The sequence below is a fragment of the Camellia sinensis genome, chromosome 5 (genome assembly GCF_055761805.1).
Source record: "Camellia sinensis isolate YWXY chromosome 5, ASM5576180v1, whole genome shotgun sequence".
In the NCBI taxonomy this organism is placed as follows: Eukaryota; Viridiplantae; Streptophyta; class Magnoliopsida; order Ericales; family Theaceae; genus Camellia; species Camellia sinensis.
The window spans coordinates 216,643,937-216,716,025 of record NC_138965.1 but is presented as its reverse complement, the minus strand read 5'-3'; the positions used below and the strand labels follow the sequence as shown (position 1 = coordinate 216,716,025).

Genomic DNA, 72,089 nt, shown 5'->3' with positions numbered 1-72,089 from the left:
ATGTCAGAAGGCGAGACAGAGAATATGAAGTAGGTAATCACGTGTTTGTAAAAGTGACACCATTGAAAGGCCAGACCCGTTTTGGAGTTAAAGGCAAGTTAACGCCGCGATATGTCGGACCGTATAAGATTATTGAGAAAATTAATCCGGTGGCGTATCAAGTAGTGCTTCCTCCTGAAATGGAGCATATGCATAACGTCTTCCATATTTCTATGTTGAGGGAATACCTTCGGGATCCCTTCCACGTGATTGAGCCTACCCGTGTAGTGCTAAGTGATGACTACACTTATGAAGAACAATCCATTCAAATTGTGAACAGACGGATCAAGAAGTTGAGAAACAAAGAGATTCCGTTAGTGAAAGTTGACTGGCAAAACCATGGTGGCGTTTATGCCACTTGGGAAAGGGAAGATGATATGCTGAAGAGATATCTTGAACTATTTCCATTGAATCCTGTTTTCTTCCAGAATGAAGGTAATTCGAGTTTGGAGGACCAAACTCTTTATAAGGAGGGGAGATAGTGACAACCCTCACCACTGAGTACTGTTAAACTGAGACTGATTATGATAAGTGACTGAATAAACCGAAATCACTAAGCTGATTGATTGATTGTGCTAGTTTGAATGCATATCTATCTGTTGACTGTTAAATTATCTGCTCATGTTTTATGCTTTAAACTGCGAATTGAAGGCCTTATCGGCGGCCGAATCTGAAATTGATTAGTGATATGTATTAATCATAAATTATGTGATTTTATGGTATATCTGATTGAAAATTATTTTGGTATGGTTAAATTAGATTAAATAAGCTAAATTACAAGAGTTGGACCTATTTACTTAAATGCCATGTAGTGGGTCTTTGTTTAATGATATTTTGAGGCTTGTGTTACATTTAGACAAACATTTTCTCAGCCATTTCCTTAGACTCAACTGACCAAGAGAGAGAGAGAGAGAGAGAGAGAGAATTGAGTTCAACTTGTTGATTTGCTTGGAAATTGAAGGAATTGTAGAGTTTATTGCAAAAATTGAGCCTCTAGACTTGTGATTGGAGACCTAAGGTAGTGATTCTATCCCTTGGTTTACGTATTTAAGTTGTATCTTCATGAATCATGGAAATTTAGTGAGTTAAAGTCTAGAATTGATTCTATAAGTTGAATTGAAGCTCATTTCATGCATGCATGCCTATATTGATGAGTTTAAAGTTGTTTTCATGGAAAATTGTCACATGCATGTTCATGTTAATGTTAAGGACCATGAGTTCAACATGTTTTGGAAAGAATTGGCTCATTTGAGCAAGTATTTGAAGCTTTGAATTGGTTTAAATTCATGCATATACATGTTTATCATGTTCTTGAAAGTTTGGTTTGAAATTGAGTTTAATTGAACTACCTTTGGGCTTTGATTTTACAAATTTATCTTTGAAACCTGCTATATTATGAGTTTTGAAGTGTTTTCCAAAAAATTAGCCCAAAAGGATCGAATGTGATGTTTTGAAACTTGTTTTTGAGCTTGAGGTTCGAATCTAGAAATTCCAGAATTTGGACTTCCGCTCAAGCGGGATTTCTGGCGCTCGAGCAGGAAAATCGTGTTTCCAGCACTTTACACTGTTTTACAGTCCGCTCGAGCAGGGTATTGTACGCTCGAGCGGGAGTTGTGTCACACGCTCGAGCGGGTATCGAGCACCCAATCGAGCGTGATTTTCACACATCCAGTACTTTTACTGTAGCTTGCAGTACGCTCGAGCGTATTTATTCACGCTCAAGCAGAGACCTTTGTCTGCATGTCCGCTCGAGCGGATATGTACACGCTCGAGCGGGACCCTTGTTTTCTGAAAATATTTTTAAAGTGCATCTTTGCATCCTCATCCCATCCTAGGCATTCTTAGGCCTAGTCTCAGACATCTTAATGAGGATATTGATGTAGAACCACACCGAGTCAAGATAGGGATTAGGTTATTTTTTTCCCAACTGTGTAGCTTAGTGTGTGTTCACTCTGTAACTGTGTAGGGTTGGCATCCGGAGACGCGTACTAGCTTATCTGTAGCCCAGAACTCTGTGAGTAACAATGTTGTAAAGATATGTTCGAAAATGAATATTTTCTGAATGATCAACTGAACTGTTTTCTGAACTGTTCACTGTTAACTGAATGAATGTTTGTCCTCTATTCTGAACTGTATTGTGGCATCCTTAGCAACTACTATTACTGTTACTGTTATTGCTACTGTTACAGAGATCTCTGTCAGTTCTTATTTTGGAACTTCTGTTTACTGTTATGATGGCCATCATTAACTGTTCGGTCTTTCAAGACCTACTGTTTACTGTACTATTCTGCTAATGGATGTATCACATATGACTGTTATGACTGAATGACTGATACACTGAATCAATTGACTGTTTTCAATACTGAAAGGACATTCATTCTTAACCTCTTTATGCATTATGTCATTCACTGAGCTTTAGCTCACTGCTCATATATATATGTAGGTGTACAGGCATCGGACCGTTGCTAGAAGCGTCAGGGTAAACTCTAATTTTGTCAAGCCAACCTTTGTGCCTCCCTTCGAGGTTCCTAATCTGTTCATGCTGAGGCTTGGGGAGTTTTAGATTTCCCCTTTTTGTTTATAATCTGTATAGACTGAATGTTACTGTACTGTACTGTTCTAATAGGGATTAAGTCCCTGTCCTAAATGATTATATATTTTGTACATACTGTTTGGTACTGATTGTATATATATATATGAAAAGTCTTTTTGCATACAGACTGTCACAGCTCATTGGGCATTGTCTATTTACTGTTTTGGCTTCCGCCATGCCCCTGTACTCTGTAGTATTGTTTGTCTGTTAAGCAGGCCTTCGATAATCACGGATTATTGGCCGGTTACGGTGTTAAACCCATAGGGGCTGGTTTGGGTCGTGACAGGGAACGTGTACCCCGAAAATTATATTGTCACCACAGTCCCTAACCCACTGGAGATCATTAATATTCCAAGTGTTGACTTCGAAAATGATATGTCATATGTTGAGACACCTGTTTGGATTGTCGACCAATCATTTGTGGGTTATATACGGTCTATCTCCATTTTCACGGTCCAAGTAGCATGGGTCTATTTTGGTGTAGTCCAGTTGGGGTGAGAGTTTGAGCTTTTTATGCAGCACTATTTCCCCTGGTTTTTCAGCCCATTTGACCCACCACTCTAGATCTGGGTAGTAGGAAATCTTTTGTATGCTGATCTTGAGGTGTTCTAATCCCTTTTTGTTGACTTTTGTTTTTGTTTACCGCAGGGATGGGACACTAACATATTCTGACTAATGTAATATGAATTGTAAAAATAAATAAATAAATAAATAAAATAATAAAATAAAAATAAATAAATAAATAAGTAAATAAATAAAAATGTGTAATGTTGGCAGTTCATATAAATATAAATTATGCTACATATATATATATATATATATACTGCGTTGAGAATATATTGCCTCGTTTATTACTTGTAGAATGGCTAACGGTAATGGAAGTGAGTCATCAGTTAGTGGCACTGAATTGATGGAAAGAGTAATGGAAAGAGTGATTACTAGCTTTTTGCAAGCCTTGCAAACTAACATCAACAATGGGACGCCAGAACGGCGAGAAGGGCCGGTTACCATAAAACAGTTCCAAGATCTGAAACCCACCACATTTACCGGCGGCCCAGACCCAATGGTAGCAGACGCTTGGGTTAAAGACATGGAAAAGATTTTTCGTGCCTTACCCTGCACCGAGAGACAAAAGGTAACTTTCGCCACTTCCACTTTCACTTTCACTTTCACTTTCAAAGACAATGCGCAGGAATGAGGAATTGGGGTCACTGCTGTGCCTTTGGCACATCAGTGACTGTTGTGCCTCATTTTGTGGTGCATTATGGATTTATGTTTATAATCTGAACTGTTCATGTTGTAAGGTTTGTTGAGTACTTCATCCCTACCAAAAATCATATTAATCGGATACCAATAACTATATGATTGATAACCAAAAAAATAAACAAGAAGTTTTTCTTTTGAAAAATAATATAACAATATGCAATTCGATCATATAGTTATTGATATCCGATTAATATGATTTTTGGTAGGTTTGAAGTACTCAACAAATCCTACAAAATGAACGGTTCAGATCATAAAAATAAGCCCATAATGCATTTCAAAATGAGGCACAACAGTCAAGTCCCAGGAATGGTGGCTTCTCACTCTGGCCAAAGAAGAAATTACGACTTGGGCGAGATTCTTGGAAGTATTCTATGAAAAATACTTTCCAAATTCATTGCGGGAACAGAAGGCATCCGAATTCATACATCTTAAGCAAGGAACCATGACGGTGGCCGAATATGAGAGTAAGTTCACACAACTCACTCGGTTTGCAACATACGTCATCCCCATCGAAACTCGAAAAACAAGAAAATTTGAAGCAGGATTGGATGCTGGAATTAAAGACAGGCTTGAAGTCTTGAAATTGCCAACCTATGCAGAAGTGGTGGACCGGGCGTACATAGCAGAAAAGGGAATTAAAGCCTCACGTTCAGGAGAACCAAGCTACAAGAAGGGATTCTGGGAAAGGGATAACAGAAGGCCTGGTGTTGCACCTCATAAAAAGGTGAGAATGGGCATGACCAACTCAGGCCACCAAGGTCCGACCAACCCCCGAGGTGGCACTATTCCAACTTGCCCCACTTATGGGAGGGCTCATTGGGGACAATGCCATCGGGACACGGGAGCATGTTTTAGATGCGGACAGTTTGGCCACTTGCTAAGGGATTTTCCAAAGATGGTTAACCCTACAGCCAGCCCCTCTAGCCCAGTCAGGAGAACCGCGGGACTGGGAGGAGAAAAGAAGGATCAAAACCGCCAAGGTCGGGCTTTCGCCTTGGTACCTAGAAAATCGGAAGTTACCGAAAATGTTGTGTCAGGTACACTTTCTGTCTGTGGTCTTTTAGCTCATGTCCTTATTGACTCTAGGTCAACTCATTCTTTTGTTGCACCACACTTTGCTGCCAAATTGACATCAACACTCGAACCATTAGGATATACATTGTCTGTGTCTTTTCCTTCTGGTAAGTCTGCCTGTAGTACTGATGTGTACAGATCTTGTGTTGTATTCCTAAAAGGCAAAACCTTATATGTAGACTTGATTCCCCTCCGTATTGGAAACTTTGATGTAATCTTAGGTATGGATTGGCTAGCTGCCAACCACGCCTCTATCGATTGTAAAGCCAAAAAGGTCTCCCTCAAGTTACCAAACCAACCCGAAATTGTCTTTGATGGGGCTGAAGTTTCTAACCCTTCCTGTATCATATCCTCCATGGCGGCCCAACGACTTCTAAGAAAGGGTTGTGGTAGTTATATTTGTTATGTGATTGATACACAAAAAGAGGCCCCTACCGTTGATGCAATTCCTGTAGTTCGAGAATTCCCGGATGTCTTCCTTGAAGATCTACCCGGTATTCCAGTTGATCGGGAGATCGAATTCACTATTGAAACCCAACCTGGCACGCAGCCTATATCAAAAGCTCCTTATCGCATGTCGATGACAGAACTGAAAGAGCTGAAGACTCAACTCCAGGAACTCTTGAACAAAGGTTTCATTCGGCCTAATACCTCACCTTGGGGAGCTCCAGTATTGTTCGTGAAGAAAAAGGATGGCACAATGAGATTATGTATCGATTATCGGGAACTGAATAAGGTTACCATCGAGAATCGATATCCTCTGCCACGAATCAATGACTTGTTCGATCAACTTCAAGGCGCGCAAGTATTTTCCAAAATTGACTTACGTTCTCGCTACCATCAGCTAAAAGTTAAAACGGAAAGCATTGAAAGACTGTCTTCAGAACCCATTATGGGCATTACGAGTTTCTCGTCATGCCTTTTGGCATCACAAATGCCCCAGCAGCCTTCATGGACCTCATGAACAGAGTGTTCAAACCCTATCTTGATGAGTTCGTCATCGTCTTCATTGACGACATCCTCATATACTCCAAGTCACCAGAAGCTCATGAGCGGCACTTGCAAATGGTTCTACAAACACTACGTGATCATAAACTCTACGCCAAGTTGAAGAAATGTAAATTCTAGATCACTAGTGTACACTTTCTCGGTCACGTCATTAACAAAGATGGCATCACGATTGACCCCCAAAAAGTTGCAACAATCGTGGACTGGCCACGACCTACTAATGTGTTGGAAATCTGAAGTTTCTTGGGTCCAGTTGGCTATTATCGATGCTTTGTGCAAGATTTCTCAAAAATAGCATCGCCCTTGACCCAGCTAACTCAGAAGAACACACCCTTTGAATGGACTGATAAACAGGAGCGTTGCTTTCAAGAATTAAAAGGCCGACTTGTCTCAGCCCCTATACTAGCACTCCCTACCGAAGCAGATGGGTTCGTAATCTATAGTGATGCCTCATATAATGGTTTGGGTTGCGTTCTCATGCAAGACGGAGAAGTCATTGCTTATGCGTCACGACAATTGAAGACTCACGAGAAGAACTACCCGACTCACGATTTGGAATTGGCCGCGGTGATCTTTGCTCTCAAAATCTGGCGTCATTATCTCTACGGTACAACCTGCAAGATTTATACTGACCACAAGAGTCTAAAATACCTATTCACACAGAAGGAACTGAATATGAGGCAACGGCGGTGGTTGGAATTTATGAAAGACTATGATATAGAGATCCATCACCATCCGAGCAAAACTAACGTGGTAGCAGACGCACTAAGTCGAAAGACGACGAGAAGTTTGGCGTGTACTCTCATTTCCCGCAAGATCAATGGGTTGCTCACCAATGTAACCATGGAGCCTATATTGATTGAAGAAATTAAAATGCGCCAATAAGAAGATAAACTTTTGAAGAAAAGGTACGAGGAACAAGGAAAACGCCTGATCCTGATTTCATTATAAGCAATTGGATGCTGGAATTTCATAATCGAATTTGCATACCCGACATCCCAGAACTCAAGAAGAAGATACTGGAGAAAGCTCATAACTCAAGATTTGTAGTCCACCCTGGCAACACAAAGATGTATCACGATCTGAAGAAACACTACTGGTGGACCGGAATGAAAAGAGGTTTAGCAAGTCATGTTTCCAAATGTCTGCATTGTCAGGGTGTTAAAGCAGAACATCAGAGACCTGCAGGGCTACTGCAACCACTCCGTATTCCTGAATGGAAATGGGAACACATTACTATGGACTTCGTGGTCGGGCTACCACAGTCTTTTTCAAAGAATGATGCAATATGGGTTATAGTAGACCGATTGACAAAGTCAGCACATTTTCTACCAATCAAAATCATGTATCCTCTGAATAAGTTTGCCACTTTATATATCAAGGAGATTATTCGGTTACATGGTATCCCAGTATCGATCGTGTCTGACCGAGACCCTCGTTTCGTGTCTCACTTCTAGAATAAATTGCAAGAAGCTTTAGGAACTACACTGAAGTTTAGCATGGCCTATCATCCACAAACTGATAGGCAATCTGAAAGAACAATCCAGACTTTGGAAGACATGTTATGTGTATGCGTGTTGGACTTCAAAGGTAACTGGGATGAGCACCTACCTTTGGTGGAATTCGCCTATAACAACAACTATCAGGCAAGCATTGGAATGGCGCCGTACGAAGCACTGTATGGAAGGAGATGTCGATCACCTCTATGCTGGACGAAGGTCGGGGACAGGAAATTGTTAGGCCCCGAAATTGTGCAAGTCACCAGTGAGAAAATCCAACTCATCCAACAGCAGATTTGCACTACTCAGAGCCGCCAGAAAAGTTATGCAGATACTCGGAGACGAGACTTGGAATTTCAAGTAGGGGATCATGTGTTTCTCAAAATCTCCCCAACAAAAGGAGTGATCCGATTCGGAAAACGCGGGAAGCTAAACCCACGTTACATCGGGCCATTCGAGATACTGGAAAGAATTGGTCTTGTAGCCTATCGCCTTGCACTACCTCCTGAGCTATCTAATATCCACAACGTGTTTCACGTTTCAATGCTCCGATGGTATCTCCGAGATCCAGAACATGTCATCAACTATGAGAACTTGGAAGTTCGAGAGGATCTCTCTTACGAAGAACAATCAGTGCAGATTCTCGATCGTCGTGATCAAATTCTCCGAAACAAGACCATACCGCTGGTAAAGGTCTTATGGCGAAATCATCGCATCGAAGAAGCTACGTGGGAAACCGAAGGACAAATGCGAGCTAAATACCTACACCTCTTTGAAAGTTAAGGTACGTCAAGTTTGGGGACAAACTTCTAATTAGAAGGGGAGAAATGTGACACCCCGAACGTTTAATTAGGTACCACATAAATATTTAGAGTTATATATAATTATGGTTGCATGTGATGATAGACTATTAAATAAATAAAAATATAAATCTAATTTGACATTAGATTATCAAATATAGAATTAAGTAAAAAAAATTATTTGGGAATTAGTATTTGGGAGCAATTAACACACTGGCCTTGTTTGGTAGAGCTGTGGGAAAGTACTTATAGCTTATGCCTTAACAGCTTATAGTTTATAACTATGAACATAAGCTGATTTCTGATTTATAAATTAAGCATCTCCTGCCCCACTGAAAATGAAAAAAAAAATGTTATAAACTAGTTGCCCATCAAGGTTGTGAACTTCTGCCCAAAAGAAAAGAAAAACAAAAATAAATAATAAAAGTCTAAGCTAGGGTTGGCCCAGCAAAACCCTTGCAAATATTGGCCCAAGCAAAACAAAGGCCCAAGTATATATAGATATATATTGAGGAGATTTAAACTTATCTAAATCTGTGAATTTGATCTACAATTAAGGCTCAAATCTACTAGCTTAATGATGGCCCCATATAGAGAGGATACGTGGCACTCACATCAAGGCTCGGGTTGCTGTATAAATAGGGGCAAATGTGTTGTAAATAAGAGAAGGAATAAAAAAAAATGACAGAAAATAAAGGAAAGGAAGAGTGAAAAACCGAGAGGAAGAAACTTATAGTAGGGAGGTTCTGATAGTAAAGTAAGGCTAAGGGTTATAATTAAGGTGAGCTATATTATGTCTTGATTTACCATTATATGCTTTATGAATGTTTTGAGTTACCACAACTTAGTTTATACAAGTTATATTTTATTAAGTTATATTAAGTTATATAAATAAAAGTTATGTTTTATAATTATTTCAGTTGCGTGGGTTACTTTCTAAACTCTATTTACTAAAAAGGAAACCCATGGATATGTTTGTTTAAATTTTAGTATACATTTGACTATAACCTTATACACAATTATGTTTTGTAAATACCACCACGGGAGTCCCATGCCTTGGGAGACTTAAATAACCACTGGCCTCTGTTTGACCACTTTGTGGTCCTCTGTTTGTCATGGATCCATTGACCTCTGTTCTGACTGTCACTTCTGCGACCTCTGTTCTATTCTGTTTTATACCGTGGTTATGATTATTTATTTACATGATTTCTATATTCTGCCACTTTAAATAAATTGTCATTTTCAATTAAATTATGCAAATATTTATCCATGGTTATTTTGTATTCCCTACACTCTTGGCATAATATTTCTCACTCTGCTGTGTGCTTATAGCTGTTATCCTTTCAGGTGACGAGATGTAAGGGAAACCCATAACCCCACAAAATGGAACCTGCACATGGACTGATGTTGAATCACTATTTTATCTTTCTTTTTTTTATATTTTTGCTCCCTTTTGTTTCTATTCGGGGCTGGTCACTGAATAATAAAATAATGAAAGCCCTAGAAATGTATTTCCTCTTTCTTAAATAGTAACATGACGTAAAATTCCTGTTTACTTATTTTTATTTCCGCTTGCGCAGTTTAATTTGCTACGAATAAGAATAAGTTAGTAAGTTGCGATTCCAACCCTAAGCCTATGGGGTTGGGTCGTGACGGGTTGAGTTCCCCTTTAAAGCAGATTTTTGCATTGCATTTTTGCCAGACTACACGTGCAGGCTAACCACATTGTATTCTGAAAAAATTGCCCGGAAGTCCGCACGTGCGGCCAATGCCCCTGCACATGCGGTTTTCAGGACAGGCTCGAAATTGTTTTCTTTTCGTTTTTCAAACTTGTAGGCCTTTATTTGCATGGTTTTCACATGTTTTTCACATGCATTTGCATATCATAAGCATGAAATAAATGAGAAAACGAATTGAACTAAACGAATGAACAAGTAATGTTGAACCGAACCGAATAGGTGTAAAAACTGATGGAATGAATTGAATATGTGTTGAATTGATGTGCTATGAATGTTTGTGTTTGTAGGTCAAGGTTTGTAGACCGAGCAGACGGTTCTGGAAGCCCACTGTGAGTAACATTACTGTAAAGATATGTTTATATAAAATATCTTTGAAATGCTATTTGATAAGTTATGTTTTTCTAAAATGGTATTTTGTGAATGTGAACGAATATCTGGTTTTGAATCTACTATGGCATCCAAGGAATGGTTCCAAGTCATGGGGGACAGCATGTTAATGTGAGTCCATGACAAATAAGTGATTACGAGATCTCGTTAGCCACGTGATAACGTGGTGATGTGTTTAATCGGTATCCGAAACCGATTACTCTAGTCAGAAGACAATATGATATGTTCTGTTGGATGTACCGCTATTATATTTCGATATGAGAATAATTGTGATATGAATCGTTTTACGAATATGATATGTTTGGAATTCGTTCACTAACTTTTTTACTTTAATGCTATTCACTCGGTTATAACTCACTATTTGTATACATATGTATAGGTAAGTGTCCTGGAGATCAAACCTAGAAGGATTTCTTTAGCTGAGCCACTCGTTGAAGCCCTACTGAGTTTTTGGAACCTCTAAGTTGGGGGCTAGGTCGAGAAGACCGTTGTATAATTTATGATCATATTGTTGAACTTTTGTTATGTGTATATATGTACATGAATGATTTTTTTGTTTATGATATTATGTATGTATTGTTCAGTGGGTAATTTAATGTTTATATAGATCTGAATTTGTACATATAGATACACAGCTCAACGGACTATTTTTGTTGTCTTTATGTTATAAGCTTTCGTTAGCCCCAATTATTTGATTTGTACAGGAAGGTCTTGGGTAATCTCGAATTGCTGGCTGATTACGATGCTAAATCTATAGGGGCGGGTTTGGGTCGTGACATTTTTTTGAATTATGAGTGAGTTTTGAGTGGTGTTTTGAAAGATAAGTTTTTGAAATGAGTTTTAAAAGAAAAAATTTGTTTTATTATGAGTTTTAAAAAAAAAATTTACTTGAAAAGAGAAAACTTGTTTGGTTATGAATTTTTTTTAAAAATTTGGGTTATATTTTGAAATTGTTTTGGATTTATTTTTTTTTTAATATTAAAAAAATTTCTTATTTTAATTTTTTTTAGGGTAAATATTTTTTATTGTAATTATTTTGTTAATTATATTGTTTGACTTTAATAATGTCTAAAATACATTAAGGGATTCTTTGGAATGATTTAAATAAGTATATTTTTTAATTTTTTAAGAAATAATACCCGGGCAATGCATGGCATAAATAAAAATTAATTTAAAATTTTGTTTTAAAAAATGATAATGAATCTGTTTAAAATATCTTAGAATATACTATTAATAATATTAAAAAAAAAAAAAACTCAAGTGAATTATTTATTTATTATGTCATTAATGCTGTACTATGGTGAGCTAACTATCAGGGTAGTCAAGTGATTACCCTAACACCGCCCCTGAATAGTATCGGCATCAAACAAAGTCAACAAAGTGATCGCGAAAGTGAGTTCTTACTAAATAAATAAATAAAATAAAAAAAAGCAGAAAAAAGAGCAGCCTTAAGAATCCTATTTTTAAGCCCAGCATTCACCTGTTGGTTTTATTAGGCACTAGTAATTACAGAAACTGCTTCCATTTTTGAAGTTTTGTTTTTGCTAAGAGAGCCGCCTACAGAGGGTGAGGCCATCGGCAATGGAAACGTGAGATAAGTCGACACGAGAATCTGAAGCTAAGAAGCTGTTCAACTTTCTCAGAGCATCCCTTGCAGAGTCCTCTGCTTCTTCTCCATACTTGGAAGGGACAACACTGCCATTCCACAAAGTGTTGTCATATGCTATGATGCCTCCAATCTTAACCAATTTCAAGAGGAGCTCATGGTAATTCATATAGTTTTCCTTATCAGCATCCACAAATGCAAAGTCGAAAGACCCTTCTTGTTTCTCCTGGCATTTGTGCAGAACTTATAAGGTCAGTCTCAGTCATCATCCTATTTGTATCTCTCACCCATGTGCAGTTAGTTGTTTCTCATCAAAAAACAAATCTATGAGGTTTGGCAAACATTTATTTATTTATTTTATTTTAAATTTTAAAAAGTCATGTTTGTTTACTTTTTTAAGTGTTTATAGAATAAAACGTTTTAAAAAAGAAAAAAAAGATCAGATTTGAAAGTTGGAGAGCCATATACTTAATCTCTGTAGTCAGTAAATATATTAAGCTCCACACATTCATGTGGTGGGAACAAAGTTGCAGAGCCATGGACTTACATTTGTGAGGAGGTTGTTTAGAACAGTCATGCCATCGGATTGAATGTAGTTGATCTTATGCTCCACACCAACCTTCTTAATAAATGGTAGCCCTACCTCGTAGGCTTCTCTCCTTGGGTCTATTGCTATTACCTGCAGAAACTAATTCCATTTTTTGTTTCTTGGGGTTCAATATTTGCTATAATAGCGCTACAAAATCAGACAAAATAAACAGAGTACCCAAAATTTTAAATGTGTGGATCAAGTACAAAGAATACATAACATTTCTATTTATTGCTTTACTTAAAATGGAGACTTGTTTCTATGGACACAAGTTCTGACCACTGAATTAACCCTAGTGATTATACTTGCAGATTATTTATGCCTTAACTAACTTGCAACAAGTTAAGAACGAAAAAACTTGCCTTGCCATCATGTGGGAGAGCAAGAACGGTAGTAAGGAGAGAATACCCAGTGAAAACCCCAATCTCCACTGTCTTTTTGGCGTTCATGATCTTTAGAAGCATTGAGATTAGTTGTCCTTCATCAACGGTCACACTCATTAGACTCCTACAAGTCAAATTTCAAAGGGTTAATTACAACTTCCCATTGTGTTTGGATCAAAGAATATTTTTGAATTAGCAGCAGAATTTAAAAATAAAAAATAAAAAAAATAGGAGGGGACAGTTGAAAACATACCTTTCCTTGTACTTATTGACAGTGGCCTCTCTGAGTTCCTTGAGTAGTTGATGCTCTCTGGGATATGCACTAGTTTCCAAAATGTACTGTAATATGCATAAATGGTGTTTTAACAACATGTTAGAACTATGAAATGCCAAAGTCTGGGATAGCCAATTGTTTTCCTATGTTTTTTTTTCACTCGTTAGTCATATATGCTTTTTAGTTAGTTTGGAGAGTGAGCCTTTGAAAAATCAAATCCTAATAGGAGAAAAATAGCTATGGTAAGACACTCTAAAAAGGTCTATACCATATGCTCTCATAAAAATAAAAATAAAAATTTGTATTATGAAGTATCAAATGGTATTCTTGGCTAATGAGAACCTAGCTAATGAGAAACTGACATACACTAAAGCAGGTTATCATTTGTCTCTTAAATACTTAACAAATTTGAGTTTAGTATGTTCTATTCGTAAAAATTTCACTACGTGATTAGTTTGGAGCATCACATAAACAACACTGTATGGTGCTAACCGCAATAGTTTGTAACTGTTAGATTTATTTTTCTAGTGTGGCCTAATAGCCTACATATTTTCTACATGTTTTAATTTATTTGGACTCCACAAATAGATAAAGCCAATATTTGAGATCAAGTTCAGTAAATAGAATTTTAATATAATCACTCTTCTAAGATAAGAAGGAAACCTTGATGGATTAGGAATTCTTCTGATAGAGTTTATCTGGCCCTCTTCTCTCCTCTATATAAGGATGGGTGACTCCCCTTTTATATCATGAGTATTTTTCCATCACTTTAAGTTTTATAGTCATCCTAATTAACAGAGACAGAGAGAAGAAGGTGAGTCAAAATTAAAGGTTCAACTCTAAGGAGTATTTTCTCAACTTCTCTAATTCAATGGCTGACAAAGGTATATTCGTTTTATTCTTGAGTTGTATTGAATTCAAGATCCTATAAAGTTTAATTCCTGTATTATTAAATCTTACAGTAACAATAATCTTCGTAACATAATTACCATGGATATGAATGAACTCTTTTCTCCCCCGGTGTGGATATGAGTGAAAGTAAGTTATCCAAATTTCACAATTTGGACCAATTTGGATTCCATTTTGTTAGGGTGCTGCTTGGAAAGTCCATGAATAGGACCTGAGGGACTAACATTGGGCTCACCAATTGGATCCAATTATGATGGGCTAATGAGTTCAAACAACCCTTCGTGAAAGCAGCCTATTCCAGCCGCAATTGGATCAAACCTTGAAAAAACTACCATCCTTGACAATGGTTCTCCACATAATCTTTTTGAATGGTGACAACATTGAAAATTTTTAAAGCAGTAAGTTTAAAGGTCTGTTTGGTGCAGCTGTATGGGATGAAAGTTGATAATAAAAAGCATAAGCTAAACACACCCTCTTCCAACTTTTCGATAATCGATTTTTTTCAACTTACCTCTTAAGTTTATAAGCAGAAGTAAAAATTTTTGATATAGATTTATAAATAAATAAAACCCTATTAAGCTCCAACAAGCTAAAACTAAAAGATAGAAACAGAATTTGTACATTGAAAGTAATGAACATGTTGGTTAGTTCACTAAACATTAGAAAATACTGAAAAAGCAAAGAAAGAATTAAACCAACCTTTGTGAGGGCTTCACTTCGGAGGATGTTCTTCATCTTCAAGTCTCCCATGGCTGCAAAGCTTCTCAAAACTCACAATTTTATTTATTTATTTCACACTAAAGAACAAATTTAATGAACAAACAAGAAAAGCTAGTTGTCAATAAATTGATCATGACTCAGAAGATGGAGGTTTTAACACTTGGGGCCTCTTTTCATAAATGGTCAGCACGTATGCACATGCATAAAATCAATATCAATGTATATATATATATATATTTAATAATAACTCAAAGATGGAGGTTGTAACACTTGGGGCCTCTTTTCATAAATTGTCAGCATGCATTTGTGCACATGCATAAAATCAATATCAATATATCTATTTTTTTAATAATAACTGTTTGCCCTATATTTTGCATCAGCCTTGCTACTTCTATAATTATGTTTTTAAATTTTATAATTTAATTCAAATTTTATTTTAATTTTTATTATTTTAATTTAAATAATTTTTTCTCTACAATTTAAATTCATTTTTAATTTGGCCTACATTATAAAAATGAGCAAAAATTTATAAGAACGAAATAGAAATACCATGAGAGAAACTCACCTTCTTAATTACCTTCAAGAATGTTCTAGTGTTTTGGACGTGAGGAGTACGGAGAGCGACGAATATTTCCTCCCCATACAAGTATTACTACATAATTCTTGTAATGTGTTTTGTATGCATATCATTCTTGAAATGGATCCTATTTTAGATTCTAAAAATTCATGATTACTTAACACATTAGTAAAATTTTTATATAAAATTAATTAGTTTGTACTATTATATATATATATATATATATAAAAAACACTAGTGGGTGTGTGTCTACCCGATGAGTGTGCTATTAAATTTGTAAAACATAAATTTTAATTTTGATTTAAAAATATATATGTTGTGGGTTATTGAAATGGTAATGATGTTTCTCAAATCCAACATCATAGCTTTAAACCCCATTCACTTCAATATATAAAATTTTGTTTTAAATAATTATTATAGGACTATTTTGGAAAAATTCAAAATATGAGACACATTTGTGTCAATATCATGAGAGGCCTCCACATATTAATAGTATAGATGGAAAGATAATACTATAGATCTCATATATATGCAGGAAATTACACTTTTGTCGATTAAAAATGGCCCACGGTCCGTGAGGGATTCAAAGCCTACCCGCGGTCCAAGGTGGGCCTAGCTCAAGTCCAGCCTGAGACCTTAGGCCATCATTTTGAAGTCCAGCATGCTTGGCCTAATCCATTGGCCCACTTAAGGGCGGGAAATGGGAGCATTGAGATATCAGTAATACATTTTGGCCATAAGATCTTGGGGTGAGAGAGAGAGAGAGAGGAGTATTTGGGTGGGAACTAAATTGTTTGGTATATTTGAGAGAACTGATCTAAACCATTGATATACATTTAGGATTGATTTAGACCATTAAAACCAAATGTATCTTTGATATATTTTGGATATTTTCAAAAATCGTCCTACCATATTACATAAATTTAGATAGTAGTACTTTTCACACGTGTTACCTTATTAGGTCGAGTAAACTACCGCGTCTTGTCTCTAATGGAGCATTCACATCTTCATACTGAGGGCTAGAACCGTATGCTTGATCATTCCCTTCAACATCTTTGTCTACCAAATGAATCCCACATTTTTTACCTCATTTTCCTTGGAAGCCCATTCAGCTTCAAATTGAACTCCATTCTCATTCATCATCCACATTCGTCACTGATAAAACTTGTATTTCTTCTCTTGTAAAGTAACGCACTCCCACATTTTCAGATTTGCTGCCAAGTGTAGGACGACGGTGTTTTCGAATAATAAGTAATGTTTTAGGCCTCTTGTGAATTCTATAATTATAGAATCTAATCGTATTAAAACCATGGAATAAATCATAATCCTTGATTCCAACATTGACAGTAACGATAGAACTTCCTAACAAGCTGCTATTAAACCAATTTGGAGGCAACTGCAAACATATCGAAGACCCATTACTTTGATGCTTGAACCACTTCGGAATTTTGCTTCCTGGAAAATTAATTTCAAAACCATCTGTCTTACGAACATGACTTCCCTGTATAATGAAGATTGGTCACAATTAATGGATGGTGCTTACACCAGAGAGAGAGAACTTGAAACTGAAATGATATTAAAAGGATGACGAAATTATGCAGAATTTTTGTTAAATCTTTTTGGAGTCTTCGTGTTTTTTTATAAGATCTCTTATTATTGTATCGTCCATTAGTACACATTTTATATCACCAAAAAGCCACAACCTACTACGTTGTCTAGGCTCTTTAGGTGATTCCTGATGAACAATATTCCTCTCAAAATCTTGTATCAAATCATGCATGAACAACACACCGTGTGAAATAGTAATGAGAGACTTTTCAACGAGGCGCTGTATTCCAAGAATGGTTTGGAAGCCAAGACTTTCTGAGATTGTCGTTACAGAATTTTTGAATTTCCATTTGAAAAAAAAGAGAGCAATATATAGGAATATTTCCCTATCTTCCTCAACCAAATCATTGTAACTTATTTTGAGCACTTCTTCAACTTTCGAAAAAGGCATTTTTTTCAATCTTTTGGACATTCCCAGTAAATTTTTTTTGATCTTGAAGAGAAGAGAAGAACCCAAAACTTTGAGAGCTAAAGGAAGTCCTCTACAATATTTCACTGCACGAACTATGTTATCTTCATAACCTCCTGTTTGCTTGTCTTTGCTAAACACTTTTGATTTAAAGAGTTTTACAGCTTCATCTTCTTTTAATTCAGGAACCTCATTGAAAGGGAGATTTGTGCCAAACGATGACCGAGTAGTACCAAAATGGCAATTGGGTTGGGCCAGATTGAACCAACACGATGTACAGTACTGGGCTGAGCTAAGGCCTACACGGAGCATGGTGTTGGGCCGAGCTAAACCGAACCCACAAGAAGCGTAGTATTTCTTTTTTTAATCAACAACAAAAAACCCTTTATTGATGATGGAAATCCTTACAGAAAAGAAGAAAACATCAACAAAAAAGAGAGGGATGATGCAAGCCATCACATGGCAGCACCAAACTCAGGGCCAGCCCTGAGTTCGTCGGGGCCTAAGGCGAATTTTGAAAATGGGGGCTTTTTTATATTGAAAAAAAATTCATGAATAAAACGATAAGTTATAATTTTTTTTTTGTTTGTAACCATAAAAAAATTTACTTACACATATAATCATTAAAATTATAAATAAAACAATTTAATAAAACAAAATTAGAACAAAAAAATTAGGAAAAAATTATTCAATTAAAATTGATAAAGACCTAGGTAAAAAAATTTGAGCAAAATTATTTATTCCACTAAAATCTAATGGATAAAAAAGATAAAAATAAAAAATAAAAAAAATAGGGCCCATATATTGTATGTATTATTTTTCTTGAGCCCAAACACTTTTTTTTTAATATATATTTTCATTTTAATAAATATGGACCAAACTACACTTATAAATAAATATGGAGTAAATCATACATTGACCAAAAAAAATATTTTGAGACCCTTTAAATTGATCCTAAAACCAAAAAAAAAAAAAACATTGAGCCTATAATATTTTATCAAATTTAGGGGCCCTATGTTATATATGTTTTACCAAATTTAGGGGCCCTATTGTTTTTTATTTATTTATTTATGTATTTTCATTTTAATAAATATGGGCCAAACACATTTATAAATAAATATGGACTAAATTATACATGGGCCCAATAAAACATTTGGGGCCCTTTAAATTGATCTTAAAACCAAAAAAAAAAAAAGGTTGAATCTATAACAATTTTTTAAATTTGGGGGCCTATTTTTGGGCCAAAATATGGGGCCTAAGGCACAAGCCTTACCTGCCTTAGGGCAGGGCCGGCCCTAACCAAACCAAGACCCTGTTGGTGAGAAACCAACAGAGACAGCAACCTAGTCAATACAGCAACCAACAGAGACAGCAATACAACATATACAAATCAAAATATAGGCATGCAACCTAATCCAAATACAAACAAATCAGAAATAGGCATGCAACCTAATGCTAGTAAAGGCCAAAAACAGCAGCAGATACACAGCTACAGATTAGCATATTATCCTCAAATACAGAGTAGCAGACCAGCCACACAGCAGCAGAAAAATAGATTAGCAGATAAGTAAATTATCACCCAACAGACCCAGCATATTATCACCCATCAGTCCCACAAACAACCGTCAGATTATATCAGACCATACACCCCAAAAACCAGTCCACAATCCAACTCAACAGACTAAAAATTTATCAAAACCATGGCACTCCTCAATTGCATTCCTTAATCTGAGCCAAATTGATGATTATGTCCCAGACAAAGTACATGTTCCTTTTTACAGAAGCTTTAACCCATAAAGCAAATCTAATCTTTATCAGCTCACCTAGCTCCTAAGAAGCACGGGTGCGGGTACGAGTACGGTACGGGTACGCCGATACGGCAAAATTCCAAAAAAGTAGGGTACGGGTACGGCTGCGGCTGCGGTACGCCGATATTTTTTTATTTTTTTTTATTTTTTATAATTATGGTTAAAGATCCAAGCATAAAAATAATATTTTTGATTATTAACTAAACTGTTTTATAAGCATAAACTGTGGTGAAAAGCTTATACATCTAATTTAACTAAACTGCTTATTACATCCTATAAGCATAAACTGTTTTCAGGAATAACTAATTTTTTTGATTATTAGCATTTTCATCTCAAATTTTTTATTATTAATAACTAATAATAATATTTATGATTATTACCATTTATGATTATTAGCTTTTTCATCTCTAATATTTATTATTAATATTTATTAGCATTTTCAGTATTAATAACTAAAGAAGAAACAAGAAAATAAATAAAATAAATAAAGATGAAGTAATTTTTTATTATTAATAACTAATAATAATATTTATGATTACCATTTATGATTATTAGCATTTTCATCTCTAATATTTATGATTAATATTTATTAGCATTTTCAGTATTAATAACTAAAGACGAAACAATAAAAAAAATAAAAATAAATAAATATGAAGAGATATATCTCTGATGCCGTGGGTTGAAGTCGAGTCGAAGAGGAGGGTGATCTGATCTCTACGTCGAAGTCGAAGTCGAAGCCGAGGGTTGAAGTCGATATCTAGGTCGAAGTCGAAGACGAGGGTCGAATCTCTGGGTCGAAGTCGAAGACGAGGGTGAGTGAGGGTCGAAGTCGATCTCTGTTTCGAAGTCGCAGACGAGGGTGAGGGTTGAAGATGAGGGTGAAGGTCGAAGTCGATCTCTGTTTCGAAGTCGCAGAAGAGGGTGATGGAGATGGTCAAAGTCGCCTCTTTCTCTTTGCTTCGATGAGATTAGGGCTTTTGAGATTAGGGCATTCGTATACGGTATACACATTTTTTCTTTTTCTTTTTTTAAAATTTTCTTAATATTGCTCCGGTACCCCTCAATTTTTCAGAAAATTTGATTTCTGCCCCCGCTGTACCCAAAACGCACCAAAGACGTACCCATGCCGTACCGAGCCGTACCATGTCGTACCCAACTGAGATAGAAGTACCCGACTACTTTTTTCCGTACCCGGTACATGTGCAGCCGTACCGGTACGCGTACCCGCACCCGGTAAGTACCCAGTGCGTGTACGGCACTATTTTTGGAGTACCCGCGCTTCATAGCCTAGCTCAGATGCACAAGGTTGCACTCCATTAAACAAACATTCATTCCTTAACTTCTAAATAGACCAAAATATAATACAGGGCAAGGCTCTCCACAATCTCCTAGCTAATTTCTTATAATTCCACCCTATCTACCAATGAAATAATCCATCAATATTCCTTGGCACCACCCATAGACACCCCCACCAAAGCATTACATAAGACCACACTTTTTGACCAAGCTATTTGTTGTGGCGCATTCATAAACGCCACGGCAGGTTCCCAGAATTGACCAAGCTATCGGTGGTTAGGTCGAGCGAGGAAAGCGGACCGCACTAAGGCCGCGGTATGTAATCGAGTGGCTGGCTTGGAGGTATTGAGGATCTAGGAGCCAGCATGTCTTAACTCGGCAGTAGTGTGTCCGAAGTTTATATCTTTGGTGCAACCCAAGTGATAGCACACTTTAGACATACCACATGGACCAATGGCGAGATGAGAGGAATCTACTCTTAGTACACATCAATACCGTTTGGTGGTATGACCATTGTTGTTTGGCGGTTTGGGCAAGTACACGTGTGAGAAATGGAGAGGACAATATAGCTACGCATCCAGCAAAGGACAGCAGAGATAGTGCGCGCGCAATCTGGAGCTGCATGGCTAACCTAGATAAGGAGGCGTGAGCAGACTCTGCAAAGTAAGCAACTTTTAGCCATTCTCTCTCTGTAGTGCTCTATATTCCTCTCTTTTCCTCCTCTAGAAAGCTAACTTTACCATCGGATAGGTTTTCTGGCAACCCTCCAGCCGGGTAGCTCACCCTTGTTTGTTCGCAGTAAGACAGAGTCCTATTGGAGCAAGACGAGCTTAGGAGCAAGGAGTACGGAAGACGACGAATATTTTCCCCCCGTACACTCATATAGGCAAGTATTGCACCATTTCTCTGTAACACATGCCGATCTCTACCTGTTATAATGATTTTACTCCCAGAATTGAACCAATCATGTTTTCCAAGAACGTCTTCCACTCCTATTGATTCATCCACATCATCAAGAACAATATAATTCTCTGCATCATATTTTACCCACTTTTGATGTTGGTTACTTTAATGAACTTTTCCTTTTGAGATTGCACGAAGGAGCTGTTCTTGAAGACACATTATACTGTGATCTTTTGAAACAGCTCTAACATTCTCCAGAAAGCATTTACCATCAAATTGGCAAAAAATACGATCATAGACCTATTCCACCCATTTCCCATATCCCAACAACACAAGCACTATCCTTCCCTAAACTTAGCCATTCTATCGCTTTCTCTATATGAGAATTCATCCCAACTAGGCCTTCATCAACACTTGTATTCTCACAAGGAATAATTTTTTCCCAACAATTTCTTCGATAAGCTTTGATTCAAACCTGTAGGTTGAGAGGAAAAATAAAAAAGAAAGTTCATGCATCAAAACTCAAACAAGCTTAAACAATAAAAATAGATTAATTTTGTTCATTCCATTGAAGTATTTTTGTTCGTTATTGTCTCGTATTTTGGTTCTCTACAACTACATGCACCTACACTTTTTGATAATAATAATAATAATGCAAAGGAGAATAAACTAAGTTAAAAAGATTTTTGTCAGCAATTTATTTTGAAAATTATATTTATTATTGACAAAAAATTGATCTGATCAAGTAGTTATCGTTATCTGATCAACGCAATTATTTGAATTCAAGTAACTATCAATATCCGATCAACGAGATTTGAATTCAAGTGTAATGATTATTTGTCCCTTAAAAAGTTGAAATTTTTCAAAAGGGACTATCAAAATGGGACGGAGGGAGAATTAATTTTGTCCATTTAAATTTTAATAATGAAAATAAATTATATTGATAAATTATACTTTATCTCTTTAACTATCACTCTACCTCACAACTAAATTTCTTTTTTGATTTTTAAGCTAAAATATGATTTTTGAGTTTTTTTTTTAAAATATTTTTTTTCATATTTTAGTTAAAAAGATTTTTAAATGAACCTAACAAGTAAATATTTGTGATTTAAAAAAAAATACTAAAGACAAAAAATTAAAAATAATAATTTAAAAACTAAATCAAACATATTGATAATGCCAATTTTTAAGATGTCATGTATATAAGTCACTTGCTATGAAGTACGTATATTTTAAAAATAGTGCCGTACGAGTACCAGGTACTTACCGGGTGTGGGTACGCTTATCGGGTACGCCGAATACATGCCAGGTATGGCATATACATTTCGGACATCATAGGTATGGCAAGGTGATTTTTATTTTTTTATTCTGCTAGGATTTGTTGCAGCCTTTATTATTCTTCTTTTAATTTCAAAAATCATCAAGTAATTTATTTCCAACACCCTTTACTTATGAGTCATGATTTTACTCTCTTTTGCATCCTGTTTTAGACAATCAAAAAAGAAAAAATAATAATTATATAACTTTTTAGACAAGTTGTTCTCTTTTTAGTTTTGATATTGAAACTTTGATTTGTATGTTAAAAATTTAACTATAAATTAAAAAATAAATAAATAAATTTGACGTACGCTAACCGTATCCGTACTTTATTTTTGTTGAGAATTTACTGTAACGGTGTACCCGTACGCACATCGTTCCCATACTCATATCTATGCCCGCACCCATGCTTCATATGTCAGTTGTTCTTCATTTACATCTCATTTGAGCTAGTAATGTTCTTCTGTCTAGATCTTCATTTACTTTTTTCCTGGAATTCTAGCTAAGCAGAGGTTACTGTAAACCGCACAACATATTACTAGCTCTTTTAATAAGTCCGTTAAAGAAAGGTAAACAATTTTTTTCTGTAACTTAAAAAAAAAATTGTACAAGAAATTTAACATTTCTGCACATTCACCGCTTTCATGTTAAACAAACGCATGAAAAGTTCAAGCTCAGGTTTGGGAGCAAGCCTACAAAGCAGCCGCTTTGGACCCCCAAAAAAAAGGCTGAAAATATGGCCCCAAAATATTATAGTTTTATACTAGCCTATTAAAAAAGAGTTCAATTTAGGGGTTTTTTACTGGCCGGTCCTACTTTTTATAGTTATTTCCTTCTTAGTCCTGAATATTGATGTTGTGCACCAATAGGTCCTGGAGTCTTTTTTTTGTACTTGTTTTACCCTTGTTTTGTTTTTCCCTGTTTTGGCACGTTTCTATTTGATTTTTGCCATCAAAATACTGTAATGTGAGTTTGGATTTGGGTTTGTGATTTGGATTTCTGTGGAACTTCGCGATTTGTTAATGCATTATTGTGAAGCTTCGTGATTTGTGATTTCGCGCTTGGTGTATATTTGGATTTTGTGATTTGCGATCTCATGGAGGGAGCTCGATTTGTGATTTGCTTTTTATAAATCTGTGAATCTTTGTGTTTTGTGATTTCGCGTTTGGTGTATAGTTAGATTTTGTGATTTGCGATTTTGTGGATGGAGCTCAACTGGTATGTTTGATTTTGATTTCAATTTCGATGTTTTGGTGTTTTTTAGTTTGAGTTTGAGTTTGTGATTTTGATTTTGTTTATGATATTGTTGTTATTCTGTTGTTTCTACAATTGCATTTGTATTTTTATCATGATATTGAAAGCTTTGAGATATGTATATGTAATGAATATTAGATTTTTTTTTTTTTTTATTACGAAATTGTTTTGGTTAAACACAGGTGTTGGTTTGTGATTTTCTACAGTGATAATTTTATCACTGAGTAGTTTGGGGGTATCGTTGGATTAACTTTTTCAACACTGATAAATTTATCAGTGAGTATAAGAATAGGAGATGAAAAAGTTGCATAATATAATGGTAAGATTCAAATCGAGTTACCATGCCCAATAAGTGTAAGCCTTATTCACTGTTCATGCTCTTGGTCTTAGGTAGTATTAATTGTTAAATTTATCACTGTTGGTTTTTGGATGTGTTTGAGTTGGTTGATAATTTTATCACTGTATTAGATTTTGCTTTAGGTTGTTTGAGTTGTTTGCTAAAATATAATTGTTATTTGTTGCAAGATTTATAGTGATGGAAAATTCTTTGTTTCTTATGTGCAAATTTAGAGGTGTGACATTGGTTATCAAGTATAATGATGGATTTAATTTCTAGGATTTAGTATATAAATTGTGTGCAAAGTGGAGTGAGTCAGTTGGTAGTTCTTTGAATATATCATATTCAATGCCCGTACATTCTTATTATGGTCTACAAAGTGAAGAGGATTTGGAGGTTACAGTTGGACTCACACTTTCTTGTGATATTCATCGTATTGATGTTTTTGTTAAGTGTTATTCTTTGGGTGAAGGTTATATGATTTGTGATGGTGAAGCTGGTAGTAGTAGTAGTGTTGTTTGTGAAACTGATTTTTTGCCTTCATTTTATTTAAATCAACGGAAACCTTTGCTCTCCAATAGGTGGGTTAATTGTATAAAAGGAGTGGGTCAAAGGTTTGCTCAAGGAGTTGTTGAATTTCGAGATGCGTTGTCAAAGTATTCTATTCATTCTGGTTTTGATTTTGATTTTGTTAAGAATGACAAGGATCGTGTCACTATTCATTGTAAGAGAATGGCTGATTTGGGATGTTTATGGAGCGTGCATGCTAGAGTGGAAAATTCTAGTAAAGCTTTTGTTATTAAACAATTTGATGATGTTCATATATGTGGATGACATCGAGTATGATTGGTGGGCTAATTTCAAGTGAGGTTCGTAATAAAGCTTTGACATCGGTTAGTGAGGTGGTTTGTGATTTCAAGGACTATTATGGAACAGAAGTTTCTTATCGGCGAGCTTGGATGGGTGTTGAAAAAACAAGGGATGTTATTTTTGGTGACTATTCATCTTCATTTGACGATCTTCATTGGTATGTTGATACCACTAATGATTGTGATCCGGAGAGTGTTTTTGGTATGGAATTTGATAGTAAAGGAAGACATTTCAAATGCTTGTTTTTCGCTTTTGAGGCATGTATTCATGGTTTCAAGTATTGTCGGTCTGTGGAAAGATGGATCAAGAGAATTAGGTGCAGTAGGTGTGGAAAGATGGGAACTCATAATCGAAAGACATGTAAAGAAGCTTGCTTTAGTTGTATTGATTTTAATTGAATTACTTTTGTTGAGAGTTGAGAGGTATTATTTGCATTGAATGTTTGAGTATTTTTTGAAAGATACATCATTTCAGTAGTTGCATTGGATGATTGAGGAATTTTTTGAATGGAAATTATATTTTTTGTTGATAATTTTACAAGATTAAGTTTCACAGATTTATATTCTTTGATTTTGGTTAAATGTAGTTGATGTTTTATACAGTGGTAAATTTATCCCTGGTTGGTTTGAATGAGTTGGTGGATTATGTTTTTTTAAAAGTGATAAATTTACCATTGTCTGAAGGAAACAATCAAGCATTAATAGGGTTGCTGAATTTTGTTATTTTTAATAATGATAAATTTATAACTGACTGTATGGAAAGAGTTGATGGTTTATAACATTTATGTCAGTGGTTGATAAATTTATCACTGTCATATCCAACCAAATGTTCTTTTTTACAGTGATAAATTTATCAGTGGCTTAAACTCAAGAAAAATCAATTGTAGGTAGTTTGGGATTAAGTTTCCCAATCTGTGCTACATTACTGCCACTATGCAATTAACTATTAGTGGGATCCTTGAAGCAAAATATTTCGAGTTTGCAATTCATTTTCAGATTAAATTGTTCCAAATTTCAGCCTAAGAAATGCTTTAGATGCAACAGTTTATCATCAGGTCTTGAATAAGATCATATTTCTTCATAAATAACTGGTTCTTGGAGTTAAATGTTAAAATATATGTATGGTTTGTTTTTTTAGATTTACCATTAAAACTTTGTCTCCACTCCATATACCTAAAATGGCATGTTCTTACATTCATTCCCAAACTTGAAAATATCTACAAATTGCAACAGTGTTTTAATTCTCAATTTGAACAATGTAATAGTGTTTGTGTTTTAATTTTCAATTTAGATAAATTGTTTATTATTTTTTATATTGTTTTGTTTACTTGAATTAGGAAAAAAGAATGAGAGAGAGAGAGAGAGAGAGTTGTTGATTTTTGTTAGTTTGAACAATGATACATTTATCAGTGTAAAAAAAATGTCATGTTAGTAGATGGAGCGATCCAAACTTGTTATTAAGCATAAAGTAAGACTGATATCAAAGCCAGATCTGGTAAAAATATAGCTAAAAAAGATTGAATTTTCATTTAGTGTATTGTCTGTAATTTTAACATTGTAACGACTAAGCATTATAATATTCATTGAAGTAAAGTACGAACCAAAATGATCAAAATATAGATAACACTGTAACAACCAAACAAGTCAAATGTATGAAGTATTCACATTCTAACAACTAAATGAATCAATATTTTCTTTTTATTACACTGTAACAAACAAACAAGCAAAATGTTTTCTTTTCTTCCGGATCTGTTGATTAGTGTAACAAACGAACAAGCAAAATGTTTTCTTTTCTTCCAGATCTATTGATTATTGCAGAGGCAAGTCATCAATGTTTTCATCAACTATTTATTGTTGAGCAGTTTGTTGGTCAGCCAAGAAGATAGTTAATATATCGGCTCTCAATTGATTGCATTCTTCTTTGAAAAAAGTAGACATTATATTGTTGCTGGGAACATATTGCCTCATGATATAGCAAACAATGATTCCACAATCAAGCCTGTAAAAACATTTTGAAAACAAAATATTATAATTTGGTTTCGTTGCATTTTTTTTTATAGGAGTGTTTGTTATTGATTAACTTACGAAGTGTCTTCTTATTGTGGGTTGTTGATAACTCTCTCTGAATTTGGCAAATTAAGCAAATCTATCATTGTTATAACAATTTTTATCACTGAATTAGACAAAGTAAGGAAATTCGTCATTGTATAGCAAATGTTATCACTCAATTAGGAAAATTAAGCAAATTTATCATTCTTATTGCAAATTTTATCACTGAATTAGGCAAAGTAAGCAAATCTGTCATTATATAGCAAATTTTATCACTGAATTAGCAAAAGTAAACAAATCCATCATTGTATGGCAAATGAACATGAAGATATGATTATTATGAAGTTGAATATCACTAATAAATTAATATTGTATGATACACATTGAAAATAGTTTCCAGTTGAATTTTATCACTTAATTATAGTTATGAAAGAAGAAGGGAATCAAATCCATCATTATAACTAATTTTATCACTTAATTAAGAAAATTAAGCAAATCTATCATTCTTATAGCCAATTTTCTCACTGAATTAGGCAAAATAAGCAAATCTGTTATTGTATAGCAAATGAACATGAAGATGTGATTATTATGAAGTTGAATATCACTTAGTTATAGTTATAAAAGAAGAACGGAAGATGAATACGACTCACGTTTGATCCCCATGTTTGTTGAAGAAGAAGAGAAGCAAATCCATCATTATAACAACTTTTATCACTCAATTGGGAAAATTAAGCAAATCTATCATTCTTATAGCAAATTTTCTCACTGATTTGGGCAAAGTAAGCAAATCTGACATTGTATAGCAAATTTTATCACTGGATTAGCAAAAGTAAGCAAATCTATCATTGTATAGGAAATGAATATGAAGATGTGATTATTATGAAGTTGAATATCGCTCATAAATTAATACTGTATGGTACAAATTGAAAATAGTTTCAAGTCAAATTGTATCACCCAATTATAGTTATGAGAGAAGAAGGGAGGCAAATCTATCATTATAACAAATTTTATCACTGAATTGGGCAAAGTAAGCAAATCTGTCATTGTATATCAAATTTTATCACTGAATTAGCAAAAGTAAGCAAATCTATCATTGTATAGCAAATGAACATGAAGATGTGATTATTATGAAGTTAAATATCACTCATAAATTAATACTGTATAATACACATTGAAAATAGCTTCAAGTCAAATTTTATTACTCAATTATAGTTATGAAAGAAGAAGGGAAGCAAATCCATAGTTATGAAATAAGAAGAGAAGCAAATCTATCATTATCACAAATTTTATCACTCAATTAGGAATATTAAGCAAACCTATCATTCTTATATCAAATTTTCTCACTGAATTGGGCAAAGTAAGCAAATTTGTTATTGTATATCAAATTTTATCAGTGAATTAGCAAAAGTAAGCAAATCTATCATTGTATAGCGAATGAACATGAAGATGTGATTATTATGAAGTTGAATATCAATTATAAATTAATAGTATATGATACACATTGAAAATAGTTTCAAGTCGAATTTTATAACTCTATTATAGTTATGAAAAAAGAAGGGAATCAAATTCATCATTATAACAAATTTTATCACTCAATTAAAAAAATTAAGCAAATCTATCATTCTTATAGCAAATTTCTCACTGAATTGGGCAAAATAAGCAAATTTATTATTGTATAGCAAATTAACATGAAGATGTGATTATTATGAAGTTGAATATCACTTAATTATAATTATAAAAGAATAAGGGAAGATGAATACGACTCACGTTTGATTCGCATGTTTGTTGAAGACGAGCTAAACAGGGAATATAGATCGAAACGGTGGAAGATTTGTTGGGGATCTGTTCAGAATCAGAATATAGATCGAAATAGAGGTGATTTCTTTGGAAACGATGGGAGATTCAGGGAAAATCTCTTCGTTTGTTTTGATTTCCAAATCGCAAATCGCCTCAGAATGGTTTCCAAATCGCCTCAGAATAGTTTCCAAATCAGAATAATTGAGAAGGAGCGTGTGTGTCACGCGCATAGGGGAGAGCTCGTGATATCTTCTTTACTTCACACATGTGGTGTGACATTGAGGGGTAAAATTGAAAACTGAAACAGGGCAGGACTTGGTGGGTATTAATTTGTTTCAATGGAACCGCCTGGTAAGTCTCCATTCAATTTAATATTACAAGTTCAAAGTACTAAATGAATAAAAGGTCCAATCTAAACTAAATGAATAAAAGGCCCAATCTAAAACATAAATGGGGAAATTACCCATAGGTCCCATGGGAAACATGTGATCTCCATTTAATCCCATAACTTTTTCACTACACCCAAAAGTCCTTTCCTCTCTCTCTCTCTCTGCTTTTTGCTTCCCTTCCTCTCTCGTTTTTTTTTTCTACATTTTTCTGTCACCGTGTTTGTCATGGAAGAGGACCACCGGTGATCATATCTTTCTCCATTGATCGGGGTTCATTGATAACCACCAAGCATTGAAATCAACTCCGACGAAGAAGATGATATATTTTTCGACGAAGAAGATGAATGGATCTACTTAGATTTGATATAGATCTACTCAGATCTACATCAGATCTGAGTAGATCTACACAGATTTGGTTAGACATCCGTCTTTCCCCTTCGATCTCTTTTTTTTTTTTCTCTCTCTGCTATACACTTCTGTTTTTCTGTTCTAATGGAGAAAATTTTCGAATTCTGAACAAGCAGTTTTCGAGTTTTAGTTACAGGCGGTGAAAACTGTAAAATTTTGCAGTTTCAAATTTTTTTTTTGGTGCTGGAATGAATCATGGTTTAAAACTGTAAAATTTTGCAGTTTTATAACATTCTTTAGAACTGTAAAATTTTACAGTTTCATAACATGTTTTTTAATTTTTTTTTTCCGGCAATATTCTAGACATTCCTGTGAGTCTTCGGCTACCGTTAAACGGAAGTCCGACGGTAGTAAGATGTGAACAGTGTCTATAAATTTAAAAAAAAAAAAAAAGATTTTTTGATAACAATTAAAAATGTGTTGGACTAATTGGTGCAAGCATTTTGTTTTGGGATTAGTTGGGTTTTGAACTTGTTACATGGGACTTATCAGTAAGTTCCCCAATATAAATAAATTCATAAAAAAAAAAAGGCCCACTTGAATTTTAAAAGTTCAAAATTATGTTTAATACAAAACCCAAATTGAATTTAGAAAAAAAAAAACCCAAAAACTTGAGACCCCAATGTAACTTATAAAAACTTTTTGGGCAAATTACAAACACTCCCTCGAGATTTGGTGAAAATACAGATTCTCCCCTGAGATTTGAGAAATTCTATCCCGCCCTCTGAGGTTTATATTTCCATAACAAATTGCCCCCTGAGGTTTTTATTTTCATATAGATTTCCCCATAATTTTCCCTAATTTGTTATGAAAATTTGACCCTCAGGGAGTAATTTGTAATTTCTCAAACCTTAGGGGGGAATCTGTATTTTTATCAAACCTCGAGGGGGTGTTTGTAATTTGCCCAAACTTTTAAACTAACTATAAATAATTTGAGGTCCAACCAATCTATAATACCTGTTGTTGCTATTCGTTGCGGGAAATTCTATTTCAACACACTTACTTATCTCAATATACATTATTGCTTAGTACACACACTTATTAATTTAGTTACAGATCTTTTTTTCTCATTCCACACACATCATGTTCCAATTATATCATATCTTCTATCCTTGTAAGTACACACCACGTGATCCCTCCTTCCACACATTTGATTTTCAAACGTTTGAAACCCTCCTTCCACACACTGATGTGTTGCGGATCTTGGGCACACCAGGGGACACTCACAAGCAAAAACACAAGACTTTTAACGTGGTTCGGCAAACCGGCCTACGTCCATGGGAGCGATGTTGTTATATATCAACAAATGGAGGAGATTACACACTCTCAACTCACTGTCTCTCTATATAACACACTCTCTTACACTCTCTGATACACAAACAGAATATAGCTCTCACTAGCTCTCTCTGTTTTGTGCCTCTCTCTCAGCAGTGTGTTTCTCAACACACTCCAACAAACATTTTAACACGAGAAGGTCTGGTGAAAGCTCTTCTCAAAAATTCCAACAAACCGGAAGACATGAAGGATGACAAGTGGGAGGAGTTGAGGGAATTGGAAAACAGTACAATTCAGTTGTATCTCGGGAACAACACACTCCGGGAAGTCATCAGTGAAGTAGATCCGGCGGAGCTATGGGCAAAGTTAGAGATGAGGTACAAGTCAAAGTCTTTGACAAACCGGTTATCTCTGAAGAGGCAGCTATATACACTTAGAATGCCAGAAGGTGCGAACCTCACAGAACATCTGGACGAGTTCAATAGGATCACAATGGAATTGGACACCATTGGAGACAAGACCCAGGAGGAAGATAGGGCTATGATCTTGCTGGTCTCTCTACCTGCATCATATGAGCATCTCAGGACAACTCTATTGTACGGGAAGGATGCTCTTGGACTGGATGAGGTGATTGCTACGCTCATTTCTCATGAGTCGATGAAGAAATAGGAAGGTAGCAGTAGCAAACACCCAGAAGGAAATGCCATGGTTGCCTCAGAAAATGAGCAAGGCAGAGGTAGGTCCAATGATAGACGGGGTAGATCCAAATCAAGAGGACGTTCGCAATCAAGGTCAGGCTTCAGGAGAAAGTGTTATTACTGTGATCAGGAGGATCACCTCATAAAAGACTGTGCAAAGCTCAAGGAGGACAAGGCACACAAGGAACAGGCGAGCTCATCAAATGTCGCTGCTGCAGTAAATGCTAAGGATGAGTATGCATTTACAGTTTCGTCGAGTATGACGAAACCTGACTGGATCTTAGATTCCGGAAGCACATATCATATATGCATGGATAAGAAACTTTTTTCTACCTACCAAGCCAAGGATGGAGGTATTGTTCGAGTGGCTAACAACACTGTGAGTAAGATTGTTGGCATGGGAACAGTACAGCTGAGAATGGAAGATGAAAAAATTTTCACGTTGGATGGAGTCCGACACGTGCCAAGACTGAAGAAGAATCTAATTTCCTTAAGTATGCTAGACATGAAGGGTTATAGCTTCACATCTAGCAAAGGAAATCTCAAAGTCATCCATGGAGATACGGTGATGCTACATGGACGACTGGAGGGGAATCTGTACAGGCTTGTGGAGAAGGTTGTGACAGACGGAGCTACTGTCACTTACCGGGCAAGACGTACAAGACATGCACAGAAGAGACATAGGGCCCAGCAGACATGGCAACCAAAGTGTACAAGAACGCATGGAGGCAGTTCGGAGGTGCACAAGACGGAGCCATTGCGGCCAATTTTAAAGACAGCTCAGAACAAAGAGACTAAGACAGCAAAGCATGTCCCAGGGAAGAAAGTTTCTTTTGCTCCTGAATTAGAGACATATTGGGATCTCTCCAAGACTGGATGGAAGGGAGAGATGCCATCTCAAAGAATTGCAAAGTAAGCTTTGCATGGCACCCCAGTGAGGGGGTGCCGGGCACTCCAGGCAGGGGGTGCTATTATGGATCACCTCATATGGGTTGAGGGGGTGATTTGTAGGAGATCAACCCAAATTGAGTTGGCAGCCACATGGAAGGGTGGCCAACCCACATGGTAAAAGGAAGGCAAAAGAGGTTGGCATGAGTTGGCAAGCCATGAGGCTTGAGTTGGCAGCCATGAGGCTTGCCATGCGCCAGCAACAAAGGAGAAAGCATGGAGTTGGCCATGTGAAGTCTTCACATGGTGGGACAAAGCTTTCAACTGGACAGCAGCTCAAAGGAGAATATTGGGCTGGCAGCCAACACACCCATGAGGCCTCCTCCACCTTCTGTTTTGGTGTATAAAATGGAATGGTGATGGTGAGTTGAATACACGGCAAACATAGCAAGCAAGAGAGAAACACGCTGCTGAGAGAGAGGCACAAAACAGAGAGAGCTAGTGAGAGCTATATTCTGTTTGTGTATCAGAGAGTGTGAGAGAGTGTGTTATATAGAGAGACAGTGAGTTGAGAGTGTGTAATCTCCTCCATTTGTTGATATATAACAACATTGCTCCCGTGGACGTAGGCCGGTTTGTCGAACCACGTTAAAAGTCTTGTGTTTTTGCTTGTGAGTGTCCCCTGGTGTGCCCACTGTCTCTCTATATAACACACTCTCTCACACTCTCTGATACACAAATAGAATATAGCTCTCACTAGCTCTCTCTGTTTTGTGCCTCTCTCTCAGCAGTGTGTTTCTCTCTTGCTTGCTATGTTTGCCGTGTATTCAACTCACCATCACCATTCCATTTTATACACCAAAACAGAATGTGAAGGAGGCCTCATGGGTGTGTTGGCTGCCAGCCCAATATTCTCCTTTGAGCTGCTGTCCAGTTGAAAACTTTGTCCCACCATGTGAAGACTTCACATGGCCAACTCCATGCTTTCTCCTTTGTTGCTGGCGCATGGCAAGCCTCATGGCTGCCAACTCAAGCCTCATGGCTTGCCAACTCATGCTAACCTCTTTTGCCTTCCTTTTACCATGTGGGTTGGCCACCCTTCCATGTGGCTGCCAACTCAATTTGGGTTGATCTCCTACAAATCACCCCCTCAACCCATATGAGGTGATCCATAATAGCACCCCCTTCCTGGAGTGCCCGGCACCCCCTCACTGGGGTGCCATGCAAAGCTTACTTTGCAACTCTTTGAGATGGCATCTCTCCCTTCCATCCAGTCTTGGAGAGATCCCAATATGTCTCTAATTCAGGAGCAAAAGAAACTTTATTCCCTGGGACATGCTTTGCTGTCTTGGTCTCTTTGCTCTGAGCTGTCTTTAAAATTGGCCGCCATGGCTCCGTCTTGTGCACCTCCGAACTGCCTCCATGCGTTCTTGTACACTTTGGTTGCCATGTCTGCTGGGCCCTATGTCTCTTCTGTGCATGTCTTGTACGTCTTGCCCGGTAAGTGACAGTAGCTCCGTCTGTCACAACCTTCTCCACAAGCCTGTACAGATTCCCCTCCAGTCGTCCATGTAGCATCACCGTATCTCCATAGATGACTTTGAGATTTCCTTTGCTAGATGTGAAGCTATAACCCTTCATGTCTAGCATACTTAAGGAAATTAGATTCTTCTTCAGTCTTGGCACGTGTCGGACTCCATCCAACGTGAAAATTTTTCCATCTTCCATTCTCAGCCGTACTGTTCCCATGCCAACAATCTTACTCACAGTGTTGTTAGCCACTCGAACAATACCTCCATCCTTAGCTTGGTAGGTAGAAAAAAGTTTCTTATCCATGCATATATGATATGTGCTTCCGGAATCTAAGATCCAGTCAGGTTTCGTCATACTCGACGAAACTGTAAATGCATACTCATCCTTAGCATTTACTGCAGCAGCGACATTTGATGAGCTCGCCTGTTCCTTGTGTGCCTTGTCCTCCTTGAGCTTTGCACAGTCTTTTATGAGGTGATCCTCCTGATCACAGTAATAACACTTTCTCCTGAAGCCTGACCTTGATTGCGAACGCCCTCTTGATTTGGATCTACCCCGTCTATCATTGGACCTACCTCTGCCTTGCTCATTTTCTGAGGCAACCATGGCATTTCCTTCTGGGTGTTTGCTACTGCTACCTTCCTATTTCTTCATCGACTCATGAGAAATGAGCGTAGCAATCACCTCATCCAGTCCAAGAGCATCCTTCCCGTACAATAGAGTTGTCCTGAGATGCTCATATGATGCAGGTAGAGAGACCAGCAAGATCATAGCCCTATCTTCCTCCTGGGTCTTGTCTCCAATGGTGTCCAATTCCATTGTGATCCTATTGAACTCGTCCAGATGTTCTGTGAGGTTCGCACCTTCTGGCATTCTAAGTGTATATAGCTGCCTCTTCAGAGATAACCGGTTTGTCAAAGACTTTGACTTGTACCTCATCTCTAACTTTACCCATAGTTCCGCCGGATCTACTTCACTGATGACTTCCCGGAGTGTGTTGTTCCTGAGATACAACTGAATTGTACTGTTTGCCAATTCCCTCAACTCCTCCCACTTGTCATCCTTCATGTCTTCCAGTTTGTTGGACTTTTTGAGAAGAGCTTTCACCAGACCTTCTCGTGTTAAAATGTTTTTCACCCTTTGCTGCCACAGGGTAAAGTCATTACTGCCATTAAAAGGCTCAATCATGAAACTTGCGCCTTTTCCTGCCATTGTAAATTTCTTCCCTTTTTAAAGAAATTCCGATTTAAGAATCTGACCGTACGGATGGGTCCGGAATATTCCAAACAGTTGGAACGCATTATTGGATCGCAAAAAAACGGACTCCGAATGGCCTAGATCTAGCCAAAAGAGTTTGAATGCCTCCGATTCAAAAACTAACCGTACGTATGTGTCCGGAATACTCCAAATAGTTGGAACTCACTATTGGATCGCCAAAAACGGACTCCGAATGGCCTAGATCTAGCCAAAACAGTTTCAACGGTTCAGATCTGCTGAATCTGGTGCGCCTGAGAAGCACCAGATAATTCCTCCGGATCGGCTGGTCAACGGCGCAGTCAACGGCTCGGTCAACGGTGCAGGGGCGCGGTCAACGGCGGCTCAGCGGCGCGGCTTGGCTGGCGGCGCGGCTCCGGCGCGCCTCGGCCTGGTCAGCGGCGCGGTCAACGGCTCGACGGCTTGGCTCGGCTCAGGATGACCTCAGCCTGACGTCAGCTTCACGCGCGCCCCCACTCGTCTTCTTCCTTAGTCGGCGCGTGGGGCGCGTGGGTGCGAGTGGCCTTCACTCTCGATCTTCAGGTGGCGCGTGGCGGCTCGTTAGAGCTCCGATTGGCCTGTGGTTTGAAGTTTTGGACTCCTCTCCTCCTGACATTCCTTCTGGTATGCTCAAAAGTGGATTTCGACCACTTCGAAATCTGGACACTTTCGGAAAAAACTCGATTTTTCTCCACCCGGGCTCTGATACCAATTGTTGCGGATCTTGGGCACACCAGGGGACACTCACAAGCAAAAACACAAGACTTTTAACGTGGTTCGGCAAACCGGCCTACGTCCACGGGAGCGATGTTGTTATATATCAACAAATGGAGGAGATTACACACTCTCAACTCACTGTCTCTCTATATAACACACTCTCTCACACTCTCTGATACACAAACAGAATATAGCTCTCACTAGCTCTCTCTGTTTTGTGCCTCTCTCTCAGCAGTGTGTTTCTCTCTTGCTTGCTATGTTTGCCGTGTATTCAACTCACCATCACCATTCCATTTTATACACCAAAACAGAAGGCGGAGGAGGCCTCATGGGTGTGTTGGCTGCCAGCTCAATATTCTCCTTTGAGCTGCTGTCCAGTTGAAAGCTTTGTCCCACCATGTGAAGACTTCACATGGCCAACTCCATGCTTTCTCCTTTGTTGCTGGCGCATGGCAAGCCTCATGGCTGCCAACTCAAGCCTCATGGCTTGCCAACTCATGCCAACCTCTTTTGCCTTCCTTTTACCATGTGGGTTGGCCACCCTTCCATGTGGCTGCCAACTCAATTTGGGTTGATCTCCTACATGATGTTCAAACATTCATATCTAACATCTGATGATCTCGTTGGTCCAATAATCAATTAACAAAGAAGAAGAAGATGATGAAGATTACGATGTGAGTAGAATTAGGCTTGGAGGGAGAGGCATTGGGATGATCATGAGCTTCGACATCTGGTTCGGCGTGGAAAGATTGACGGAGAGATAGGAGCTTGTCCCAGTGATAGCAACAAGAGAAGATGCCACTCAAGCTGAAGGATAAATTTCAACAAAGCTCCATAAATTAAGACTTCCAAATTGTTGAGTGTTGCAGATGATGTCAACGGAAGGTGCAAGTTTTTGTTTGCCACTAACTGCGGCCTAGTTTTTTTTCTGACTAACACCGCCTTTACCAAATTAACAAAATTGTTTCAACATGTAATCCATTTTTTAAATCACGTGACTTTCAATCCCCACCAAAAAAAACAAAAAAAACATACATATATCAATGACAATCAATAACAGGCTTTAATGCTCGTATAAATGGCAACTAATTTTAATCTATTTTTACAAGTAACAAAGATGTGGAATTTCAATGGAGGTTGTGTTCAATCACCCGTCTTCCATGGGTTCTTAGTGGAAAGAGTGAAGGATGAGGAATGTACAGAGAATATTTTGATATAATATTATGGGTATTATAATCATTTTATTTTAAGATATAATTATCATTAAAATAATATTTCATTAAATATGTGTACATAAGTAGGTGAGTGGAAATAAAATTTTTCATTTGTTGCTCCTTGCCTAGCAATCAGAACAAAGATTTTGCTCTAAGCCCTGGAGGAACGCAAGCCACAAAGTCCCCCAAAGATTAATTGAAGTCTAGAGAAGGAAAAGTTGGAGGCTTAACTCAACATAAGTTGGAGGCTTAACATTATTGATCTTTTCTCAACTTTCATCTATCACAAACAGTGAAGGTATTTTCTTTTCCTCTCTATTTTTATATATTTATTGATTTTATGGAACTATTCATCTAATTTTTTTGAAATTAATAGAGAACTATTATATTGAGATAATTTTTGGTAAATTCTATCAAACAGAAAAATCAAAGTTAACTGTTAACATTATGATGATGATAATAATTTTTGGTAAATTCTATCAAACAGACCAATCATGATTCTTAGAAAATATATTTTAAGTGATACTGTTACTTTTTGTTCGATTTCTTAGCCTCCATTAGAGAAGTGAGTTGACTTTTTGACTTTTTGACTTTTTTGACTATTTTAGCCTGAGCTAAAAAGTTTGGTTTGTGAAGGATTTTTTGACTTTTTTTAAGACCTATGGGTTGGTTTTTTTAAAGTTTGTCATATATTTAAGTAAAATTTAGTAAACTCTTTGTAAGTATCATTCTTTTAAAGGCCCTAGAGGGTTGTTTCAGGTGTCCTAAATAAGTGTATTTTTTGTATTTTTAGACTAAAAAGTTGAGGAAAAAAATATAATTGTTTAGGTTAACTTTTTGACTTTTAACGAAAAAATATATATTAAAAAATTGTATAAATTAGTATGTAGGAGAAGGTAGAGAGAGTAGCAGTACGGCCAAACGTCTTGGGCAGAGACATTTGACATAAGAAATAGTTGCCTCATTTGCGGGCATTGCATTGGACTATAATGTTCGGCCCGTGGGGGCCCACCACGGGTCCCTTTTTGCTAATCGAAACCGTTCAATGTATAAAACTCGTCGAGTATTATATACTTATAAAAAATTATGTTGATCGGATATCGATAACTATCTGATCGGATTAATTTTTTTTCAACTGTTACCTATAACACCATCTATTTGTTTTTATACAAAACTGATTTGATCATATAGTTATCCGATTAACGTGATTTTTTGTAGGCATATAGTACTCGACGAGTTCTACACATTAAACAGTTCAGATTATCAAAACAGGACCTGTGATGACCCCTCACTGGCGGAACAGCAACGTGCTTTTGTGCAATATGACTGTACAATTTTTTCTAAAAATTAGCTTCACCTTTGGGATGTGAAACGAGCTTTATTATTTTTTGTATAAAATTAATTTATTTTTTTTTGATAAATAGTGATAACTTTTTAACTTTTTTTTTTATAACTTTATGACTTTTTGAATTATTTTGAAGATGCCAAACTAGACCTCAGTGCTAGTCCCCAAAAACTCACAGCCAGCACTGAAAAAGTTCCATTATTATTTTTTTTTTTCTTTCCACGGTTTCAACCTCTTTCAATCCACAGCAGCACCATAGGAAAAGCATTTCCTAATCCTTCCCTTAATCTACATCACTGCTCAAATTGGTAAATAACAAATAGAAACAAAGCATGCAAGTAGTTAACACACGGAGTAGGAAAAAAAAAAAGAAAAACTTGGCATAAATTTGTGTCAGAACTTACATAACATGATCTCATTCAAGAGCTGCAACAATCGCTGTAATATTTACAAGAATAACCATCGGCTGCAAAAACCGGCATACCACAACCTAGCACATTGGTTCGGGTATTCGCTGATTGTATAAAACATCCTGAGCAAACGCTAGAACCAGTTTTAACCGACTTCACATTGCACACAGATGGTATGGAACCCTAACTCCAAAATTACATGATTAGAACTCGTTGTTGCATGGTTGAAGATAAAAGCACCGCCAAGTTCATGGACAAGAAACCCAGCCAAGCTAATGTCTACTTCTGGGCAATGCAAAAGAATTTTTCCCAAGATAAAACTATTTTCTTTTTCTTTTTCATTGAGAAATAATGATCAACTAAACACTACTCATTGTGTAGATGTCTGTCAAGGTTGCGACTACCTTTAGTTATTCATTCCCTTCAACGGTTGTCGCTATGAATGATTGTGAATGTACAGTATCAGTAAAAGCAGGCTCTGAGCTATCTCCTTCGGCGCCACCAATCTGGAACTTTCAATCTCTGGCTTCTATGTACAGCAAGTGTGGCCGCAGGAACTTTGTGCTTTACCTGTCTCCATATCATATTCACAGCATCATCTTTTTTGGGGGGATACTGGTATTCGAAGTGGTGGGAGATTTTTTTGAGCTGCCTCCACATTTTCAACCATCTTTCTTTTGGAAATTGCCGGAGCTGCTTAACCATGTAACCAGGTACCAATGCTTCTTTGGTAGAGAAGAAAAGTGAGAATTGGGTGTAGTCTATTTCATCCTCATAGGGGAGCTCAATTTTATCACTCACAATAACAGGAACGCAGTGGCTCACAATAGCATCAAAAAGGCGGCACGAGGAAGGAGTGTCTCCTGCAGGATGTAGACAGAACTTCGATAAACGCATCCCTTCCGAGGACTGATATAACAAAAGAGGAAAAAAAACTTTAGAGACGTTGAACATACAACTCAGAAACATAATACAATCATAGTTGTCAAATCGGGATTCGTATCGTGAATCGAAATGGCCTTGTACCGAATCGCGAATCGAATCGAATCGTGAATCGTAAAGATTCAGTCACTTTTTCTAAATTACTTAAAAATATATATCTACACATTTAGATGTTAAATATATCTTATGAATACAAAATATTTAGACTTAAATCAATGAAAATGTTATTTTGAATAATAATCACGTAGTGTAATAGGTAAGAAGTTAACAAAGGTTCCTATGTAAGATCACCGTATTACATTTTTTCTTTTTTAGATATTTCTTATCAACCATTCTTAATAAAGATGTAATATCATCATCTTGCCTTTTTTCTTTTTTTAGATGTTTCTTATCAGCCATTCTTAATAAAGATAGTAACCAAATAGACAAATTATCAATTTCCAAAGTAACAATAATTAACAGCAATGTTGATATTTGGACAATAAGCATATATTCTTTTCTAAGTAACAGTGAGCAAATAATAAGAAGGAATTATTTAGAATCTTTTATTTTAAAGTCTAAAACATTTTAAAAAGTATAACTAACCTCACACATGTAATATTCAATTTAATAAAATAGTAATAAATAATTTATAGTGTAACTTTAATCTTAAACATCTTTATAAGATATATTATGATTTTTTAAAAGAAAAAAAATGAGAAGAAAGGTTAAAAATATGTCGGGTCTGACTGAATCTAATTGGATCCTATTGAAAACTCCATGATCGCTAAAATAACAATAAATCATGTATATATGTTGGTTATTTTGGTATTAAACGCTATTAAAAGTTGTATTATGCCATTTTCACTAAAAAGATGGAGAAAAAAAGAGTCGAAAATATGTCGGACACAATAATTTCAAAAGTTGCATGAATCGTAAAAAGTGAATCGAATCGTGAATCGATTGTGAATCGTGCGATTCACTAGAGATTCACTTCCAAAATAGATCCACCAATAGATTCGTATCGATATTGCAAAAATTGCGAATCGAATCGCGAATCGAATCGTGAATCGTAAGATTCTGATAACAGAGAATACAATAAAGTGAGTCAGAGCACCTCCACCCGATACTTCAAATCTGATGTGGCACTCCAACAGTCACATTTTGATATCAAGTATCAACTCCACCCAGTTGCCAAAAGCTGATGTGGCATTTGGCATCACCCTTTCATACCAATTTTGACATGTTCCTACTTCTTGCCCTTTTTTTTTCCAAATAAAAGGACTTCTATGTAAAATAAAAGAGTTCAAATTTAAAAAATAATAGAATAATAGATTCGACATATCGGGTGGAGACCTTCCATGTCAAATTGACATATGCCAATTTGCCACCTAAAGCCTTCAGAAAAATTTAACATAACAAATTTTGAAGGTTTGGGTGGAGATGCTCTTATATAAAGGCCCACCATCAAATAATTCAGTAAAAATTCCATGCTGAAGTTTAGAAAAATGTCTTGAAGAGGCCGCAATTTAAATGTCCTTGTGGTAATATATTATAGTTCTGTTTGCACTTTTTTTCTTTTTTCTTTTTTTTGATAAATAGTTCTGTTTGCACTTTTTAAAACAGAGAACACAAATATAACATTCTTAGATCATTTATATTACATCAAATCATACCCCTTTAATGCTTTCGCCTGTAGCATAGCTTTGTTCATAGTGGACATCCTTGTAACCAACTAATATCTTTGCTAGTTTAGCGCGAACAATTCCTTCCTGAAACATTCCAGAAAATAAGGGAGATTTGTGTTAGCTCCAAATAAAAGATAATTACACAACAGGATGTTCAACTCTCAAAACCAAACTTACATCTTTCCTCACTGTCCTCCCCCTGAAAAAAAGAAGGGTATAACGAGACTCGTATGGGTCTGGAAGGTCATCATTAGTGAATGAAACCACAACATGCACATATGGAGCCACCACATCTTTGCTCAAATTTGACATGATTCTAGTGTAACGGCCAAAATCTGCAACGATGAGAATAGATGCGTTCACCTGCTCTCGCAAAAATCTGAATGCATTTGGATGATGCATGGGAATTACATGGTCTCGGCCTGCAGACCTCTGCCAGTAATTGGATTGCCTCAAGAACTTAAGTACGTCAACCTGAAATCAAAATCACCCATATTCAGCTCTGAAAATGATAACAGTTGAAGAACGATGATATAGGAATAGATTTTTTTAGTCCCAATATAACAGCGACTAGAGGGAGTGGCACATGGTGCATTATAGTGGCGAAAAGGTAGCCAGAGTGGTTCTAAAATAACATTCAAGGAATCTGATTTTACATCAAGCTATGATGCACGGACACGGACATGAGACACGCCACCGACACGTAAATGCGCAAATTTTCAAAAAATTGGGGACACGACACATTGGGGACACGTTTAATATATATAATTTTATTTATTTATTTTATATCTAAAATTAAAAAAAAATATTAATTCTTATAAAATTACAATAATAATAAAATTAATAAATATATTACCTAATTTTTTTTAATAAAATTGATTTTTTTAAAAATAAAAATAATTTATTTTATAAATTTGAATAAAAACATGGATATAAATAATAAAATAAAATAAAATAAAATAAAAAAAGAGAATAAAAAGAAAAGGATGGAGTGGAGAGAGGGTAAATGAAATCAGACAAAGAGAAGAGAAGAAAGAGAAGGAGACAGAATGAGAGACGGAGGAAGAAGGAAGATAGAAGAGGAAGATGAAGCGAAGGGAAGACGAAGACAGAGGAAGAGGAAGACGAAGACGAAGGCAGAAGAACAGAGAAGCAGAAAAGAGAAGAAGAACAGGTTAGGGTTTGTTCTCTCTGTCCTCAATCTGTCTCTCTCTTCCCTCGACCTATCTCCCTCTCTCTCTCTCCCCTCGATCTGTCTCTCTGGCTTTGGCTCTCTCTCTTTCTCCTCTCCAACAGTTCTAGGGCTTCTTCGATCCACCCACCTGCGTGTCTGAATTGTCCTCGCGTGTCCAACCTCGTGTCCGACTTTGAAAAATTCTGAAAAAAAGGGGGACACGCAAGGGAGAGTGTCGGACACGTGTCCACAGCGTGTCCGACGCGTGTCCATGTCTGACACGTGTCCGACACTCATACGCAAGCCTCAGGGACGTGTCCATGCTTCATAGACATCAAGTTTAATAATTGGAGAGACTGCAGTGAAGCTAAGGTTGTGAATTATATAGCAAAAGATACAGAAGCCAAACAACATAAAAAGCAGAGACAGTAACTTGACAAACCCCTAGTTTTTTAAATGAACAAGTTTTTCAAAACCAGTGTTTTAAAAAGCGCACTTAGGCGCGCGCCTAAGCTCGAGGCGCAGTGAGGCGCAGCCTTGCGCCTCGAACAGGTCGAGGCGAGGCGCAAGAGGCGAGGCGCAGCTTAGGCGCTGAGGCGAGGGCTTTTTTTTGAGGCGCGACGCGCGGGCTTCATGGGCTTTACCTTTTTTTTTTTTTTTTTTTTTTTTGAAAAAAAAAATAAAAAAGTGCTTTTTTTTGTGGGCATGCCTATAGGGATTCAAAACTTTTCAATATAAAATGACCAAATGTGGTCAAAAGAGAGCAAAAAGTGATACCTATTATATAATATATAATATATAATATATAATTGATTCATATATATATATATATAATATTATATAATACCTATAATATCTATTATATAATATATAATATACTTATATAATATATAAAATAGAATATATACTTATTTACAGTAATAAAAAAAATAAACACATGTATGTAAAATAAAATAAAAAAAATTAATTAAAACACGTTATGTAAAAAATATAATAAATAAATAAAATAATATATATATTAAAAAAATTAATTATTTTTTTTCTTCTTCTCTTCTCTTCTTTTCTTATTAAAAAAATTAATAATATACATATTAAATACTTTCTATGTTGAAAATTGTGTTATATTAATATTTTGCTTAACTTTTATAACTTGCGCCTCGCTTTGGTGAGGCGCGCGCCTCGCCTCGCGCCTCGCCTCGCGCCTTGGCGCTCAGGCTCCAGGTGACCTTGGCGCCTTGATGCGCCTAGGGCTTTTTAAAACACTGATTAAAACCTGATTACGTTATATGAGTTCATCCGACAGAAAGGCTCATCACGACTGGCTGCATCAGGCAATTATGCCCCGAAAACTAGCTACCTCTTTGATCTAACTAGGCACTTTAAAACACTAAATCCGACCGACCATTGCATTTCTAACTAATCAAAGGCTAGGAGCACATCCTGTAACTGAAATTGGAAGGAAAAAAAAAAAATCTAATTGCCATAATAGGAATCATTCAATCTGACCCTCCTACTAGGTGTAGCCAACTGGAAATAAACGGGCAAGAGTGACAAAGTCAAGTCCTGATGGTAAATCACTTCAAAAATCTCCAGATGGCAGCAGCATCCCACATAAAATTCAAACTGAGTAGAAAAGGCCGAGCTTAATTTTCTCATAACAATACTACTTTCGAAGACTCCAAGCCATATATGTCTGTTTCAAGAAACAAATTCTATTTGCATAAATTTCATTCAGTAATTCCCAGTTGCATAAATTTTTTCACCCAACAATGAAATAACCTCCAATAAATCCAATTCTGCCACATGCAGCCTAATTAAGAAAAAACACTTTCAGCCTATGAGCTCCTAATAAAGGTATACTCCAAAACCCAATTCATCAGCCAATAAGGCCACAATATTTAGCTGAGAAAAATCGTGCCAGTGTGCCACCTTTTTTATGCCATCTTCAATCGCAAGCAAACAGAACAGTTTAAAAATATTCCATATTCTCACGACGGCAACGAAAGATCTAACTTTTGATTTGAATTCATACCCAGAAATAATGGAAACAAAAACAGTTTCACTAAACATAATCAGGGTCAAGCAAAATCAATAGGCAACAAAATTGATACTTGGAAAAACAGGCCATGAGAATTGTTCTTGGGAGAGTTTCAAATCAGTGTATGTTTTCAAAAACAATTTCATATTACTGGTAAACTTTACCAACTTTAATAATTAAAGTTGCGAACTTTCAATGAATTGGTAAATATTTTGTGAAAGTTCCACTGATTTGCAATTTTCCCAATGTTCTTTACTGAATTAATGCTCCAATCCAAAGCCTTTGGACCCCAAAATTCAATGAAAAGCTATAATTACGCTTCCAAAACAAATCAAAACAACAATCGAAGCTGAAACAACACATAATCGAACACACGAAGTACCTGCAATTGCTTATCGATCTCGGTATCCGGATCAGTCATATTGTGCCCGTGAGTATTGAAACTCAACGAAGAGAAAAACGGTACGAAAAACACATCAGCCGATTCCGGATCCGAAACCCTAACCGCCTCTCGACTCTCATCTTCACCATCATACAACAACGAAGCCATCATCCAATACTCCACGCTGTGCTGCTTCTTCAGCCCCGAATTCGCCGGCCACGGCGGCAGAGTCCGGGAAGTCACCGGAGTTTCGTCGGATCTCCGGCGTTTCAGCATCCCGACGTTGAATCGACGGGGAAGATCGTACATGAAAACCCTGAGCGGCGATTCGGTGCGGCAGGGCGTAGTGTAGTTAGGTAGAGATTGTAAGAGTGGGAAGAAGTGTGATCTGACATCAACCGTTCCGATGTAAATGGAGTAGGTGATGAAGATGATGAGGATGAGTAGGAGAGAGAGGACTGTTTTTCCGATCATCTTCATTTTCTCTCTCTAGAAAGCTCTGGGTTTCTCTCTCTGTACGTATGTATGTATGTACATGTCTGTGTGTAGTGAACCCTCTGTGTGTGTGCGCGCGCGCGCGTTTGATCGCCGTGATGAGTGAGAGTAGACAAAAGGAAGGTATATTGTTGAAAACGAAAGTGAAAACAAGATTGAGATCTCATGGCACGGAATGTAAGCCGTCGGATTTACATACTTTTCCCGGTGGATCCTAGAGAGTGTGAGCTGCTGTGATTTTGTGAGATCTCGGATACACAGGAACTTGTCGCTGTCAATCCACCGTTTTATGATAAATTGCAAACACATCACAAAATTTATTTAAAATAACGATTGTTTCTCATAATTTTAAAAATTATGAACATGTATTGTCCAATTTTGCTTATTTAAAAAATTAATAAATAAAATAATTTTTAAACTATTTTTCTATTTAATAAAAAAATTTACCTGAATTAGATCGTGGGATGTTAATTTAAGGTAAATAGAGCCTCAATTAATTGTCGTAAAATATTAGTCAAATAACTTTTTTAATTCATTTTTTTCCCTCGATACAATACAACTTCATTTTAGGTTAATTTTGATATTTTAAGCAAAGCACTCACATTATTCAAATTTATCTAATGGTTGACTTTATTTGATTACAATTCTCATAAATTATTTTTAAACATTCTATAGTCTTTTTTTTTTTTAGAAATATAAAAATTAAATGTATATAAAAAATAAAAAAATAATTAAAATATATAATAAAAAATCACTAAAATAAACAAAAATCTTTAAAAAATGCACACAATTTTTGTTTGAATTTTGATTTATTTTTAGTATTTTTAAAAATATTTTAAGTAATTTATTTTTACTTTTCAGATGCATCTTGATTAATGTATCTAAAAAATAAAAAATAATAATTAAAATATACAAAAAATTACTAAAAATAAATCAAAATTCGGCTACAAATAATTTTTGAAAAATTAAACCAAACAAACATTTGGGGCTTGTTTGGTTTGGTTTTCAAATCAATTTTTTGAGAGCTCAAAACTCAAAATTTGTTTCAATTTTCTCAAAATTATTTTTAATAACTTTTTCTATCTCATCTCTCATTCTCTCACATTTTATACATTAATCAATCTTTTTTTTTCTCTCATCTTGCATTACTTCACATCATACACATCAATCAATCACTTTTTTTTTGGCACCCCGCTATTTAATTACAAAAAAATAACAAATCATCCCAAATTATAAAACTATTTTAAAAATATACAACAAAATAAAATTTTAAATATACAATCAAATAAAATTTTGAATTTTTTGTAAAAAAACTTATATTTTAAAATTTATTTCAAAACCAAACCAAACCGCCTTAGCCTGTGTTTGGCAAGTGGGTTTGCAGGTTTTTTTAGCTATTTTAGCCACAAAAAACAAAATAGGCTATTTTAGCCATAACAAACAAAACATCACATCCAACCCATAATCATTACATTCTTCTCTCACAAAAAAACTCAAAAAAGCCAAAAAGCCAAAAAACCCTTCCCAAACCAAACTTTTAAGCCCAGGCTAAAATAGCCAAAAAAGCCAAAAAGCCAACCCACTTCCCAAACGGAGGCTTAGTTTTTCATCAGTTCCTTCAACCAATAATTCTTAGGTTGATAGTGCATCTCCAATTATTCATGAATTTGTTCATTAATTTTTATGAAAAAAATTCAAATTATGATTTAACCATTTTATCAAATATGAATCCAATAAAAAGAGAGATAGTTTTTTAACTAAATCAAGATGAACTAAATCTTTTTATCAGTTATCACATATTTAGTCATTCCATCGTGCATCATGTTCTAATTAGGAGTGTTCGAGAATAAATTTTTTTAATGAAAAGAATTAAAAAAAAAATAGATAAATTAATTTAACAATTGATAATGATATTTTGATTAAAAATGAAGGCCTTGTTTGGTTTGTGTTTCTCAAAAAATTTTGAGAAAAATTATCTACAAATAAGCTTTCAAAAGTAATCAAATCAAACAAATTTTCTCAAAAAAAATTTCCAAAACTTGTTTGGTTTACAAATTTTTCAAACAAATCTCTCTCTCATACACATCAAATCAATCATTTTTTCCAAAACTCTCTCTCAAAATAATTTTTTAAAACATCTTTTGAAAAAAAATTAAATCAAATAAATTTTCGTACTTTTTATCTCAAAACATGTTTCTCAAATACAAACCAAACAAGGCCGAAGATTCCGGAACAAGGCCTAACTTGGAAGGACTGGACTAAGGAGAGCTGCATATGGGCCTTAAAAAAAGCCCAGCCCAAATTGACCCCACAACTCGTCTCCAAAAATTAGGGTTTCATTACGCTCAATATAAAACCCATAGCTACGGCCTCTTTTTTTCTCTTCTGCGAGAGCACAAAGTGAATCACTTCATACTCTTCTCGACCCAGGTGCAGCAGCTATGGTAACAACTGTTCTTTACCTTCTTCAAAGTTCAATTTTTTGGTTTTCATATCACTCTCAATCTCCTGATTTTCGATCTGTAATATGCAGTACAAGCATATGATTGTTTAGCATTGCTGGGAAGTTCTAATTTATTTATTTTCAATTTTTTTTTTCTGTTTATCGTTCAGGTGAAGTACTCAAAAGAGCCTGACAATCCCACCAAGTGTAAGTACTTTTCTTGTTCCTTTCTCTTACGTTTTGATTTACAGATTTTTATTGATTTTTGGGTTGCCATTTTCAATGTTTTGAGTCACTGTTTATTGAGTCTCATTGTGTCCTGTCCTGGCTTTTATTTTACAGCCTGCAAAGCCAGGGGCTCAGATCTCAGAGTCCATTTCAAGGTATTTGTTACCTTAAGTTTTTGTGCGTATATATGTGTTCTTAATTGTTTGCACTTATGTACATTATTTTCAATGAATGATGTTTTATGGGTTTTGAGGATTGTTCTGTTACGCTGTGTGTGGTTGGGGATTTGGAAAGGGAAAGGGAAAATGCATGTATTATTAGGTGAAATATAAGTATATTTTATTCACATTTCACCTATCTTTTTTCTTTCTTTTCCAAATTCCTTCTGAAATTTCACCTATCTTTTTTCTTTCTTTTCCAAATTCCTTCTGAAATTTTCCAACCAAACACAGCGGTAGTGTAGTCTTATGAATCTGATCTATAGCTAAACTAATGTTATAGTTTGTTATAGTTGTGAATCTCGCTTTTCTATATGCACATTTGTGTTTTTGCAATGTTGATGTCTGGTAGGTGTATGTAGGCCAATTGTTAAAATTTGACGTCCTGAAATGTGGCAATTATTATTGGTTTTGTTTTTTCTTAGATAGTATAACCTGATGAAAAAAGCAGGGGTCCATTGCCTTTTTGTGGATGGGTCTCTCGTAAACTTCAGGGAAATCAGCTCGCATTGTTATTGGGTGAACCTCTTGAGTAGTCAATGACAGAAGGTTCAGTAAATGATGGAACAGTATATTCAGTTTTGGGAGAGTGGTTGTGGAGGTTTGCTTGTGAGCATGATAGATGTTGGAGATGGTTGATGGCAGTGGAAGCATAGGTGTGCTTGGGGGAATGGGCCCTTGTTAGATTTGCCTATATCTTGTTGTACAAGTCTTTGGATAGAGATTTAAAAGTTATGGAATTAGTACAAGGAACATTAGATGGTGGAGGATGTGGGAGGTTGGAGAATAATTTTTCTTATTGCAGTAGATTTGGATGTTACCATGGCTGACTGGGCATCTTTTGTTGCACGGGGAGTTGCAATTATCTAGATGAAGTAAAATCTCTCAATGATGCTTTGATCATGGGAAAATTCTCACCATTGATAAACTGGTCTGGAAAAAAATTTGTGACCATTTAACCTGATGAAAAAAGCAGGGGCCTGTTGCCTTTTTGTGGACAAGTCTCTTGTAAACTTCAGGGAAATCAATTTGCATTGTTATTGGGTGAACCTCTTGAGTAAGTCAATGACAGAAGGTTCAGTAAATGATGCAACATTATGTGTTCAGTTTCCGTATGTTAGAAGTATGTTTGGCAAGTGCTGTATCTCTGCTATGTGGATGCAGATTCAAAATTTTAATTATTGAGTCTTCTTTAAACCGTTACTTAATTGACGTAGGTACTGCTGTCATTTGCTTAATTTTTAAAAATACCATTGTGATCATGAGTTAGAGCCAGAATACCTATGTTGCACGGACACGGACACGGACACGGACACGTAAACACGCTAATTCTCAAAAAATGGGGGACACGACACGTTAGGGATACGTTTAATATATATAATTTTGTTTATTTATTATATGTCTAAAATTAAAAAAAAATTATTAGTTTTTATACAATTATAATAATGATAAAATTAATAAACATATTTCTTAAATTTTTTTTAATAAAAATTGATTTTTTTTAAATAAAAATAATTTATTCTATGAATTTTAGGTTTAATAAAAATAAAGATAAAAAAAATGGAGGAGAGAGAGAGAGATGAAATCAGGAAATAAAAGGAAGGGAGAGAAACGGGAGGAGAAAAAGAGAAGTGAAAAGAATAGCGTGAAATCAAAAAGAGATAACAGAAGAAGAGAAGAGAGACGAACCAGAGGAGAAGACGAACAGAGAAGATGAAGGATAGAGAAAGACGAAGAGAAGGAAGCAGAGCAGAGAAGACGAAGAAGATTACCTCAGGTGAGGGCTTCTTCGATTCATCTCTTTTGAACAGATTAGGGCTTTTTTTGTTCAATCAATCTCTCCCTTGATCTCTTTCCCACTTTCTCTCCAACAGCTTAGGGTTTTTTGATCCGTGTCCAGAAAGTGTCATCGTGTGTCTACCGCGTGTCCAACTGAAAAAATTTTAAAAAAAAAAGAGGACACATTTGAGAAAGTGTCAGACACGTGTCCACAGCTTGTCCGTGTCCAACATGTGTCCGACACTTGTATGCCAGCCCTGGGAACATGTCGGTGCTTCATAGCCAAATACTATGGGCACATTGAAAATACTTAAAATTAACATTTTGAATTTTTCTTGAGAAATGCTGCATGGAAGCATCCAAGATTGCATGATACAAAGCTAAAAATGCTCATCAACTCTTCAATCGTGATGTTAGTTCTTGTTTGAAATACAGGTAGTTGTCACTTTGTTTCTGAGATCACGTCAGCACTATTATTTTATTCTGAGATCACGTCAGCACTTTTATGTTATTGCCAAGTGTGTTCCTTGTTATGATGTTCAACCCTTACTAGTGTTGCCAATTTTGACGTGAAATTCATAGTGCTATTTCTTTTTATTGGCTCAATAGAACACGAGGGAGACAGCACATGCCATCAGGAAGCTGCCTTTGGCCAAGGCTAAGAGGTATTTAGAAGATGTTCTGGCTCACAAGCAGGCCATACCTTTCACGCGTTTTTGTAGGGGTGTAGGACGAACTGCTCAGGCAAAGAACAGACATTCAAATGGACAAGGACGTTGGCCTGTCAAATCTGCTGGATTCATACTCGACTTGCTTAAAAATGCTGAGAGTAATGCCGAGGTACTGTCCCAGCTGGTGGCATGCATTCTTAATTACTAGTTTTTAACTTGCAAATGTCTTTACTGATTGCATGATTGTTCATTCATTCACCAGGTGAAAGGTTTGGATGTGGATACACTTTACATATCTCACATTCAGGTTAACCAGGCACAGAAGCAGAGACGCCGCACGTACCGTGCCCATGGAAGAATCAACCGTATGTTTGACTTCTTTTTTTATATTGTTTATACATTTAATTTTTGATATTTTAATTATCAACAGGAGTGTGTTACTTATCTTGGCAGCCTACATGTCTTCCCCCTGCCATATTGAGTTGATCTTGTCTGAGAAGGAAGAGCCTGTTAAAAAAGAGGTAGGTCCATTATCATTTTATCAATTTAGAAATATAAACTAGAGGATAGAGGGTGGAATGAGGAAGGAATAGAAAGTACATTTGAATTTGTTGCGTCTTATTGGCTCATGTTCCTTTTGCAGCCCGAGTCTCTGTTGGCAACTAGCAAATCCAGTAAGTCTCAAGCTCTGCGAAGTGGTGCATCCTCTTGAACAACTTTGATACAGTCCGTAGCTTAAGAAGTTTTTGAGTCTTCTCGCTCTTATCCTGCATTTCTTTGGAAGATTCTGTTCCATCTCTTTTTTCCCCCATTAAATACTCGAGAAAATGCATGGCTTGGCTATTTTGTCAAAATGCTTTTATTTGTAAACATTGTTGATTTCTTTGTTGAATGTGTCAATTGTGATGGATACATACTAATGGAAATCAGAAAAATAAAAGAAAAGAAAAATGAAATGGGTCTTTCATATGTGACAATGCCATACTGATGGGACAAATTAGGAAACAGTCCTAACAAATCATAAAACAGTATTAGTAATCTTGTTTTAATGCTTGTGCAAGATTTAACACAAAGGGTAAGAATTTCAAAATTTAAATTTTTTAATGATAATCTTATCAGAGCATCCAACTCTTATAATACGAGTTCAAATAATAATTCATTGAAACAGTTCTTATAACATGATCCTATTGCAATGAATGTCGGCAAGATCGATTCAAGTTCGAGTTCCAGTTCGGACAAATTATAAGAACTGGACTTTCTCTGGCCTCTTTTTAATAAACGGGTTTAAACCACAGTTAAACCAATTGTCCATGTGAATTGCCACCTATTCATGTCAACCCTGCCCGAAGTTGACAATATATATCGATATATAGATATAATTCTGCATTGCTTGTAGTGCTGCACTTTCTCTTTGATATTTTAACATTAGAGTTTGACTTCAATTGTCTATTACCAGAGAGACTTGGCAACTTGTAGAAATTGTGCATATTTAGAGTTTGAATTCAATTGTTTATTACATGAGGGCCTCTGCAAGTTGCAAAAAAATGAGCATGTGAACGATGAAGTTGCTATAAAATGAAAATATAATGGACAAGTAAATGGATCGAGTTTAATAAGATGGATAAATAAAGACTCTAAAGTCAAAGCAAAAAGTTGTTAGACAAAAAAATAATAATAAATACAATAAGATGTGAGAGCTACATATGGATCGGATCATGTCTCTCTATTACGCATACCCGGTAAACATACTAGAAAAACTTGTTCTTCCATTTCATTTCTTTGCCAAAAGTTTGTTTTCATTACCTATCAAACACACTGACGTTTTTTAGCAAAGCAAGAGCTCTTCGTTTGGTGGAGTTTTGGACTCACTAAGTCTCCATTTGGGACAAAGGTTTGGAGCTTTTTTGATTAAAATAATCACAAAAAACAAAATAGGTTTTTTAGCTTAATAAGACCAAACATCACATCCAATCCATAATCATTACATTCCTTCTTTTACAAAAAAGTCAAAAAAATCAAAAAAATCAAAAGTCCTTTCTTCCCAAACTAGGTTTTGGTTTTTTAGACCCAGGCCAAAACAGTCAAAAAAGTCAAAACACCAATCTACTTCCCAAACGACGAATCATTTGTACAAAACTGATTTGAGCCATACCATGAACAATAATTTAATTGTACCTTTGAGGGAACAAGCTATATAAGAAGGTGCGTTGTAAATTTGGGAGTTTTTCCAACCTAGCATCCGTTTGGCAAGTTGGTTTTGAGGTTTTTTAGGTTAAAATAGTCACAAAAAACAAAATAGGCTTTTTAGCCTAATAAGACAAAATATCACATCCAATCCATAATCATTACATTCTTTTTCTCACAAAAAAGTCAAAAAAGCCAAAAATCCTTTCTAAACTAGGCTTTTTAGCCCCAGACTAAAATAGCCAAAAAAGTCAAAAAGTCAACCCACTTCCCAAGCGGAGGCTGAATCTCCTTAAAGGGAGTTTTTTTTGTTCTTCTACTTTATCTGTTTGTTTCAGAAATTTCATATTTATTGTAATTTTAATATTTTATTTTGGTAATTTTTTTTGTAATATTCACTAATAATAAGGATATTTAAACGTCAAATGGAACAAACTATCGTAAATCCAATGAGAATGTTGTAGATCTCAACAAAACTTTTCGATTCAAGAGAGCTCACTTTAAAAGATGAAAAGATAAAGAATTTCGATTCAAGAGAGCTCACTTTAAAAGATGAAAAGATAAAGAATTTTGATAAAGTGAAAAAATATACTGCCCATTTTGATAAAGTGGATAAATATGTCCTCACTGAAAAGAATCCAAAAAAGGTCTTTACTCATGGCATGACGGACGATGGATATACTGCCCATTTTGATAAAGTGGATAAATATATCATAGGTGAGTACAGTTGTCGGCATTATTTTTTGAATTGTCTTGCGGATCAATTTTATGATCACTATGATACCACTTACTCCACTCCCAAGAAAATTTGGAAAGCATCGCAGAAAAAATATGATCCTGAAGAAGTTGATGCAAAGAAATACATTGCTAGCCGCTTTTATCGATATCAAATGTTAGAAGGTAAATCAGTGATAGAGCAAGTTCAAAACTTTCAAATGATCGTTGAGGAGGTCAAATCCGAAGGCATCAAGATTGAGGATAACCTCGTTGTTGCAGGGATCATTGACCAATTATCTCTATCTTGAAAAGAATTTCAAAAGTCAATACGTCACAAGTAAAAAAAGACATCTCTAAAGACATTGATTACATGTATCAGTTTAGAGAAGGAAGTTAGAGGCCGAGATGTATTAATGACGCAAGATATTAATAGATATTTCAACATCAAGGTAAATTTCAATTTGTGCAAATAATAACTTGTCCAAATATCTTTTCTTTTCTTTTCTTTTTTTGTGTTTTTTTTAAATGTTCACGATAATTCAAACAATTTTTTTTTTTTTTTTTTTTTAAAATATAATACTCCATTAGATCTTATGGTAGAGGCAACATGAGACAAAAGGAGTGAAACCAAGAATCCCAAGTAATGATTAAGATTAACATGGTCATACATCTTCAATGTTAAATGATACCATTTTCAAATTTTAATTATGCTACAATATAAAAATATCAAAAATATAATTACCATTGAATCTCTATAAAATATACTTAATCATCAAATAAAAGATAAATTACACTTTGTCTCTTTATATTTAGTTATTTTTTACATTGGTCCTTAATTATTTTTTATTTTTTTCTTTGACATTTTATATTTAAAATTTTTCTCAATTTACTTTTAAAGTTAACTTTTAGTATTCAAAATTAGATTAAAAAAAAATCACATTAATTGGCATATAATATAAAAAATATATTATTATATTGAGATTTGTGTCAGATGTATAAATTATATATAATAAATTTTTTTTATTTTATTTTCTGTCTAATTTTGAATATAAATGAATTTATAGAGTAAATTCAAAAAAATTTAAAACATTAAGAATCAAAGTGAAAAAAAAAAACAATTTAAAATCACAGTAAGAAAATAATCAAATGTAATAGAGGCAAATTGTAAATTATCCTTAAAAATACTTAAAAATTTGATGGTTTGCACTTTTTCTTTTTTCAAATGTGGTCATGGAAGAGTGTAAAAATGACTCGCGACTCGTGGGCGGCTTGAAACCTGCCCTTGTTCGTTTAGACCTGGGCTCGAGCCCAGCCCGAGACTCTGGCCCTGGACCTAGGCCATCATTTTGAAACTTGTCCGGGCTTGACCTACCAACCCACTTAAGGCGCGCCTCAAGGCCCAGTGTCTTTTTTAGTAAAAAATAATAAAATTTTGATAGAAGAAATATAAAAAAAATCAAACTCGCCCAAGCCCGAGCCTAGGCCAAGGTTCACTGGCTCGCCCAAGGTCCGAATATCCCTCGGCCTGGGCTTAGTTTTCTGACCTGTAGACTGGCTTGGCCCAAATTTTGACAGAACCCCACGAGGCCTGACATGATATGGGCCGGATCGAGCCAAATTTACAATCCTAGTATCCATCAATGAACTTGGCAAGTCTCTCTATCTCCCTCTCCCTTCTAATTTCGTTTTGGAAAATTTTATTATACAATTTAAAAAAAAAAATAGCATATGTATTTTTAATTATATTATTTTGTTAATTATAATTATTTTTTATAATTTTATTTTAATTATGATTCATAAATTTTTTAATCAAATATTATGTTATATTTAATTATAATTTTTTTAATTATAATTTAAAAAATTATTATTTATTTATTTTTAAATAATTATAAGGTCACAATGTTTTCCCGTTTTGGGTTTTTATGCTCCGATCGACAGATTGTTAGTTGAATTCTAGGGTTTCCCGATCGTTCAATTTCAGCCATTTCTTTATCGATCGATTCTGTATTTGTCTGTATTGACAACGATTCAAAGTTTTAATTCCTAAACTCGATTTCGATTTGTAATATAAACCGATCTGTTTTTATTCTAGATGGATTGGCAAGGGCAGAAGCTAGTTGAGCACTTGATGCAGATTCTGCTGGTGGTTTTTGCAGTGATGGCTATCACAATGGGCTATGCCTTGGGGTCGTTTCAAACAATGTTGCTAATATACGCCTCTGGTGTAGTTATCACTACTTTGATTACTGTTCCCAATTGGCCTTTCTTCAATCGCAACCCTCTCAAGTGGCTTGATCCGAGTGAAGCTGAAAAGCATTCGAAGATGCAGATAGTTGATTCTAGTTCGAAGAAGAAGATATCTAAGAAGTAGGTCATTTCTCTGATCACAATCATCCTATTTGCTATGTTTTTGATGAATTTGGATGTACAATTGACTAAAGGATTTAAATATTTTTATTTGCATTAGAATTGATCTTATCTTTGGTTCTCATATATTTTCTTGGCTATATAATTCATTTTTAAGTTGTTTTTATGATGTAAATTATTGTGATATGACTAGGCAAATAGATATAAGAAGAATTTTAGTGTTGTTGAGGTTGCAATTGCTCTTCCTATTTTACATTTTTAGTTTCAGTTGTATAGTTAGTGGTGATTACCCAATCAAATTGCCTCCTCATTCAATAGATATCAAGTACATTGTTGGTAGGATGTTTTGCAAACCAGACTCTCCAAATGGTTATTAGGATTGAAGTAGCAAACCATGCTCTCCAAATTGAGGCTTGTTAGGAAACCAGACTCTCCAAATGAGGCTTGTTAGGAAAACTAACCGACTATTCCTGGCTTAATTTGCTTTCACTCCTAATTGAGTAATGAACTTCACCCCTAGTTGACTGATTTGTTTGTCATGTTACATTTTTATTGTCAATATTGGAGTGGCAAATTTAAGTCTATAGGTTACACTCTTTGGAGCATTAGAGTAACACTACTGATACTCTCTTGTAGAACCACTTTCAGATAGAGAAATCACTTGATGGTTGTACCTCCCTTCATTTTAGATTCGAAGGGTGGGAGGAGCACCACATAGTTGAGATTTGGAGTTGAATGTACTAGTTTTTTACAAGGTATAAAAAACGAGGGAGTTTAACATTGCACAAACAATAAAGCTGGTTCAGAATTCAACACGAGACATGTGGTATAGTCATAGATGGCCCATGAGTGTTGGAATGTCACTTGTAGCTAGACATTTTTGTTTATCGATTCACTTAGGAATGGCAGTAGTAGTCATAGACACAATAAGGTTTGAGGTTCAAGATGACCTATTATAAAAAATGAGTTGATTACAAAGTAGTTAAGTCTGAAATTAGGTGAAAATTTAGTAAAGAAAGAGTGCTAACAGAGGAGAGCGAGCATACAACCAAGACAAAGCAGAAGAGTAGTTGGTCATTTAATGTTTGAAATTAAGGATGGATGTTTACATTGCCTTTTTAACTCAAAATTACAAACAAAATTCTTTGCTGATTATTGAAGTACAAGAGTTGAAGTGTAAATGATCCAGACACGAGTAAATGGAATTTTGTCAAATAGATAAAAATAAGAACACAATGGACAAATATGTTTCAATCATCACCTACCAAGCGGTTATGTTCATTGTACTTATAATCAAGATACACCATTTTTTGTTCTTTCTTCCACCATACAATATCCCAACTCAAAATAGCACCAAATTGCCTTACATTGTATTTGTCTTCTAGTTCTTTCTTTCCTTTGGGGTTATGTCTATTGCATATATACAATCAAGATATTCCGAAACCCAAAATATCAACACAATGCGTTACATCATGTATCATATTTGTCTTCTAGTTCTTTCCTCTCAAAAGGGCCGTAAATATCATACCCAAACCCAAAGATATCACTAGAAGACACCACATTTGTAAGTTGCTTGTAGTTCTTTCTTTTGGATTTTAGTAAATTTGGCTAAGCTTATGACTCAAAAAGGAAAATTATTAAATAATTCTATTGACATTAACACTCTTACTAACAGAATAAGAGGCTAAATATGATTGGCTATTAAAAAATTATTCAGTGTGTTTGGTTTGAGTTTTTTGGATTAAGTTTTTTGAAAACTCAGTTTTTTGGTTTTCATGTTTTTTTGTTTTTAGTAAATATTTTTAAAATTTTAAACATTTTTTTTCCCTTTTTAGATGCACTTTACTTAGATGTATCTAAAAAGTAAAAAATTTGTGAAAAAATATTTTAAAATTTTAATAAATATATAAAAATACAAAAAATATACTGAATTCTCGTATTTTTTTTTTGTATTTTTGGTATTTAGTGAATTTTTAAAATATTTTTTTCACAAATTTTTTACTTTTAGGTATATTTATGTTGGGTATGTCTAAAAAGTAAAAAAAAAAAATTGCTTAAAATATTAAAAAAATTTAATAAAAATAAAAAAATACAAAAAACAAGAAAGTAAAATTTTCTGAAAAGTATTTTTGGAAAAACACAACCAAGACATCCAATGAACATCCAATGATGGTTCACAGCGTGTTTTAGTAAGAATTTTAGTAAATGTGACATTACTCAAAATTATTAGGTAATTTTTAAATACCATATGACATTGTTATTTATGTTGTATTTTTAAAATGAGAAATTACAGAACACAAAAAAACATTCCTCTTTTTTTGGTTTTCTTTTTTTTCTTTTTTTTAACTAAGAACTAGTTTGACAATTGATTTTTAGGACAAAATTGTTAGAAAAACTGATGTGTTTTTTAAATGCTGAAAAGGTTTTTTTTATTAATGAAAAAATTGAGTCCTTAGTTTTCTCCCTTTCTTTTATTTTTTTAATTATATAATTTTAGCTTCTTAGCCAAAAAAAAAAAAAGATATTTTTTGGGTTGTTTCATAGCCAATAAGTGCTTTTTTAGTCAAAACCAAACATAGCCTGAATAGGTCATATTATGTCTTTTAACTACTTAGGGATATTTTGACAATCACTTAATATAGTTAAAAATTAAAAATTATTACAAAAAAATTAACTCTTCTCTTTATTTTTTTACACGTTTTTTATAAAAAATTAAAAAATCAATTAAAATAATTAGGTCAATATTATCTCTTTTAAACAATATGACATGATATTTCATAATATTTTGCACTATAAATAAATCAAAATAAGATAACACCCTGCGAGGATGACATGACAACATCATAATTTTTTGGTTTAATTTGAAAAATTATAAATTCTCAATTAAAATAGTTCCACCGTATCAATATATATCTTTCATAAGAAAATATTATATGTATCTTATAAATTAGTTTTCCTTAAGTGACATATCATGTAATAATCTACATATATTGATTTGTAAATAAATATATAATATTTTTTATTTGTACATTTTTTTAATATTATAATTAATTTTTTTTCATTGATTTCCATATCTCAAGTAAGTCCACGTTCTGCATCCAATATTATTAAAATGACCCATTCGCCGACTTCGACTCCGCCCCACCAACAACTACACCAAAACCCAACCCATCCTTTATTTCCTCTCTACCTAAATAATAATAATAATAATATTAATAATAATGCCGATCATCACCACCACCCACCACTAGACATATGCCTCCAAAATAATTGGGAGATTTTAATGTACTTATTCACATTTTTTTAAACCCCAAAAAAATAAATAATAATAATAATAATAATAATAATAATAAGGGAAAGGCTTGTCTTCCGTCTAGTTTCGAATTGGATCGTACTGTTGGATTTTTATGGGCTCACCAAGGAGCTCACATTGATAATTTGAACCGTTAATGTGTAGAGTTCATCGAGTACTTTATTTTTGTAAAAAATCACATTGATCAAATATCAATTGCTAATTTGCTACTTAATCAGATCACATTTCTGTTAACAATTTTTTTAAAAATCATATTGAACATTAACAAAAATATGATCTTATCAAATGACTATTGATATCCGATAATCGTAATTTTTTGTACGAATAAAGTACTTGATGAGTTTTACATATTGAATAGTTCGAATTATTGATATGGACTCTATACGTGAACCCACAAAGCCCAACAATACAGTGATTACAGACTGAACATGAGCCTAATCCTAATAATAAAGAGAAAGTGGCATCCCATCAACTTTGTGCGAGTATACGCAAGCATAGATGCCTGGATAAAAGTGTGTCGAGTATTTGAGACATTTTAAACTCAATTTGAATCAATTCAATTAATAAATTAGTTGAGCTTGAACTCTGAGTTCGAAAAGAAAAAAAATAAATCTAAATTAAGATTTTATTTGGCATCTCTTAAAAAAGTAAAAAAGTTAAAAAATTACTATTTTATTTAAGTCATATCATTCTATTTAAGTCGTATCACCTCTTTACCACATCACTTTAAACACAATCCATATTTTATAAAAATTCAAAAAGTGCATTTATTTAGAACATTCCAAATGACTACGCATTGAGGGAAAAAATAAGAAGAAGAAGCTCTACTAGTTTATTAAATAAGTTTTAAATTTTAATTCAAACTCGAAACTATTGATAAATAGCTCAACTTAATTTATATAACTCGATCATAATTCATCATTGTCTGCATCAGATCTGGATATTATCGAAGGTCCCAGATTGCTGGGTTCACGATCAACCACACAACCTTTGGACATAAAAATCACATTTTATTTTATTTTGTTTTGTTTTGTTTTATGTTTTCGTTTTTATGTCTTTGGTTTTTTTTTAGCGGAAGGCAAGTAAGGTAAGGTGTAGCATTGAGAAGCTATAACATCTGGTAGAAGATGACACACTTTGATTGATCGAAGTCTCTGATTGAGGAATCAACCACACAAGTTGCAAGTGGACGACGATGATGCTTGGTTTGCATCATAAAATCACTCGTCCATTTCAACATCCTTTGCTCACCTCAACAATATATTGTGAATTTGTTTCAACTAAAAGTTTTATTAACCCCAAAAAAAAAAGAAAAAAAAAAGAGAAACTAAGGGTTGGTTTGGGATGTCCTAAAAAAGTACACTTTTTGACTTATTGGTGGGTTTGGGTTGGGTTTGTGTTGTGTTTGATGTGATGTGTTAGAGAGGTGATGTGATTTAAATAAGATGATGTGACTTAGCCTCCGTTTGGGAAGTGGGTTGGCTTTTTGGCTTTTTGGCTTTTTTGGCTATTTTAGCCTGGGCTAAAAAGCTTGGTTTGGGAAGGGCTTTTTGGCTTTTTGGCTTTTTTGACTTTTTTTGTGAGAGAAGAGTGTAATGATTATGGGTTGGATGTGATGTTTTGTTTGTTGTGGCTAAAATAGCCTATTTTGTCTTTTGTGGCTATTTTAGCCCAACCCAACTTGCCAAACACCACCTTAAATAAGATAGTGATTTTTTGACTTTTTGACTTATTTAGTACATGCCAAACTAGCCCTAATTCTAGAGCCATTTGACAATAGAGTAAAAAAGTTACTCAAAATTAAAAATTAAAAATTCAAATCTTTGTTTTTTTTTTTTCATACAACAAAATATAAAAATATATATATATTGTATTTAATGAAAATTTTAAAAGATTTTTACATAAATTTTATATTTTTTAAATATATTTAAATTAAATAGATATAAAAATTAAAAAAATAATTAAAAATTCATCAAAAATAAATATATATAAATTTAAAACTAAAAAAATTATTTAAAAAAATTTCAAACCAAACAATAATTCATCATTTGACACTCTAACCAAGAAAAAAAAAATATAAACTTTTTAAATGATAAAAAGATAAAAGAAAAATGCTTGAGAGCTCTAGGATGAGAGTTCTAAACTATGCACTAATGACATGGAATTGTATGGTGTCTAACTTGATGTGATGTTTTAACTTTAAATTTTTTTTTTTTTTTTTTTTTTTTTGACATGCCAGCTCAGTAGAGCTCTGTAGCATTGTTGAAAGATAGAATGTGACTTTTGGACAACGGAAGGAACAAGAGCGTCCATATCGATGGCACGATTTTGTTTTATTTGTTTATTTAGTATTTTATTTAATCAAGATAAATGTTAAGGAGTGTTTTTGAAAAAGCAAGTGAAAAAGTTAAAAATAAAAATATTTTAATTTTAATTGTAATTATTTTCCGTAATTTTATTGTTTAAATAGAATGTTAATAATTGAATTATCTATCAAAGATTCTTGAGAAAGTCTATGGTGTTCACCTCTTTAAGGTGCATATTATATTCACCATATTATAAATTGATATAATTTTTTTATAAAATTTCGTAATATTAATCACCAAATATATAATTTTATTATAAATTAATGTAATAAAATATTTAAAATTTTATAATTAATGTAACAAAAAATTATAATTTGATTATGATATTTTTTTTATTAAATTAATTTATGATAAAATTACATATTTTTATAAAGCATGTGCACAACGCAGAGTTTTGCAAGATTCTTATATAAATTATTAGACCATCTCTAACATATACTCAGATTCATCATCAAATTTAAATTTGGTGAAAAAATACATTTTTTAGTTCTCAATAGTTTCAACAAAACGATATCAAATTGAGAATAATCAAAATCTTGCACCAAACTGAAGAGATAGCCCAGCCTTCACTAGATCATTGTGGGGCCACCGGACGTCTGGCCGGTTGTTCCCCTAGTCATCCAGATTGCACAAAAAATGAACAGCAGCAGCCATGGTTGTTCTCCAATTCCTTTTCACACAACAAGTCTCTCTAACCTATTCTTCTACCTCTTCTTCCTTTTTTTTCTTAGATATATATAACACCCAATACAATTTTAGTGATAATTCTTCATTTTTCAAGAAAGAAAGCCTCTATTGACACAATTTAGCAAATAGTTGGAGGAAACTAGGAGAAGAAGAAAAGGGAAAAAATTTCAATTTCATACCTTGGACTTCGTTACCCACAAATGGAGTTTTCCATGAAGTTCCCCTCTTGCGCTATGTTTGGATTGAGTGATTTGGAGAGAAAAGAAAAGAAATGGAGAGATATATATTTCTCTTACTTGTTTGGATAACCTAAGTGGAGAGAAATGGAAAGAAATAGAGAGAAATGGAAAGAAACTCATTTCTCTTATAAGCCTCATTTTCAATCTTCCCAAAAGTGGAGAGATTGGGAGAGAAAAGAAATCACTATTTTCATAATATCAATTTTGTCCCTATAAAAATAAAAGAAATAAAATGATTGAAAATATAAAAATGTTATTTTGGTAATATAACAAAAAATAATTTCTTTTCTTTTCTCTTAATGAAATCTAACCAAACAAGAATGAGAGAAATCACAATCATTTCTTTTCTTTTATTTCTTCCTTATCCAAACAAAAATGAGAGAATCGCAATCATTTTATTTTATTTATTTTCTCTTATAACTTAAGTAATCCTTTCTTTTCTTTTCTCTCCTAAGTTCCCAAACATAGTGTTGAGGATTTGTTTCTTCAAGCCTTAGGTTCCAATTTGGGTCTCTATTAAACCAGAAAACTTTGTTTTTGTGGACTCTAAGAAGGGTTTTGGGAGAGATAGTGCCATATAGTAGAGAGAGAGAGAGAGATATATTACTCTACAGTTTGGGGGTATATATATATGTACATAGATATATAATCATGTGTGTATGTGTGGTATGTATATTCACATATACACGCATAAATTTTCATTTGTTTGCTTGAACTAGACTCATCTTTGAATCAAACCCGCGACCCATTTGTTTGATTTGTAATCAATGGAGGTTTATAATCCTAGAAGACAGTGGTTTCAGGCAACAAATTGAGAAAACAGAGGATTCATTTGTATATACAGATTACGAAGACGATTGATATTTTTTCATCTATCGCAATATAAAGGATTCATTTGTATATATATATAACTTGTGTTAGGCAAATTTACAGGTCATCCTTAGGTCGACTCCCAAATTTACAGATTCATTTGTGAAAATTTACATTGATAGGGTCGACCCCCAGGTCGACCCCCAGGTCATCCCCTGAATCCATTTCCATCATGTTCTCTCTCTAAAGAATTCTTACTATCAACAAATCTGAAGAATTCTTGTTTGAATTGAGGAAATAAAAATGAAGGAAAACAAAATCGGAACAAAAATGGAGAGGAAAATAAATAAATTCAGTGGTGTAATCAATTGACTGGCCGGTTGTCCAACTGGTCGTCCCCAGGCATTTGATGCAAGCAACCGTGTTCACCATTGGAACAACTCGTATCAGATTGAAGAAATAGCCTTTTTTTTCCCATCAAATTATGAAAAAAAAATAATTCACCGTTGGAGATGCTCTTACTTGTTTAAAATGTATTTGGAATATATATATATTTATATATATAAACTAGTATAATTATTCGTACTATGCATGGATATAAATAAATAATCAAAATTTAATTTTTAAAATTAAATAATAATTTAAAAAAATTATCTACAATATTTTGCAAAAATGATTTAAAATAAATTAAATTTTATTCATTTTTATCACAGTTACATATAAGAGAATTTTTTTTATTCTTATGTCATTAATTGTGTGCTCTAAGTTCTTAATAAAAAATTCATGTCATAATATAATTGGTAAAAATTAAAAAATAAATCACAAAAATTATATTTATGATAAAATATAAATACATTTCATTTTATGAGTTTCGTAAATTTAATTTATCATATGATAGTGGTAAATTATATCTGTTAATATATTAATTCTTTTCATGTTTTGTAAGGTCTAAAAATTTGTCTAGTATCAAAATTATAATTTGTCGTATGTTATAAGATTTATGTAAAAATGGATTAAGATTTACTTGTGGTATTAAATTTGGGCTTAACATTAGATTTACACCAATTTGTTCTACATCTAATTATTAAAAATTGTTTTGGTTTATTCCCAATTTATATGAATCATTTGACTTGTCTATTTATTAAATTAGTAAATAGATATTTGTAAGTATTTTTTATAATAAAAATAAGAAATATGGACATATTTTATGCATACTTATTAAAAAGTTTAAACTTAGTTTAAAACAACTATATATTTATGTTTAAAACAATTAAATGAATAGTTATATATATTTATGTATGAAAAAATTATTTAAGATAGAGCCATCCTATATTGTAAGTCATATTCTAGCCCTAATAGATTTAAATTTTGTATTTCAATTATATCATAATTTATTAGTTCGTGACTAATATGAGCTAATTTGGGAGCTCTAATATTAGATTAAATACTAAAAAGTAACTAAGAAAATTTAGTTCAAGTTGATTTTTTTGTCAATAATTCTTGATTTAAGCCTAGTCCTTAAAGAATCGTTTACTTCATGTCCAATTCATGAGTTAGTAGAGCCACTTATTAATTTAATTTTTAATTAGTAAATATATATATATATATATATATATTTTAAAAAAAATTATAACAAAAATAGGAAATATGTACATATTTATTTGGCATATTTATTAACAATTTTAAAATTAATTAACAAATTATGTACTTTATGCTTAAAAGGATAAATTACATTGGTTGTCTCTATATTTTAACTCTTGTGTTATTTTTGTTCTTGCAATTTTAATTTGCTCGATTTTGACCCTAAACTTATAATTTTGCCTCAATTTGGTTTAATTGTTATAATTGCTAGTGTTATTTATTTATTTATTGAAAATAGACACATGAGTAACATCTGTTATACTTTTATAGATAAAATTATAAATTTGTTCAACTCAGTAAGTTAATCTCAATCAACTCAATAACTATTTTCTTTCAAAAACCTTAATCGATATTATCAATTGAATCAAATTAATACAAAATCTAAAATGAAGGTAAAAATCAACCTAATTGAAATTACATAGACTAAATTGACACGAGAGACAAAATGCGGGAACTATCGATATAATTTACCCTTCTTAAAATATGTTCAATATTGATTATGTCAATATTAAGATATATTTATATTTGAAAAACTATTCAAGACCAGATTAGGTTAGAACCTGAATAAAAAAATTGATGGCTTATTAAAAATATTTAATAATTATAAATTTAAATTTGATCAAATTTTCATTTAAATTTTTTCATAATAGAATTAGGTTGTTTGATAATTATAATTTATAGTTCCAATTTTTTTTTTTAAAAAAAAATTATATATAATTATAATTTCTTTTGAACTTTCTTTTTCAATCTCAACATAGTTATAACTTGAATTTGGTTAAAATTTATTTTTGACTTCTCATCTACAAAAACTAACAATGAACATAAATTATTTTTTGAACATCCTAAAAAATAAATAAAGAAATATATTATCAATAATAATAATAACAAAACATATTTTTCCTTATCACGTGATGTCTCACCAATATATTAATAATAGACATTACTAATAAAACTCATTACGATAATACAACAATAATATATCAGATGGTAAGTAATATGTGATTACAATAATTTTTTATACTTATACAAAAAATCCAAAATTATATATATAAAAAAATAATATATGATCCATGTTCAATTTTTATATAGTAAAATTCACACTTAATCTCAACCACTCATTAGTTTTTCAAATTAATCCATCACCCAAACTATCTACTATCTTTTAAGTAATATTCACATTTTTAAAACCCACCCAAACAATACTCAAACTGAGCTTCTCATTATCTTTGTTGTTGCCACACATCCACTAACCACTACGCAGATCCGGTCTTTTTTTTTTTTTTTAATCTTTGCACATATAAAAAGATAATGTTGAGGAAATAAAAAGGTACTGTTAGAATTTTAAAGAGTTAAAAATAAAAAATAAAAAAATACGTGATTTTAAGTTTTCTTACTCTATGAGAAGGTAATTTATATGTAAATTGGGCTGAGCTGGATAATGGGCCGTTCTGTGGGCCGTGGTGAAAAGGGCTTAGTAAAGTGGACCGCAGTCCAGGTGTTAGCTCGATCCAAGTGTGAAAGTGGACCGCAGTCCAGGTGTTAGCTCAGTCCAAGTGTGGTAACGGATCAAGTGAAGATAGTTATCTCGGTCAGAGTATTCGGAGCTGAGGTGTGATGGCTTCACATGGTGGACCTCGCTCTGGTTAACACGGTGGTAGCTTGTTGAAGACTGTGGTTAGTTCGATCTCAATGGGCACAACTGAGGTATAAACAGATAAAGAAAGGAACGTTCTAAAGCGTAGCTCGGTCTAAATTGTCATTTCAGCGTGACAACACTAGCTCGGTCGTTTGGTCACATGACCGAGCTAGGGCCATCTCACTTGGTTTATGCAGTGAGGAGGTGTGAAAGGATAAGCATTATCCTTGAGGAGTATGATTCCTAAGAGGACTCTACATGGAAAAATAAGAGTTCTACTAGGATTGTGCCACGCGGAACCTATAAAAGCTCACAACCTCACCTATGGAAAGGTAACACAACTTTGATTCTCGAACACACAGAACTTTTGTCTATTTGTCTATTTGGCTGACTTAGGCATCGGAGAGGTATCCGGCACACACCCGCCGGCTAGCTCACATTTGTGTTTTCAGGGAGTAAAGCGACGACGTACGGAGGAGCGCAATCTTGATCAACAGGATTATACGAGAACAATATTTTGTACCCGTACACTCTATATATGGGTGTTAATTTTTTTAAAATCCATAAATTATGGAAGAATGTTTATTATTTAAAATTTTATTTATTTATGGACAAGTCAATTAAATGTTTTTAATTTTTTACAAATAAAAAAATTTAAAAATTTTGTTTAAGAAATTAAAAAAAAATGGCCAAATTATAAAAAACAATATAAGACGCTTTATTCTATATATAAAAAAAAATCATAACTATATTATCAATTTACATATATCAAAAGAAATAACAACAATACTATTAAAAATACACAAACATTCACCCAAAAAAAATAAAAATAAAAATAAAACTTCAAATCAACTCCCAAAAGAAATAAAGTCAAACAGATAAATATTTATTATCAATTTAGTTGGAAAAAAATTACATTGAAAAAAAAAGTCATATAGAGAAAAAAAAAAATAAAAATACTCACACGAAAATAGAAATTTGCACACCAAAAAAAAAAAAAAAATCACAAACAAACAAACTTGAAAAAGTTTGGACTATTGGCAAATAGAGAGTTGGTTGGGCTGAAAAAAGATCAAATATTGGGTATTCTAAAGAGAGAATTGAATTAAAATTTTAATTTGATTAGGTTCTGGAAGGTTTAGATTTATATTATTTTTAGAAAGGGTGAGGGTGGGGTGAGGGTAGTTTACCATATTATTTTGAATTTTGAAATTCAGAATTATAGATAGTTAGTGTATTTATTGTTTATTTATTTGAATTGTTTTGATCAATATTATTTTTGGAAAGAGTGATGATAAATTATCATATTATTTTGAATTTTAAAATCAGAACCGATTGGGAGCTCGAATCTAAGCTCCCCCGAATCCCCCTAAACACAAAAACGATCGTTTTTGTGTTTGTTTGTTTGTTTGTTTGTTTGTTTTGTTTTGTTTTTTTTTTGTTTTTTTTTGTTTTTTTTTTTCAGCAGAAGAAGGAAGAAGAAGACGGAGAAGGGAAGAGGAGGAAGGGGAGGAAGGACTGGAGGGGGCCTAAAAAATGGAGGAGGAGGGAGCGGAGGCGGCAGAGGCGATGAGCGGGGCAGAGCCGACGAGGGGCGGAGGCGACGATCAGAGTAGCGACGGCGACGATCAGAGCAGAGCAGCGAGGCGACGACGACGAGGCGACGGCGACCGAGGCGACGATCTCCCTCTCCTCTCTCTTCTCTCTTTCTCCCTCTCTCTCTCTTTCTCTTCTCTTTCGGGGCATTCGGGGGGTTGGATTCGGGCGGAAAATCTTTTCTCTTTTAAAATTTAAAATCATAGATAATTAGAGTCTTTTTTTTATTATTTTAATTTTTTGACTTAAGAAACTAACTAATAATTTTTTTTTAAAAATTAATAAATTAACAAAATTAATTTAGCCTCCGTTTGGGAAGTGAGTTGGCTTTTTGGCCTTTTTAGCTATTTTAGCCTGAGCTAAAAAGCTTGGTTTGGAAAGAGCTTTTTGGCTTTTTGACTTTTTTCACTTTTTTTGTGAGAGAAGAGTGTAATGATTATGGATTGGATGTGATGTTTTATTTTTTTGTGATTAAAATAACTTATTTTATCTTTTGTGATTAAAATAACAAAAAAAACCCACTTTAATTCTTCCCAAACGTACCCTTAGAAGTTTGGAGCTATCACAATTAACATTTTTAAAAATCCATTTTTTTGCGGACAAACAAACGACCTCTCCTTTCCCTCCTCACCATTTGGTCCGACGTCTCATTCTGACGTGTAATCGACCCTTTGCCTCCTTTTATCTTTATCTTCTCTCTCCTCATTCCTCTGTCTCTCTTCTTAACATTATATATCCACATTTATATTTGTGTGTAATCTCGATTCATGCACTCAAACCTTCTTACAGATTCACCATTTCTCAGGTAAAATTTGGAGTTCCTCATTTTCTCTGATACATGTTTTCTGGGTTTGTTTTCTCGGTCTCCGAGGTTAGATCTACCATCATTTCCATTTGTTCATCGTGAATCTGATTTATCAGATCGATTTACCCATGTCAGAATGATAATATGCTTAATATTTGGAAAATTTGAAGCTTTTGATATTTTTCCAGGAAATAAAAAATGGTTCTTTGATATGCTCGGATTTAACCCATTTGAATGTGCTTCTTTCTCTATGTGCTATTTAATGGGATTTGATATTTTGGTTCATCAATTTAAATTTAAATCAAAATCTCATGGTCAATCAATCAACACTTTCATTTTCTGATCTTGTTGTTTGAGCTTTTAATGATTTGCTTTCCATTTAATTAATCCGTAGGATTCTAATTGACCTTAGTTGTGTTTCATTAAGTTCTGATTTTTGATTCTTATTTTTTTTTTCTTCCTTTCAAAGCAAATAGCCCTCCAATTAAATTTTCCAGGAATAAAATTTGTTCTTCCATAAGCTGATATTGGATTTGAATATATTTCTTTCTCTGTCTAGGATTTATTGTATTCTGATTCATCAATTTATGTTTAAATCTAGCTGTCTATCAATCAACACTTCCATTTTCTGATGTTGTTGTTTTAGCTTCTAATCATTTGCTTTCGATTTCATTAAACCATAAGATTCTAATTGAATTTAGTTGTGTTTGATTTAATTCTGATCAGTAATTCTCATTTAATGACTTCAGATCTCATGTGCTTGTTCTTTACACTGCGAGCAATTTTAGTGCTCTGAGATTAATCTAACTTGTTTTCATTTTTCAGAAAACACTTTTCAGAAAATTTTACATTCTTATTTTTCGTATTTTTTTGTTTTTACTGAAAAAATTCACTAAATACCAAAAATACAAAAAAAATACAAGAATTCAGTACATTTTTTTTTAATTTTTATGTATTTATTAATTTTTTAAAATATTTTTTCACAATTTTTTTACTTTTTTGATACATCTAACTAAGGTGCATCTAAAAAAGTAAAAAAAATATTTAAAATTTTAAAAATATTCACTAAAAACAAAAGAATACGAAAATCAAAAAACTCAATTTTCAAGAAACTTAATCCAGAAAACTCAAACCAAATAGCTCACGTATTTCTCTTGGCCTTGTTTTTATTGCATCATAGCAGAATAGATCTATATTTCATTTGTTTAGTTTCATTTTTTTTATTGGTTTGTCTTTTGTCTTCTTGTTTTTTTTATTTGGTTGGGGTTAGTGAACCCGACTTCGGCCTTTTGAAAGTTGGGTTCACTGTTTGGGGTTGTTTTGAACTATCAACTGATAAAATTATTCATTGTATTTCCATGTGCATACCATTTCCAAGTATGCGATTACTTTCCTTCTGTATTAGACTTTGACGGGCTTTTGTATGTTGCTTATTAAGTTGTTGAACTACAGCATCTGTGATATTATGGAAACAAATAGTTAAATCAACTTCTTTTATCGTATTTTTTTTCCCAATTATTTCGAGTATCTAGTTTAATTATATGAAGTTCTTGTTCTGTTTTTGTTTGATTTTATTTTACATGATGTTATAATCTACTTTAGGTGTAGTTGAGTTAATTTTCTTCTTTTTAGGTGATTTATTGCAGGTGGTTCTGCACCACAATAAAATGGAAGTTACTGGGGGCTAAACTTGTCAAGTTCTATGGCTTTGGCTGGTAATTGCCCCAATCTTCTGCACGTCCTGATTCTGATTATTAGTTTTTGTTCTTTCCTGTCTTGTTTTCACAAAATCGATGCTTCAACTTTATTTTTGTATGTAGACAATTGGGCAACGTGCGGGGAAAGAAACAATTCAGGGAAAGTAGAAAGTGGCATTACTTTGGGTAAAACAACTAAGAACAACCAACCAACAACTAGAATGGAATTTGAATACGATTGGACAAAACATAGAAAATCATGTGCATTTTCAGCAGGAGTGATCCGTTCAGCAACATCTTTCATGCCTTGGTCTCGTAAAATCCCTATAAACGAAGGATATCATGAATTTCTTTAGTCAAATGCTGGCCATTCAGTTTTCTTGATATTTTCTTTTGAGAGAATTATTTGATCAATGATGAGAGTTGTGCCAATATCTCGCCATTTGCGTAGCTTTACAATCTAGATAATACCTGGTCTTGCTTGTGGAAAGAAGAGACTTACAGACTCAAATATGTGTTTCACCAATTCAGTCCAGCAAGATACAGCAACTCATTCAAAAAGCCCTTCCCTTGTAACTTCTCAGACCACTGATGATTTTCACATCTCAATCTTACCCGGTCTGCCTGATGATGTTGCGAAGTATTGCCTTGCTCTTGTTCCTCGTTCCAATTTCCCAGCCATGGGTGGTGTCTGCAAGCGTTGGAGATCATTTATGCAAAGCAAAGAATTCATCACCGTTCGGAAACTAGCTG

General features: G+C 34.3%; 5 protein-coding genes, 1 long non-coding RNA gene and 2 other non-coding genes across 9 annotated transcripts in view; 6 read left to right on the top strand and 2 right to left on the bottom strand.

Moving 5' to 3' along the window:
* Window positions 1-6,939: 6,939 nt before the first annotated feature.
* On the top strand, window positions 6,940-8,262 carry LOC145792089 (uncharacterized). The gene is made up of 2 exons (XM_082872579.1): window positions 6,940-7,186; window positions 7,721-8,262. Exons 1-2 carry the CDS (start codon window positions 6,940-6,942, stop codon window positions 8,260-8,262), a joined length of 789 nt encoding a protein of 262 aa, XP_082728705.1.
* A 3,672-nt stretch (window positions 8,263-11,934) lies between these two features.
* On the bottom strand, window positions 11,935-14,979 carry LOC114293531 (flavonoid 3',5'-methyltransferase). The gene is made up of 5 exons (XM_028237608.2): window positions 14,866-14,979; window positions 13,237-13,322; window positions 12,963-13,107; window positions 12,559-12,690; window positions 11,935-12,237 (listed from the first exon to the last, which is right to left on the bottom strand). Exons 1-5 carry the CDS (start codon window positions 14,914-14,916, stop codon window positions 11,950-11,952), a joined length of 702 nt encoding a protein of 233 aa, XP_028093409.1. The 5' UTR covers window positions 14,917-14,979; the 3' UTR covers window positions 11,935-11,949.
* A 24,207-nt stretch (window positions 14,980-39,186) lies between these two features.
* On the bottom strand, window positions 39,187-46,273 carry LOC114294069 (putative arabinosyltransferase ARAD1). Of its 2 annotated transcripts, none has more exons than XM_028238176.2 (4): window positions 45,445-46,273; window positions 42,028-42,324; window positions 41,839-41,934; window positions 39,187-40,150 (listed from the first exon to the last, which is right to left on the bottom strand). In XM_028238176.2, exons 1-4 carry the CDS (start codon window positions 45,922-45,924, stop codon window positions 39,725-39,727), a joined length of 1,299 nt encoding a protein of 432 aa, XP_028093977.2. In that variant the 5' UTR covers window positions 45,925-46,273; the 3' UTR covers window positions 39,187-39,724. The 2 variants fall into 2 exon arrangements, with proteins under 2 accessions (XP_028093977.2, XP_028093983.1); XM_028238182.2 differs by having other exon boundaries at window positions 39,187-40,104; window positions 45,445-46,233.
* LOC145791194 (uncharacterized) lies at window positions 40,091-41,383 on the top strand. The gene is made up of 2 exons (XR_014331054.1): window positions 40,091-40,222; window positions 41,267-41,383. It is a non-coding gene; the product is annotated as an uncharacterized LOC145791194 (long non-coding RNA).
* Window positions 46,274-48,285: 2,012 nt separating the features above from the next.
* Window positions 48,286-52,229, top strand: LOC114294077 (large ribosomal subunit protein uL22y). Its single transcript, XM_028238193.2, has 7 exons — window positions 48,286-48,383; window positions 48,553-48,589; window positions 48,725-48,765; window positions 51,217-51,447; window positions 51,541-51,643; window positions 51,732-51,799; window positions 51,922-52,229. The coding sequence occupies exons 1-7, from the start codon at window positions 48,381-48,383 to the stop codon at window positions 51,988-51,990; spliced, it is 552 nt and encodes a 183-aa protein (XP_028093994.2). The 5' UTR covers window positions 48,286-48,380; the 3' UTR covers window positions 51,991-52,229.
* On the top strand, window positions 49,270-49,400 carry LOC114294252 (small nucleolar RNA snoR74). Its single transcript, XR_003640412.2, has one exon. It is a non-coding gene; the product is annotated as a small nucleolar RNA snoR74 (small nucleolar RNA).
* Window positions 49,795-49,926, top strand: LOC114294245 (small nucleolar RNA snoR74). Its single transcript, XR_003640410.2, has one exon. It is a non-coding gene; the product is annotated as a small nucleolar RNA snoR74 (small nucleolar RNA).
* A 17,198-nt stretch (window positions 52,230-69,427) lies between the features above and the next one.
* Window positions 69,428-72,089, top strand: part of LOC114294088 (F-box/kelch-repeat protein At1g67480-like) — a 4,266-nt gene continuing 1,604 nt past the window's right edge. Inside the window, exons 1-3 of the mRNA XM_082871467.1 lie at window positions 69,428-69,639; window positions 71,272-71,354; window positions 71,460-72,089. The exon at window positions 71,460-72,089 is cut by the window's right edge and continues 244 nt beyond it. Coding sequence (XP_082727593.1) covers window positions 71,849-72,089 — 241 coding nt within the window. The 5' untranslated portion in view covers window positions 69,428-69,639; window positions 71,272-71,354; window positions 71,460-71,848. The remainder of the gene's footprint in view (window positions 69,640-71,271; window positions 71,355-71,459) is intronic.

Excerpts from the sequence above, each read along its gene's own strand:
- LOC145792089 (XM_082872579.1), top strand. The coding sequence starts at position 6,940 with ATGCTGGAATTTCATAATCGAATTTGCATACCCGACATCCCAGAACTC. Across the intron at positions 7,187-7,720 it reads AGGGCTACTGCAACCACTCC|GCCCCGAAATTGTGCAAGTC; the intron begins GTATTCCTGAAT and ends GGAAATTGTTAG.
- LOC114293531 (XM_028237608.2), bottom strand. The coding sequence starts at position 14,916 with ATGGGAGACTTGAAGATGAAGAACATCCTCCGAAGTGAAGCCCTCACA. Across the intron at positions 13,323-14,865 it reads GAAGTGAAGCCCTCACAAAG|TACATTTTGGAAACTAGTGC; the intron begins GTTGGTTTAATT and ends TGCATATTACAG. Across the intron at positions 13,108-13,236 it reads GTCAATAAGTACAAGGAAAG|GAGTCTAATGAGTGTGACCG; the intron begins GTATGTTTTCAA and ends TTTGACTTGTAG.
- LOC114294069 (XM_028238176.2), bottom strand. The coding sequence starts at position 45,924 with ATGAAGATGATCGGAAAAACAGTCCTCTCTCTCCTACTCATCCTCATC. Across the intron at positions 41,935-42,027 it reads GGAGGACAGTGAGGAAAGAT|GAAGGAATTGTTCGCGCTAA; the intron begins GTAAGTTTGGTT and ends GGAATGTTTCAG. Across the intron at positions 40,151-41,838 it reads CAGGCGAAAGCATTAAAGGG|TCCTCGGAAGGGATGCGTTT; the intron begins GTATGATTTGAT and ends TTGTTATATCAG.
- LOC114294077 (XM_028238193.2), top strand. Across the intron at positions 48,766-51,216 it reads ATCTCAGAGTCCATTTCAAG|AACACGAGGGAGACAGCACA; the intron begins GTATTTGTTACC and ends TTGGCTCAATAG. Across the intron at positions 51,644-51,731 it reads TGCCCATGGAAGAATCAACC|CCTACATGTCTTCCCCCTGC; the intron begins GTATGTTTGACT and ends TTATCTTGGCAG.